This window comes from Pipra filicauda, unplaced genomic scaffold (assembly GCF_003945595.2).
Source record: "Pipra filicauda isolate LSUMZ 115617 unplaced genomic scaffold, ASM394559v2 scaffold72_size3293161_pilon, whole genome shotgun sequence".
In the NCBI taxonomy this organism is placed as follows: domain Eukaryota; kingdom Metazoa; phylum Chordata; class Aves; order Passeriformes; family Pipridae; genus Pipra; species Pipra filicauda.
Genome location: NW_024104898.1, coordinates 1,647,691 through 1,719,144, shown reverse-complemented (window position 1 = coordinate 1,719,144; position 71,454 = coordinate 1,647,691). Strand labels below are relative to the sequence as shown.

At 47.1% G+C, this 71,454-nt stretch overlaps 1 protein-coding gene and 1 long non-coding RNA gene across 7 annotated transcripts; one reads left to right on the top strand and one right to left on the bottom strand.

The window, feature by feature from the left end:
* Positions 1-28,011: 28,011 nt before the first annotated feature.
* VEGFA (vascular endothelial growth factor A) lies at positions 28,012-51,197 on the bottom strand. 5 transcript variants are annotated; one of them, XM_027735028.2, is made up of 8 exons: positions 50,132-51,197; positions 44,257-44,308; positions 38,969-39,165; positions 37,149-37,225; positions 36,702-36,734; positions 33,917-33,988; positions 32,654-32,785; positions 30,216-30,590 (listed from the first exon to the last, which is right to left on the bottom strand). In XM_027735028.2, exons 1-8 carry the CDS (start codon positions 50,195-50,197, stop codon positions 30,569-30,571), a joined length of 651 nt encoding a protein of 216 aa, XP_027590829.1. In that variant the 5' UTR covers positions 50,198-51,197; the 3' UTR covers positions 30,216-30,568. The 5 variants fall into 5 exon arrangements, with proteins under 5 accessions (XP_027590838.1, XP_027590829.1, XP_027590834.1 ...); XM_027735033.2 differs by lacking the exon at positions 32,654-32,785 and having other exon boundaries at positions 50,132-50,822; XM_027735031.2 differs by lacking the exon at positions 33,917-33,988 and having other exon boundaries at positions 50,132-50,822.
* Positions 44,069-50,278, top strand: LOC113995199. 2 transcript variants are annotated; one of them, XR_005566528.1, is made up of 4 exons: positions 44,069-45,136; positions 45,206-45,342; positions 46,767-48,516; positions 49,640-50,278. It is a non-coding gene; the product is annotated as an uncharacterized LOC113995199 (long non-coding RNA). The 2 variants fall into 2 exon arrangements; XR_003543300.2 differs by having other exon boundaries at positions 45,206-48,516.
* Positions 51,198-71,454: the final 20,257 nt, after the last annotated feature.

The following is a 71,454-nucleotide window of genomic DNA, read 5'->3' as shown; positions in this document are numbered from 1 at the left end:
ATGGAGGTGCTCGCTCTGGACAGGGATAGCTTTCACTTAGGATCAGTCCTGCAACCCCAGATGTTCAGACTCCTCAGACTCCCAAGTTGGAAAATACAGCAAAATATGTAAGTCCACCTCGAGGATGTTTATTCCTTCAGTTCCTCCAGCTACCTCCTCACCTTAGCCTCTTAGCTCTAGTCCTTCTCATTTACATCATCGTGCCTACCAAGGGGACTAGCTCTTAACCTGTACAGAAGCTTGCTTCTTTAGACTTGTTCTTGCCACCAGAGTCACTATCCCAGGCCCAAGCCACCTGCATAGTCACCCTTCCCTGACATCACTGTCAGCCTGAAGGAAGTGGTTGAAACATGACGCCCATGCCTGGTCTTGACCTCTGGTGTTGTTGCCATTTCCAGTTTTATTCAGTGTGGTTTCCTGGATAAATAGATGGATTTTCCTCTCCTAACCCTTCATAAATATTATTTCAAGAGTGCCTTTGAAATTGTACAAACAATCACCTGTTTTCCACCTTCACACAATATTTTTGCTGTCCTTCAATATGGAGATGGGTCTTCTTAGTCTCTGCCTAAGTTAGCATTCTTCTCCAGTGCCTCACACTTCTGTTTACCTCTTAAGCAAGAGGTTATTGCCTTTCAGTCGCAGCCTCGAATTTCTTGCCTCCCAAATAATTTCATTGTATTTCAGTCACAGCAATGACTGAGGGATTCTTACAGCATTGGAGGCCTGTGCCTTCCTCACAGAGGTATCAAGGATCCTGTTAAAAAGGCCCAGCCTGACAAGGTTTTCTTCTTTGAAGAACTAAAATGCTAAATTTGGATGTCTTATATTATTGTAGGATATGAGCAAGTGAGGGGGAACCTGCCCCTGCATGCCTAAAAGCTTGTCTTTTTCCTAATGGTGTGATTTGGTCCAAGCAAAAGGTATATTTTCTCCCCATGACACTTAATTTGTTTATATTATCTACCACAGATATAACACAAATATGGAAGTCTATAAATGTAAAGGACTGGGGTGAGGCAGCAGGAGCAGTCACCCTATTTGTATTTCAGAATTTAGTGCAACCATAAAAAACATTACTGATAAAATACTAGAAGGAAAATCAACGATGATTGCATCATCATCATCATCGTCATCATCATCATCATCATCATAATAAAGGCACTGAGAAGTCAGTCAAAAACAACCACAAAGGGAAGTTTTGGAGGCCTCCAAATTTTGCCAACATACTGCTACTGCTCTTTTTTTTGTACCTATTAGCTGCCACCCCATCTTGAGTAACTTCTCTGAAGCAAGCCCTAGAGAAGCGTGGCAGCCAGAGGCTGTTTTTCCTCTGTTCTCATCTTTTACTTGAAGACCTTTACTCCCTCAGCAAATCCTAACAAACTTATATGGCACTTGAATGAACAGCTTAACTGTAAACACAGAGCAGGACCAAAGGTGAGATAAACAGGAGCCCAGCAGCTCTCAATGATCCGGGAACAAGGGGCAGAGTTGACGTTCAAGAATTGGACTGAGACTGATGTTTGCTTGTCCCTGAGATCACAGGACGTTGTTTTGAGGACCCTTTCCATGGGGTTCCTATAGGAAATTCACTGCCTGTTAAAGGCAAAGTGGAAGGAAAAGCAGACCTAACTCCACAGCTCAGACCATTGATTGACCCTATGAAATGCTTGCCCAGCACCTGGTCATCCATCACACTGGCCTCATTAGCAGGAAAGGGGTCCTCCTGCAGTTTATGCTCCCTCTGCTAGTGCAGCTCCCTGGAATGGGAGTTTCCCTTCACCAGGTTTGCACAACACACAGAACCAGGGAGAATCAGTGGAAATACTTACTGATAGATAAGTATTGTTTTTCTAAGAGCAGACTTGCATTGCTTTTGGCAAAATTTGACACAGCCAGCTTCAAAACACTTGCCCTGGACCAGGAACATGAAAAAGCTCAGCAGGACTGCATCGAGAGGACGCTTCGTTCCTTGCAGAGAAGACTGGGATCAGTTGCCACTTCTTAACAGCCAGCGCTGTCCAGAAGACCTAAGCTCATCTGCCTTCCCCCCAACACCTCCATTAATGCACGTGGCTTCGTGGTGCAGTGAAGAAGGGTCTAGCTCTAAGTCCAGAAGAACTTGACCAGGTGATATGTGCTTGGAGCACTGCATCTGCATCACGCCCACTGCAGAAGTGCCAGCAGCACATCGGTGAAGCTGCTTCTGCATTATGCTATTTACCTTCACACCCCACTGAGTATGGCTACAGCTGAAACCAGTGTCTGCAGACAGAGCAGGCTGGAATGTTTTTAAGCACAGCTTTTTGTCCTAAAAGATGTTTTGATTTAATACCTTGTTTTTAATAACCAAATATGAATATCAATGGAAATTTCCCTGGCAAAATATGTCAGTATGGGCACCTTCTTTGTTCTGGGCTGAGATATACATATTCATAAATTAATAAAATTCAAAATTTTATTCCAATTTTCATTGTAATGCTTTTTAACTTAATGAGAGTGCCTCAGCGTGCACATCACCATATGAAAGACTTGAAATATTGGTGTTTTATTTCCTTTCTTAAATCATGATGGACAGCTGTTATTTAGTACTAATTGAAACACCTTATCTTTTTTCACAGATCAAAGTGTCTCCTGTTTGTTTTGTAATGAAGTAGTTTGACACTTTCTGTGTTTGACTTTTTGTCAGACTATTTCATTACAAAACAAACAAAAGTCTCTTTGATCTGTAGAGAAAGATAAGATTTTTTTAATTAGTACTATATAACAGCTGCCCTTAGTCGTGCTTAAAAATAGAAGAATGGAAGGCCTCAAATCTCTTGCTATATTATGCATGAAAACTTTATCCTAAAATAGTCAGAGATCACTGCAAAACATGAAATGGACATGAATTAGGATTTCTAACTGATGCTTTAAAATTCCAGGATGTGAACAAAATATGAAGTGTAAAACCCAAAATCCCAGCTGGAAACACAGTAAGAATCCATTTTGTAAGAAAATTCCAAAAATAATTGATCTGATTTGCAAATACCTTTCAGAATTACTCTTCTCATGGAAAAGCTGAGAGTCTTGCCCTGAAAAATCATCAAGCAAGGGCTAAGAAGAGCTTACATCATTGGAAAAACTTTTGGGCATGTTAGGACAACATGCAGCCTTGGTGTTCCCCTGGTTCCTCCTCACTTCTAGACATTGAAGTAGCCACATCTGTTAGATTCGTGTCTGCTGCTCTGTATGAACATTGCCTCAAGCAGCAGAGTCTCATTCTTGACTGGCATCTCATCATACTGCAGATGAATAGTAATAGAGCATCTTTTGGCAAGGGAGACAGCACCTCTTTCCCGTTGCATTCACATTTTGATGGAGCCTTTCCAGAGACAACTGCCCCTGAATTTATTCCTCCTAACTCCATGTTGGGCACCAACTTCAAACATCAGAACCTTTGGTTCTCTGCACTAGCTCTGTACCAAATTTTGGGCCAAAGCCAGACTTACAGCCCTTCTCTCCAGACAAATTCACAGTCTGGGTGCTAGCTGCCTAAGGGAACTGTTTCATGCTTTCTGATGGTGGCCACTCACAGTAGCAGTGATTCACCTTAAAATCTTTGTCTCAAGGGAACACCGATGTCTGCAACAGATGGGCATCTCCCTTGCAGCTGGCTTCTACCCCTATAGCTTGCCCCTGCAGGGCGCCAGATGAATGACTGCCAGCTTTCCCTGCTCCCAATGTGAGAAGCACGTCTCATTTCAGCCAGCTCACCAGAAAAACACCATGCACACCAAATAGAACCCTGGCTGCTGTGAGCACTGAGGAAGGTGGTCTGTCCCACAGATGCAGAGGTCCCCAGCACAGCTAAAGAACCTGCTCCAGAGGAAAAGGTGTGTGGAGAGGGGAGGGACGGCAAAGGCAAACAGCAGCATTCCTCTCAGCAGCACATCTCTGCCAACAGCCAGCACCACATGCTTCATGGGTGGTAGTAAAACCCTCATAGTGGACAGTTATGCAATAGGCTTCCACGTCTGGCTCACAGCAATTATTGTCATGCAAGATGAAGATTTATATCCCGTGTAGGTTTTTAGCCCAGCTGGTGTAGGGGTGGATGATATTTTTATTGCTCCTGTATGGAAAATGTGAGAGTAATGTCTTCCCAAGCTCTTGGCCCCAGTCATATTTTCAAACAGTGAATCCCACTGGTTACATACTGTATAATGCAGTATGTTCCCTTATTAGTATTTCAGGTGCAGTATTTTAAGTCATGATCTTTTTCTTTCTCATTCAAGTATTTTAATAAAGAATAAATGGCAGGATCTTCTGTGCCTTCTCCCTGCCATTGTTCTTTTCATTCCCATGTCACATCCCTCTCACTAAATTAATGGTCCTAATCTTTTCTTTGTGAAATCCTTCTAGGTCTTCTAATAATTTGTATAATCTATCTTTAGACATCTTCAATTTCTGATATGTCTTTCAGAAAAGTGACAAAATCTGAGTACATCGTTTCAAACGTAGACATAATTCCGATTCATAGGAAAGTATCATAATACAGCCTTTTCAGTGCTAGCTATTGTGATCAGTATCGCTCAAGGAGCCTGAAAAGGACCTTGATGCTTTCCTGAGTAAGAAATAAATAATTTAGGGCCTGCCGTGTTACATAAGTAGCTTAAATTGATCTTTCATGTTGCATTACCTTGTACCTCCCCATGCTAAAATTAAACTGCCAGCTGCCGGTTCTGGAGAACCTCACGCTCTTCTTTCTTTGAGTCCTCTCAGCAACATGCATTGCCCTGGGGCCCATGTTAAGTCTTGCAAAACCAATGCCCAGGGCCCAGAGAGGTGCAGCAGGTGCCGCACAGCCCTCTGGCAGTCTTGCAATGAAGAGTGGTGGGTAACATACCAGCCATCCTCCACCCACTGCTGGGAAACAGCTACTGAGTGTTGCTGCTACACCACAAGCAGGTCTGTGGGGAAGGTGATGTAAGCCCATAAAGAATGGCTGCTGTCTGAGTGGCTAAATCCTTACCTGTGCATGAACCCAGGGATCCACAGGCACTTTTAGTCCAGCTTTCTTCTAATATCTGCTCAGTACCAGCCATAACTTTTGTCCCAGTCCTCTCTTCCGCAAGCCTTGGTGACTGCTGAATAAGGTAATGCCTATCTCTTGGAAAGTCAGCCAATTCAAAGTTTAGAGTGCAAGGCTCAGTGACCCCACTCCATTGCTGTATATTTCTCCGTGGGTCAAACCAGAATTTGGCACACGAACCTAGCTCCGTACACTGTCTCTCACCTGATGCAGTCGCTTGTGGGAATGCCCATCTCTTCATGTTTTCTGTTTCTTTTTAATTATGATCAGTGACACAACACAGGCTTGAGGAGTTGCATCAGCAAAGCTGAGAGTAATGGAAAGTGAGTTGGCTGAATCTGGATCAGGAAAGCTCCATACATTCTTTACACTGACAAAAAAGAGCAGAATTTGGAAGACAATTGTCAGGGATCTATAGCTTATCAAGATTTATCTCTTTGGACTAATTCTTGCTGCCTTGAAAGCAGCTTCATTAGAGTTGTTTATGTAGAATTGTCTAAACCCTCAGTAGTTATAAATCAGCATAGCTCCAATGAATTCAATGAAACTGTCAATTGACACCAAATAAGCACATGTAGTACATTCTTGAATCCAACCAGATCACCTCCTTTTCGTAAATACCTGCCTGGCAGTTTTCCCTCCAGGATCCCTACAGACCTTTCCTTCTGGAATCCAGCAGACTCCATGTTCTTGCTGTCTCTTTGGGCACAAAGTAACATCTGAATGCTAGCTCCATTAAAAAAAAAAAGCACACATGAGTTTTTTTACAACAGAAACCTATTAGCAAGTCAAAGCAACAGCTTGGAATGGTGGAGGCACAAACGTAAGGAATCTGTGGTATTTGTAAGAAATGCAGATAGCAGACAATTGACTTATTTCCAAATACTATGGCAAATGTTCCTTTCAATGCACAGGGCTCTGCTCAGCCTATTGCATTGCCTGAAACAGCAGTGTATTTATGGATGGCTGGAGGCAAATACACAAACCTTCCTGTAAGAAGTTCCTGCCCCATATAGTAGAGGGATAATATTCCTCCAAATCACCTTTCAGCAGCAGATTTCTGGGCACTTTGCAAACAGCAAATTCAGTATCAAGGAAACCATCTGTGAGGCAATTAATTGGTGTTGCTATACTAAGAGAGTGATTCAGTACGTTGCTGTAGGACAGTGGAAAAGGCAGTTAGTGGAAAAGGCAGTTAGAGGAAAACTCCACTAACCCACTTTTCACTTTCAGGCTACAGTCAATCCCTTCTCAAGTCTGGAACTAGAAGCCAAAAGCCTGAGTCCTCTCACCAGCTGCAATCTTCTTTTTTCATTGGCAGAATAATACCTACATCTCTCACACCCATAGTCCACACTGTAAACCTTACACTCTTGGTAAAAAGTCACCCAGAAAGACTCCTCCATTTGCTTTAAAATTGTATAAACCCAAGGTTCCCCATGTTGTGTGGCAGGGTACACCTTTCTGCTCTTCGGTTTCCTTTGGAAGTCTCCAGTGGAGACTCCTGAGGAAGGGAAGAAATCCAAGCTCTCAGTGACAGACTTCTCTATTCTGTTAGGACAAAAGTTGGATAAGTTATTGCAGTTCAGTCTGAATCTCTGCAGTGTTTCTGGTGATGATGTTTCAACTCATTTCCATATTTTAAAATACTGATTCTTATTCCAGATGATCTCTCCTTTGCCTGTCTTCCTCTTTCCTATTCTCTATATCCCACAGATATTTTTGCTGTTTTTCTACTGTCCTCTGCATTCTAGCACCCAGATGTTATCCACCCTTAGCCCATCTTTTCCTGTTTTCTTTCTAATTCTTTAAGTTCAGTCTGAATTCAGTGTAAACTCTCTTGCCTGACTCCAGGGTATCTGGATTTGTCTTTCCCCCGATGCTGTTTGCTGCATCTTTCCTTTCCTCACCACTCCGGTGCAAATCTCCAGGTGACATTATATGTGTCTGTTCTCTGAGATGTAGGAGCATTTTCCACTTTACCCATCTGAGTCCATAGCCTGGCCACATTCTGATTTCCTGGTGGGACAAATCCCAGATATACTTGATTCTGAACCTCTCTCCGCTCTACCCTATGCCTTCATGTCCACAGATATAAGACTTGATATGTCCCCCTTGCCTGAGCAGGAAGACACATCTCAGCCACATCTCCGTCTGGACACTCACAGGGAACAAGACCAGAGTCTACACCATAGAGTACCTCTACCCATAGTGTAAACCAGCTTTTCCTGACTGTACTTCAACAATGCCACAAAAACTACACCTATTCAAATATCTTACCATATCTTCTTATAATAACTTCAACCAGACATTGAATGTGAGAAGTGCTTAGCATCTCTAAGTTTATGATCAAATAGTTACTGAGCCAAGCAATGAGATAAGAGATAAGAGAAGGCCTCCACAGCCAAAAATAGGTACAAAGATGGAGCCTATAATCACACAGCAAGTTGGTGTTAGGTTAGGTACTGCACTAGGTCTCCTGATTGTCACCACTGGTGCCCTCACCACAGACTATATGACATTTCTCTCTCCTCACTCCCTTCTCATCAATCCCTTCTGCATCCCTCCAAGCCACTCCTCTCCTTTTATTTTAAGAGCTGACTCTGCCATTTCCCATCTATAAGGTGACATATGAAAACTTTCTTAGAAAACAGTCATAAAAAGAAGAAGAAAATGAAAAAGAAAGACCCAATGGAGAGCAGAAAATTACAGTGTCTGAGCCGTATTTACAATAATTATAATTATTATAAAGCACAATAGGGTGTAGAAACCCATAATTCTCCTGGTGCTTTCTGATTTTTAGATCTATGTTTAGAAAGCACATGTCAGAGAAACAGTCAGAAAAGGAATGCCATGAAGTCACTTTCCTCTCTGTGTTGTAAAAGCATTGGGGGGAATATTTGTGTTTGCAGAAACACAGAGACAAGGAACTTCAGAAATTAATCCATCATTGCCTGTCCCAGGATGACGTACTACCTGCTAAAGTGAAAAATTAAGCCCTCTCCTGACATCGCTTCACAAAAAGAGGCCCTCCTTTCTCTTCCCCTTCCACTTGTCATTTTTATAGGACCAGACATTTCTCCCATTTCTGATGCTTTAATGACTCTTACCCAAATGTCAGACTCCACACCAGCAGCCATGGTCCCCAGCCCACAGTAATGGAAACTTGGAGTTGCTCCCTCTCTTACACAAACGTTTTGTGGCGGTATCTGAAAACCTCCTAGTAGCACCTGAGGCAGTCTGACTAACATATGCCCTATGGGACTCCTTTCCTCATTCCTCTCCCACATGGAGAAGCATGCAGGTAATACAAGTGTTCCATTTTGCTCACCAGGTATCATAGCCAGAGAAAGCAGCTTTGAAGTACCCTCATATGTGAGACAGAAGGTGGGAATTGTGATTGTCCTTTGCTCCTGCAGACAGTTATCTAGCCCACCAGAAAGCTCTCCTGTCAGCCCAGAGGTCTCCCCATTTGGCAGCAAATTCTGTTGCTCATTGCTGCAGCTTTGCTATTCGATCTCATGCAATCTCTTCAAGGAACGGGATGAGACCTTCAATTCCAATCAGAGGTATTTCATGAGGATAAGAGCTTATATTCCTACCTAATCGTCCACAGCTGCTCACCTTGAAGCCCAACCAGTTCATTCTGGTCTTCTCCCAGTGTGAAAGTGTGAGATTCATATCTCTTAGAAGAAAGAGAAAGGTGTCACCATGTGGTTTAATTATGTCCACAGTAGTCTGTGTTGTTGGAGGTTATGTGCTTCAGCATCCAGTGGGTTATTTTACCTCCACAGATCTCCCTGCTCTTTCCTGCCTGGGTTCAGACTCTGCCATCCATGCCCTGACTCGCAAGCTCTGCTATCCTGTTCTCCAAAGCATCATATGCTGCAGCTGCTATGATATATACCAACATCTCCTGCAGGAACATTTCACAGCCAGTAGCAAAAATGATGTTTGAAGTGCTATGGGAATGCTCACATCCGTTTCAGAGAGCGTGGGACACCTTCTTAGGCTATTTAGCTGGAAGCAACCACCAGACCATAACTCTTGTTTTGCCGAATGGACACTGAGGACTTTCTAACTAGCAAAATGGATTAGAGGCATCTTCACTTGAAAGAGATTTTTTTTCTGAAAATAGGCCATTAGTTCTCTTTATTAATACATGAATGGGTGAAAATAGCGCCCAAATGTGAAAACCCACAATGAGTTATTACTGGGAAACCTGTCTGAATAACAGGTACATGCTTACTGGGTAAATAGGAAATCAACCAGGGACCATCTGTGAAGGAAGAGATGGTTTGTGGTTTTGAACAGGAGTGAACACACCCTGCCCTCAAGCATCAGTTGTGTTTGGGTATAGGTATAGGGATTGGTTCTGTGCGTTGCATGGGTACATATGTGTGTACATACATGAATGCTTCTATGTATCTGTTTTTCTTTGAATGTTACACATGAATGTTTGTAAGCAGAAGACAATAGTCCTTGCAATATTTACACCAATCTGCAAAACCCCTCCCAACCCTGCAGTACATGTCAAGACCAGGCTCAGATAAAAAGTCACAGGATTATCCCAAAACTGGAGTGTTTTACATGCCTTCCACAGGCATCCCCTCTGCTCTGCTGCACACCTAGTGGAGACAAAGGATGAAGAAGCACAAAGAACTCAGAGGACTTCTTAACCCTTGCTGTTTCCTAAGGGGCAGGTGGAGAGTTTTGCATGTTGCCTTCAGCAGCCAAGATGAGTTCTTTCCCTGAGAGGTAGGAAGGTTGCCAAACGAAGAGGTTTTCCACAAGGAGGGCTGAGAGTCGCACCTCGCCAGGTGTGTTCTTGCTCTCTCATGAGACCAACTCCAACCCCACCTCAAATGAGACAGCCTGAAGTGGGAAGAAAAGATGATCAGATAGATGCACATAGAGGTATCTCAGATATGCACCTGCCACTCAGCCAGCGCCAGGGAGACGCCAGGGAGAGAAGGAAAATTTTTTTTTCTCTGACATTTTTAACATGGATAACAGAGTTCAAGCAGAGCAGAGGAGCCCAGCGATAATGGCTTCTGTTGCCTTGAGCTAAGCTGCTTAATTGCATTGAACTGGTTCATCTAATCAGGGAGAAAGGTGAAATCCCTTGTTTCTTGCCCCAGCTGACTTACCTCAATGAACAAAGCCCGTAAGCCAAATGCCAGGTGATCCCACACATCAGAAATAGCTGAACACGGCAAAAGGAGTCACACTAATGTAAAATCCTGTGGGCACTAACATGTGAGCGCGTATGTGCTAAAATGGCTTGCAGATCAGGCTGAATCCAAAGCCCAGTAGCCATGGTCCTCCCAGCTCACTGGAAACACATCATTCCTAAGTTACCTACTGTCCCATTCATGCTTCAGGGATCTGAGGAGCAGCAAGCAACTCCCGAGTGGTTGCTGGTATCTAGAATAAATTCTGCTAAAACAGTTGAAATAAGGATCTTTCTTCCACTCAGTGTCTCACAGTTCAGGGTAATTTTCTTTCACCCCTGCCCTTCCCCTTCTTTGCAAGACCTTGGCTTGCTGTTTAAAGAACTTGCAATCACCACAAGATATAACATGTTCTTCTAGGATGTAAAACTAAAGATCTTGATGCACCCCGAATAATCATGGGTAGAAGAATAAAATAGCTCAGCAAGAAGGGGAAAGAGACCTGGACTGGTCTCTTTCTGTGTCCCATCACTCGAACCCCTCAACTCTTCAGCAAAACTGGATGATATGGGATAGAGTCTTTGCCAATGTGGGATCAGGGCAGGGCTGAGGGGTCTCACTGACCTATGAAATGTGTTCCACGGCATACAGAGAAGCATAGGTGGTAGTCTGTTTATTTTAACTTAGGAGCCATTCAAGGCAAGACAGGTAGTTTTGGTACCATTCCTCGGCCTCTTTGGCCCATGACAAATTCCACATTAGTCAGGAACAGAGCACAGTGGGACCAGTGCCCTGAATGGAGCTTGGCCCTGGTCTCTCTCTGGTGACTGATGCAGCATCAGACACCACAGCCTCAGAGAGGTGACCTCAGGCTTAGTGATCAATATTGCAATCTCTCTGGACAAGGGGACCCGCCACCAGTACATGGGAATGGCTCACCACACCACTCCTGGGCCTGTGAGTTTATCACCAGCATCAGCCATGCCACCTTCTAGCCCTGGACCACATACCCCTCATTTTCCCAGATGTCACCACCCACTGCAAACAGTGCCCCAGTCCTCCATCTGCTCTCGGGGGCTGCTGTCTGGCCAGAACTCACCTCCTTGTCTTCCCATGCACACCCATAGCCAGGCCTGGCTTTCTCTGCCAAGCTGGGGTTTGTGCCAAGATAGGAAGGTACCCTCATGCAGCCTGTGAGTTCAGGGGAAGGCCGTACTCTAATCCACTAGAAGGTGGACTCTGGGGTGGCTCTGGTATCATGCTGTGCTGGAGCCCTGTTGCAGAGGTAATGTGTACCCATAGTGCAAGCAATCACGAGACCTGGCTTCATGTCCTACGACTCACCCAACACGTGGCCCTGGGCAAGGCTTTTGTCACTTCCTTCTTTCTGTTTTCCTCCCTATCTGTCTTGTTTTATTAGGTAAAAGCTTTCCAGGGTAGAGATCGTCTCTCCCTGAGCAGTAACACAGAGCAGCTGGGAGCACTCCAAGACACAATTAACACCCGAGCAGAGCAGACTCTCTGAATAGGACAGTATCAGCAGGAGCAGGCATCCCTGACACAAACTTTTATCTTCTCTCAATTAGCGGGCAGGAAAATCTCAGACCTTCTGTAGTTTGGTTGGAAAGCTAAGGGTCTCCCCAACAGAACCAGCCGGAGTCTCAGCATGCCAGGGAAAGCGTGGCTTTTGCAGGAAGTGCGAGAGGCCTCTCCTATCCAAAAAGCCTTGAAGGCTTGACTCAAGCACAGAGCAGAAAGGCTTTCTCAAGCTTCAGTGCTGCTAAAGGAAAGGATTTGCCCGCTAGCTGAAGATAGCTGGAAGAGTTCTGGAGCTCAGCCTATCTCACAGGTAGAGGCACACAGGCAGCAGGGAGACAGTGACCCTGGCATAGTTATTGCAAGGGCTTAGGGCTGCTTGCCTGCAGTCATGGTGGAGATAACATCAGCCTACTGAAGACGGTCTTGGAGCAGCCTAATTGCTCCTCCAGAAGGAAAACGTGGGCCACAGGAGCCGCTTTGGCTCTCAGCTGATTGTCAGGCAGTCATGCTGCAGGGATCATGTATCCCAGAGGAAAGGCTGCTGAAGATGAGTGATGTGGCAGCTAGCATGGAGATGAGCGCTGTTTAAACACCACGAAAGATGGGGGAGAGAGGAGTACTCAGAGGAGCAGGTTCAGTTCTCTGTCTCTTGGTCCTCCCTGGGGACCTGGTTCCAGGTTGGGTGCTATGCTAAGGACAGTGGTTACCATCTCAGAAAAAAAAGGTGAGGGCTCTGTTAAGGGCCAAAGGAGAGTAGAGAGGAGGGGTGTGATGGCTGCCGGGAACTTAAACGGGGGCACTGCAAGGGATACAAAAGCATACAAGGTCTCACTTGATTCTTTGCTACCCGCCTTATTATTTCATTGCTGTTTGCCAGTAGATTGAACACAATAAGAAGAGAATGTCATGAGACTAGCGCCACTACAGACATTGCTAACCTCAAATGCAATCATCAGAGACAGCACTGCAGAATGGCAAACCTGAGGTGTGCTGGCATACCAAACCCAGACTCTCCTCACTAAAAATCCACATGCTCAGGATGTTTCTGACATGGCTTATAAATAACGCATTGGCCTTAAATATTCGGAAACCCACAGTTATGTCCTCTAGGATTGAGGCCAAACAAAATAAGCAAACATTTTGAGACGATATAGGCCTATGCGTTTGAGAGCTTCATACTAAAAGTGGTAGTGCCAATAAATGCAGTGTTCTTTGTTTGCCTGGTGAACATTGGAGGAGTAAAGCGTGTGTCAGGTAGCGTTCCAGCTAGGATGGAAACTGGAGCTGGCCTTAAGCATGTGGTTCTGGGCATCTTCCTCTCCTCTTACCTTCTAATCCCTGTTCTGAACAGCAGTTCTGGCAATTTGGCTCATCACTCTGGCTAGAAGCACAACAGAACCCAGCTACACTGATGAGGATCCATTTACACTGACCAGGCCAAATGCAGGACAGGGAGCTGAGCTTTGTGGAGCTTGCAAAGTAGCAAGACCTCAAGCAGTCTTCCCAGCAAACTCTTGAGCTCATTCACAAAATGGGAACTCGGAGCACCGTGATACCACACGCTCACCAAAAGGAGCCTGGAAGTCATCTGAGGGAGAGCACAGATGGAAATCATTGTCATCAGGGAGGCCAAGATCTTTGCAGGAAGCACAAAAGTATTAGATGTTTCAATGCATAAAAAAGAACATCCAGAGCTACACGAGATAGAATAAAAACGTAAGAGATCTAAGCCCTCTTTCTACAGAATACAAGCCAGCCCTGACTGACAGATTAAGGCAAAAAGCCTAATCTGAGTAAGTTGCTTTGTAATTGCCTGCAGCCATATTTCCTGCCCCTTTTCCCTGCAGTGTCTAGTACTGGCCCCATCCCACACGCAGCTCTGAATTAAACAACTGGGAAACTGGCAGGAGTGGAAGGAGACTCTGTGGAGGGGAGACAAGGAGACAAACTGAGAAACCTCAACTGTGGTAGAGTGCACTTATCCCCCTCTTGCTCTTCCCCTTCTCCCCCACCACTTCTGCCAAGGAAAGATCTTGCCTAAGCAAAGCTCTGATGACAGAACAGCCCGCCTTGAATATTTAGTTAGGCAAGGGAAAAAATTAATTTTCAGACCATCTGTCCTGTCTGAAGAAGGGCAGTCTTTCCCAAACTGAGCTAACTCCATGCAATGGCAGGAGTAAGCAATGTGATATTAAACAATAATAAATCAAAACTGACATCATTTGGAGCACATCCCTGTGGGGGTATCACTCTTCTGTGTGTCAACAGCGAGAAGAGAAAAGCAGAAAGAAACTTAATCTGAATCAGATAAAAGACAGTGGGCCTAGGATGGTGCTTCTGAGAGAGAAGACCCCTCCAAAAGACTTGCTGTGGGCACTGCGAGGGTGGGAAAGGGGCACAGGGGAGGAAGGATGGGGCAAGGTCACCTGTCCCCTTTGAAGCAGATAACCATCTAGAACAGCAAAGCCACATTTGGCACAGAGGGCTGAGACCATCTTTTCCCCCTGCAGCAGACAGCACACCTTCTGGAGCCCCTGCTTTTGCAGTGCGGTCTCTTTTACCAAATTGTAAGAGAGCTGCCTGCATTAGTCCAAACCAACAAGCTCAAAAGCTCAGACGCTTATTAGGAGCAGCAGGGCAGGAGGGAAGCTCTCGTGGTGGTTCTGGACTGGAGGATGTGGTGGGAGTTTGACAGTGTTGTAAAGTGCCAAAAGAGCAGCCCAAAATCATGAGGATGGTTTGGGAAGACATCCCTGACCAGTTTTAAACTAGATGGGGACTCATCAGAGAGTATGGGCAGCAGACAACCAAGCTTGGCCTAAGCTGCAATCCAGATACCTCAGTGTGTAAAACCACTATATGGTGTAAACCCATGCTGAGAGACAGAAAACAAGGTTAAAACTCAGATTAAAACCCAAGCTCATCAGGATCTGTTTACCAAGCTGCAATCCCACCTCTGAAATGCAATGCAGACATACCCAACGGATGACTGGATTTAGCTATCTCCCTATAAAATACTAATGGAGAAGTGACTTAAGGGAGTTTTATTCCACGGCCAGTACTAAAGCTGTACACTAAGCACTTCAGGGTAAACCTACGTTTTGGTGTCTTCAATGGTAGCAGAAAAAAAGGAGCCATTTTCCCAGTGATGTACCAGCAAGGGACAGCAGTGTCAGTGAAACATACTGCAGACATGCTTTCTGCTTGTGTCTCCCCTCTGCACACATCTCCAGGTCAGGGTATTTGTATCTACACATACAGAAGTCACCTCCCTCTCTAGTTTGATACTTTCTTCAGGGGCACATCCAAGAAACTTGCCAGCAGGCAAGGGCAAGTTGGCATGTGGATGGTGTTCAGAGAGCACAGCTTGAACCTAAAAGCTGAGGGCATCTCCCAGGCGCAGACCTACAACTGTGCTATGGACACTGTCAACCCAATGCAGGGCTGTACAGAGAGCAAGGGCAGTGCTGTCCTTCGGCTACTTCAGCCTTTATAAGAGGTTGCAGACATCAGGGTGGATGGCTCCGAAGAAATAGGAGTCCAAGGCAGCGGTTGAGAAATGTGTTTTGGATCGCACCACTGACAAGCGCATCAGGCTGGGGGGAATTGGGCTGACAAGGGCCATGAGGCAGGAGAGAGGGGCACAGAAAGAGCAGGGGCAAGGGGGTGAGGAGGGGGCTGGAGACAGGCTTGGGGAGAATTTAAAGGGTCTTTAAGTGACTGGGTAAAGAATTATCTTTGTTACTCCCATCTCCCTCTCCCCTGGCCATGTATGCTCCATTATAATAACTTGCTTCCAGTGATGCTGAAAGCTCTTCCGGCCAAGGACTAATTCTCCAGAAATGCTGTGCAGCTCCAAGAACCAGGGATTACAATACCCAGCGCTTCTGTCTCTGCTGCCCTCTCTGCAGACACTGAGATGTGCACGTGATAAAAGAGATGATTTACAACAAAAAGAAGAAATAAGGTACTTGAGCTTCTTCCTTTGAGTTAATGAGCTTCTCGTAGGTGTGCCACTGCTAATGAGTGTTGAGTCACACTGGCCAGAGCTTTCTCTTGCACAACTTCTCTCTGCCTCCCCAGATTGTTCTGTATCTGCCCTCTGAGAGTGCTACACCTGATGACTAGGGCAAGCACCACTGCCAGCAGCAGGTTTTACGCAGTATTTGCTGAGCTTTACCAGAACGGGACCCGATTGTTTCACTTTGGCAGCTGTTTGCTCGGCCAGCTCACTGTTTGCTTGGCCGTTTCTCCCCTACGACCTCTCCAAAATCCTCGGCAGCTGCCCTTGCCGTGGTGAAGGGTGAAGCACCCCTGAGGTGCAGCCCCAGCCTGACAGCCCGCCGTGCCCCCAGCAGCAGCCAGCGTCGGGGCCGCGCTGCTCCCCTCTGACATCACTCGCACCCCACCCTGGCTCGCCAGCGCCCACAACCCCGCTCCCTGCCCCTGAGCACAGGAGGAGCCACCCACCCGCCACCCCAGCTGCGCTTCCAGGGCCAAACACTGAGGCGGAAGGTAAAACCAGCTCTTTCCTGCGGCAGCAGACCTTCTCATATGCAGACCTCCTCGCACCTTCATACCAATCCCCTTCAACCCCCCCGGGCATAGACTAATCCCAGCAGAGAACACACCAGCTCGATGCAGGGATGGCTCACACTGCAGCCAGCTGGAAGTAGCCAGGAGCTACAGTACATGATCAGCCCCCATAGATGTTTCATTTTCCTTTTCCTTCCTATTTTTCTTCCAGGCTGCCAGAGAAGTCTTATGGTAAGCAGTATCCATGTGCATCATTCAGAGGCATCAATACCATCAGGACTTTCTTGACAACCTCTGTGCACAGGGAGCACTTCTAAAGCTGGTGCGTGAAACCTCCTATAGCAGGACTGTGAGTCCAAAGACACAGTGTGAGTAGGCAGCATTCCCTTGCTGATTCAGCTGAATGTACTGGCGCATCACGGGGAAAAAGCTGAAGTTTTTCACTGACTCACATGGGTCCAAAGATCCTGTTAGATCTATCCCAGTCTATAAGAGTGGGTAGAGCCTGTCTGTAAGTGTCAGTGCTCTGAGACTGCAAAGGGCGGGAGAGGAAATCCCTTGAGGGGAGGAACTTGGATCCTGTTTAACACACCAAGGAGAAGAGAGACCTTCCACCTTGCAACAGGCACACGCCACAGGGCTACACAATGCAGCACCTTACAGCAGTTTAGACTTCTCTCCGAATCCAGCCTTCAGTCTCTGAGTGACTCCGCAGGCCAGGGCACAGTGTCCTGGCATTAAAAATACCAAGGCTGACAGATAGTGTTTATTAATAGCACGAGTGGTGTTTATTGCTGAGCAACAGTCAGCAGCTCGGAGGTTACTGCTGTTACAAGCCAAGGTCTGAGAGCATTGCCACATTGCTTCATTCTCAGGGGAGAGAGGCCCCATCTTTGGCAGAAGCCATGGGCATACGGGATGCTCAGCTGCCTCAAGGACCTGCTGTGTGAAGAGGAGCAGATTACAAGTGTAGCATCCTGACCTGAGGCACAGGACAGCCCCCATGGACAGCAGTACCCCAGCTCCCTGAGGTGACCAGCATAACACACAGTGCAGCCTGTGCAAATGGGTGCAGAGCAGACATGCCAGTGCTGAGCACTCGTTTTCTCCTCAGTGCCTTCATTCAGCTGTGCTGGAGGCTCAGGTACACTGTCTATGAAGAGTCCTGGTCTTCTGGGACCTCAGACCTACATGTGGGCCCCCAGCTCTGTCCCTGACCATTGCTCCTGCCCCATGGTCCCTGCCAGGCTCCAGGCACCAAGCTGCTGTTCAGGATGATGTTGGTTTTAACATCCCTATTTCACAGGGAAGGAAGTTGAGGCGTAGAGAGGTGAAATGATCCATGAAGGGTGATCTTTTGCCTGTGTTCCAGAGATCTCCACAGATCTAGTGACTACATCTTAGTGAACCAGAAGAAGTAATGAAGTAGGACACTTTGCTGGGTGTTCCGCAGAGATCTACACACCCAGTTTCTCTGAAGAGCTCTGAAACACCCCTGAAGGACAGACAGGGGCTCAGAGACTGAAAAAACTTGAAACAGAATAAGCAGTTGTCATTCTCTAGGCTCACAGTTCATACTATGGAGTTGGAGGCCATATCCACCTTTCAGCAGACATTTCTTTCCAGTCCTTGATCTTACCCTCCCAGCAGATTTTATGTGATGGTTCACACTCTCTGTGTGTCTCTCCTGAGAGCTGTGTTCCCTAGTTTTTATCTAGTTTATGGTTAGAATACTACAGAACACTACAACACTAGTGTGCTACAAGCAACATCCCACTTTGCCCTGTTTCTCCTATTTTTTTCCCTCCTCTTTGTCATCACATGCAACACACAAGGGTCTCCTAGAGAATGTTATCCTGGATAATCTATTTATATATTGCTTCAGTGGAAGATAGTTGCAGCTGGAAGGCTGCTCCATCCTGCCCACACGGACTGCTGCACACCTCAAAATAATATTACGTGAGCGATGAGCACTTGTCCTAATCAAAGTGTGACTTTCCTTTGGAGTCACAGAGAGAGGAGTAAAGATGCAGGGACAGACTGCTATGTAAGCAAAAGCCATGCATTGCACAGCACGCACAACTTCGGCTCGCCACTCGCTGCCCACTATCATGGAATCTCTGAGCACTCAACAGAGGTTACCAATTAATTCTTCTTTAACTCCTCACCATTAATTCACTTACAGATCATGCCCCAGGGCAACTCAGTACTGTTATCATCACTGTACTGTTATCACCACTAACAGATGTGGAAACTGAGGCACAGGCCAGAGTAGTGATTGACACCGCTCTAATTAGCAAGCAAGGGACAGAGTTGGGAAGAGAACCCAGGACTCCCAGCCCTGGCACAGTATCAAGGTACAGAATCACCTGTACTGCACAACACTGTAAATTTTACTGAGTTTCTTTTACATCAAGACAAAACAGAGGATTTGGTAAAATAATCTTCCATAGAGGCTGCAGCTTTGGTTTGTCTTGGCTAAAAGATCCTATCCAAAACTCCCTTTGTTCTTGGTAGTAGCCCCCAGGCAGGTTTCCCATCATGACTCTGCCTTCCATCTTTACCCACACTCCCTCACCCTCAATGAGGTAGAGACCAGTCACCCAGTGTTAGCCAGCATCCTGGACTCAAAGGTTCCACTGTTTTCGTGTACAGGGCTCACTCTACCTGGCCACCTGGGCTGGGAGAGCCAAGGACCTAGTTCAGAGGTACCCATAGACATGATTCTTGTCACTAGCATGTTTTACACATTTATTATCTGAACAAGAAAATGAGGAGTCTCTGGATGCATCAGAGTCTGTGCACACAGGCAGGTCTGCAAAGAGATGCTGACTGAGTGCACGGACTTCTTGTGTTCTCAGCACAGTGAAAGTGAGGTGCCTCCTCTACTCTCTCAAGGACCCCAATCCAGGTCAGGGATTCAGGCCGTGGATGTTTAGTCTGGAACAGTCTGCGGGACATGATTTGGTGGTGTTCCCGTGATATTTCTCACAATAAGCTTACAGAGGACAATGCAGTTGCTTTGTGAGACATGGTGATGCTGTGTCTTGTGACACAGCCTATTAGCAGATTGGCTAATGCTGGGTGTGCAGCTGCTTTCTGTCACGGGAAAGGCTGAAAGCAGCCAGAATATACCTGTGAGTCCTGTCTCTAATTACTTAGAGCAAAACACACTGTGCTCCCAGTTTTGTCACATCCAAGTACCTTACACACACATGAAAAATAACAGCCAATAACCAGCACAGAAATCCCCTTTTATGCCTTACTAAAACCCTGCTCAGTAGACAGGACTATACTTGAAATAGGCTGTGGTAGAGATACGAGGAAAGACACACAGATGCCCACATTTCTTTTCATGAAGAAACTTTCTAAACAGCTAAATGGATTTTGCAAATTCTGCTTAACCTCAGCTACCTCTATGGCCCCTATTTAAAACATTTTGCTTCTTTATAGGATCTGTCTGGCAGCCCTCCATCACTGCCTAATTGTGCTGGGGTGGGATGCGAAACAGCCTGATGAGGGAACATAACATTTTTCCCTTAATTTCACCAAAGCCAAGATTTCCCCTTCTTGCTGAGGGTGGCTTGATGGTAACAAGGATCCCAGCAGTGAACTTCCTGTGAACTGATGGGAATGGCCCTTCTCCTGGAGTGAGGAGACAATATCTGAGGGCTGTGGACAGAAAAACGAGGTAGTCAGCTAATAAAGAAAATTAACCCGGTGGACATGATTTGCCCACATTCTCCAAAGCTGGAGTTCTTTTATAAGGCTTGGCGCAGAAAGCTCTTAAGGATAACAACTAATCCCTGGATAAGGGTCAAAGTTCTTGCTGGGCATTAAAACTTGGTGATGTGATTAAAGAAAAAGTGAAAATTCACTGCTCAGAGCAGAGCCTCCAATGAGGAAGCCGCAGGGTGCCAGTGCTCTGGTCACCTTTGAGTGATTCAAGGACACCAGAGATGAGGAGCTAATGGGTTTGGCTCATGGTGCTGGGATGTCTAAGGTGCTTAAAGGAAATATGAAGATACTTTGATGTGAAGCTGTGCAACAACCCTCTGAAATGGCTCTGAGATACACACAAGTTGATGTATCCTGGCACAGAACAGCCAAAACTTCACCTTTTCACCAATAGTTGTGGAAGGTCCCCTCTGGAAAAAATATTCAGCAGTTGCTGTGGATACCCCTGATGGGATGCCTGAGTTTTGTGTGTATCTACTACCGAAGAGGTAAACAGGACTCAAGTGACATAAAACTGGGTGAGAAACTCTAAAATATCCAAAGCAAGAGAAGGATGTATATACAACCCTCTTCCAGGCTTAGGAAAGATCTGAGATTGACAACACCAGAAGATGGGGAGTGGATTAAAAATAGAGTGGAACCAGGATGTAAAGCGATATGGCGAGAACCTGATGAGCAGAGTCTGAAGCATGCCCAAGGAGAATCACTGGCAGGATTTAAGGCTAGGAAGGAAAGTCTTTGCTGGCAAATCACCTGCCCAGCTGAACCTTGCAGTGGTTTGAAAACTAACGCAATCTGGGCACACTTGCCTTCCGAGCTTTTGTAGTATATTTTGGTCTTGTTGAATTTTATTTTTTCAGGAGCATGAAGGGCCAAAATCTTTTTGGTTTGACTAAAAGCAGGTAGTTTTGAACACCACATGGCTCTTGTGCTGGTGTAATTAGCACAAGATTCTCAATGTTTGCTATGATGAGCTCTAGCAGCTGCCTCTTCACCTCTATAGCCATGGAGGAAGCCATGCAGCATCTCACAACTGCCCTTTCTGGAGCAGGGCTCTCTGTGGCATGGTGAGGCCAAGGGGCTGCCCAGGGAAGGTTCCCCAGGTGCTGGAGAGGCACTGGCAGCTCAGGCACTCCCGCAAACCCTAACCATTAGTTTTCGAGCACTCAAAGCAACTCACACCAGTGAGAAATGTGTCCATGGGAGTGCAGGAGGTTTCATAACTGGGAGGGTTCACTGTGCCTGGGGCTGCCAGATAATCTCAGATCTGCCACACCTCACTCCTGAGACACAGCCAGCCTATTCCTCCTCATCCTTGCACCTCACAGGGCATCCCTTACCTTCCATCCTCCTCATCCTTGCACTGTGCCCTACCTCTTCCAGATAGCAAAGCCCCTCCTGAGCTGTGTCTTGCTGTTTCCCCTTCCTTCCACCCCCCTACCCTATTTGCTCCTATCCCCTTCCTATAAATCCACTGCGCAGGCTCGAAGGGTAATGACCTTTCCCAAATCTTCGTTTGCGAAGACTGGCCATACATACATACAGACCACATGGAATGAGGTGCTATCGGTACCAAAATACCTGTTGAGGTCCTCTCTCAAATGATGGAGAGGAGCAGGGAGATATGACTGCAGCTGGGACTGGGTGGTGAGGGGATGGTGACTTAGCTGCTTTTGGGGAAGGTATACAGAGAACCCTAACAATTTCAGCAAGATGGGAAGCCTTCTACCAATAGGCAATAAAATAAGAAGCAGTAAGTGGCACTTGACATCTGTCAAAGGTCCCAAAAAGGAAGGTGGAATTTGTCTTATGCATGGAAAAATCAAGGCAAGGGAGGGAAAGCAAAGCCTCAGCGACCCAGCTGGGAACTGAACCCAGCTTCCTCTCCTCCCTCTTCCTCTGCTTGGCTCTACAGACCAGGACCAACTGACTCCCACTGTTCCTTCAGCTGTGCTAGGCAATTCCTATCTGATGGTGAGGGAAAAATACAACTCACCAGGTGATTGAACACAGCTATGTGAAGGACTGCACATGTGCCCACACCGTGGACATCACCACCACTACCCCAGCGCTGGGAGCCACAGCACACTCCTGACTCAGCAGCACCAAGGAGAAGGTTCTCCCATGAACTCCCCAAGCTGGCACCTCCAGCAGAAGTGATTGCAAATTCCAGTGCAAACTGAGAAATCCTCCAAAAGGATTTAGAGAGATTAGAAATGAGCAGGAAACAAAATGAGATTTAACTTGGGAAAAGATAAGCTAATGTTGCTGGGGCAAAGCAGCTTTGTGGGGGGAGGGGACACCTTGGAAAGCAGAACTGCCAGAAGAGGTTGGCAAAGAGCAACCATGGAGAAATGCATCCAGAGAGAGACACAAGGGGATATGTTTAGAGCCAGTAGCCTGTTTGCTTTTCTATAGTTCTGGAGTGATCCAACTTTGAGAGTGTTCAGTAGTAGACAACTTTTGAGGCAAAAGTAATATTATTGTTATATATGAAAGATGTCGGGATATAAAACACAAGAATGATTGAGGGCAGAGCTCAATGAGCTGATGCCATGGGCTTTGAAGAACCATCTTATGTCACTGGGCAAGAAATGTCTGCAGAGGAGATGTAATGAGATTCCACAAGCATCTGAGGGGTCTATATCAGAGAGGAAGGGAACACACCTATTGATACATTTGCAAACCTAACTTAAGGGTGAAATTAAATCAGAGAAAACAGAGGGTAAAGACAAGGACAGAGTCCAGACAGTGCAACACGTTAGGCTGTGGGGTACCACCCGCACAAAGACAAACATATTCAGAACAGTAGCACATTTGCAGCTGGTTGACAAGACAACCTAACTGCAAAAAATTGTTCCTTTTGGGATGTCTCTGACTCTGTGACTCGTCCCAGCAATTCTGCAGGGGTGTGGATCACACTCAGTCCCACAAAGTGACTCATAAAAGTCACAGCCTCTTGCACTGTACATCCAGCCACCAGTGGGGTACTGGTGCAGAGGGCAGTGCCACTCCCTGACTCATCAGCACCTCCTCTGGCAGCTCAGCCAGTTCTCCTAGCTGCTGTGTATTGACTAGGTCTACGCTGCACGTCCACAACAGAGAGCTCTGGGAAGCCAATACTGCAACAAGAAATTGGCCCTCAGCCTCAAGACCAGCCTCATATTAGTCACCAAATAACTCAGGATGATCCTATGACTCATAATTTATTATGCCTGTGAAGACTGTAAACAATCAGATTCAGTGCTGTTGACCCCCGTTTGCCACACTTCCAGTAGTGACATGAATCAAAGTAAGTAGGAGTTGGCTCCTTATCTCCGGGAGCAATAACACCTTAGAAGAAACTCAGAAGATCTGCTCAGGAGTGTCCAGCTTCTCCCAGATGTGAGGTCCTTGCAGTGCAAAAAAAGAAGGCTTGAACCTTCTAGCAAGCTGCCCAACATAAGGAAGGGGACTTGGAGGAGAAATGAGTCAATTCAAGCTGTAAAGACAAAAAGTGGAGGTGACTGACAGGAAGTTGAATTTCCAGAAGTTAGTTCCTGCACAGTTTTCTCAGTAGTCAGATGAGGTGTTTCTTTGAAAGGATTGAGTCCAACATAAAGCTCTATGGGGGCTTTCGCTTCTGCATTCATGGTGTCAGAGCTGAGGACAGGCAGGAGGGGCAGGGAGGGGTGCTGGTGGGAGCCACGCTTCTGGAGAAGAGGCCAATGACACAAACATATACTCCCTGGGTATCCATATGTTCATGGCACAGGCTGCCTCCAGTGCCAGCAGGTTCTCTGTTATGTGAGGACAGGACGACCAGGAAATGAGACAGCAGCTTGGACGTCTTTCCAAAGTGTACACCACAGCTCAAGTACGAGTTATCGGCAAATGAAGGCAAAGGTCTCAGACAGGTCATGTTTCTGGCCTTAAAATCTCTGAAGAGGCGATGAAACTGAATTATTTGCTTAAGTTGATCCTTTTGCTCATCTTGTGCTGCCTCTCCCAAACTGTGCATAGGGTTTGCAGCTAAGGGGTTAGGTCTCTCTCCTTTTTGATTAGATAATGCTCCCAATGAACGGGGTTGTATGCCATGCTCTTCCACAGTTGTACATGAAAGGCCCAAGGGCTTGCGTGAATCACACCCTTCCTGCACACTTCAGACCCATTTGACCAAGATTCAGAGGTAATGGCATCCAGTGCCAAAGCTTCTCACCTCCAAGTTACCACACAGCCTGGGAGCAAGACATCCTGACCAGCATCCCAGATTGTTATGGCATTACACGAGTCTCCCTGGGGAATGTTCAGCAGGAATTGCCACTCATCAGCAGTCCTGGCAGGGGGCTGAGCAGAACCAGATGCCTTTCCCAGCCCGGGTCCCACCACGCAACACACTACAAGCATGGAGTGCACCAACAGCTCTCAGAATAGCTGGCAAAGGAGGTGTCAAAGTAACCCCCGAAGTAAACCCCTGCCGTGCTGGCATCAGGCTTGTAGCATGCCTTCCCCCTGCTGCATGCACCAGGCTTGGCCAGGAGACAGGCAGCACCGTGGGGGTGGGCAGCAGAGCTACCTGGTACTAAACACATAGAAAAGCCTATGGCAGCAGGTTGCAGTGGGCAGCCCTGATGCCTAAAGAGATGATTGGGCACTCTCAGGCTAGTGAGGAATTGTGCTTTTTTTTTCATCCCCAAACAAGTGTCTGGGGCATCTGAAATGGCAAAGTAAAAATAAAGAGCATGAACCAGCAAGATTAGCCCTGTATCACAATGTACTATAGCCCAGAACTGCAGATGTTTCCTAAGAGTTGTCACTGTGCAGCATTGCCTGCCTGAAGGTATGGAGGTGGCTCAGGCAGGAAGTTTAAAGAAATCCTTATGGAAAGGCTTTTTTGGCCTTGGGAGGCCAGCCTTGGGCAGGTAAATAGGTGGCACTTGCCCAACAAGCCCATTTCCCTGAATAAGTCTGTAATCACCTCACACGCACAGCGAGCTGCACCTCTGGGAGATACTACCCTGGTGTAGGCAGCCAGCAAACCACTGACGTTTGAAGGAGAACCTGAACTTTGTCCCCTCCTAAATGCAAAACCCCCAAGGCCCTCCCAGCTCCCCACACCAAAGGGCAAGCCTCCCCCAAAGCTGCAGTCAGGCGCTCTTTGCATTCCTTTCACACCCTCCTTCACTGGTGGTGCAGGGTATTTCACCTCCCTGCTCTTATCCACAACTCGCCACCTCTTATGAGATATGGAGTACTTGGCTGGAGGTCCAGGCATGAGCGCCTGGTTCCTCTGGGATGGCCAGCAGCTCAGCCACCCATCATGCACGGCATCGGGTGCTGTGGGGCACAGCGGGGGGGTCAGCAGCTGCCTGTGGGGTGGCACAGTGCCACTGAGGCCACATTGCCCTGGCCCCGAATGGGGACCTGGGAGCAAGCATGGTGTTTGCACAGACTGGGACTGCAGACCTTGTGCTGGATGATTGGGATTAGCCTTGAATTTCAGGCATCCCAAGCACAGAGACTGCCTGTACACTCACCACATGGTCTACGATAAAAATACCCATCTCTCACTACCAAAGCTCCCACGGGCAGACAGTGGAGGACACGGCCTGTGGAATGAATTTCCTTTGGGTTTCCAAAGTCCTTTGAGGGACCACGCTGAAGGACAGGAGCTTTATAGGCATTTCTAACATAGACACTGCAGCTGGTGGTGGAGCCCAAGCAAAGCCTGGCTAACTTACAAACCCAGAGCAGAGGACATCAGCAACAAGGGGTTAAACCAGCTAGCAGGTGCCAAGAGTGAGAGAAGGACCAGGTTTCCAACCCATTATTCCATTGCCAGTGGGGTTTTCTGTTGTGTCTGTCTGTCCAGGACACCCTTTTCTGCCTTTCATGGTGCCTCCGCTTTTTGAATCCCACAGAATAAATGTGGGAGGCACGAGGAAAGCACCAGCCAGCTGCCTGAAGACAGCATTTTAATTAGCCAGCAACCAAAACATGGACGTGACCAGAAGCCTTTCTCGCGCGCAGGGTGAAAGGCTGTATGCCGAGATCAGTGTGCCAGCCTGAAAACCTGGCCTCCCTCCCTGTGTCCTCACCTCACCTCGGGATAGGGCACAGGCAAGCCAGGTGAGAACTCTGGGCAGGGTGAGGGGCAATGCACTCCTGCATCCCAGCTCTTCCAGAAGCAGGGGCCTCAATCGCATACAGCCTCTCCAGCCAGCCTGAGCTCACTTCCAACACCAAGCTATAATTACTCTCCTTATGAGAGGTGACATCCCAGTTATATCAACCCTGAAGGATAAAGGAGAAGAGCTGGACTGCTTCTAGGGCCCCAGGTCCCTCATTAAGAGCTGGCTCGGGCAGGTTCTTGCTTCAGTTGTTAGAGGCAGCTACCTTGGTTCTGCTGCAGCCACACAAACAAATTCTTTAAGTTGTCCCAGATGAAACGTGCCATCCAGCCAGGCATAGCCTGTCTCATGGAGGAGGTGGCTACCAGGTCACCTGGCTCTGCAGATATGCTATTTCTCCTGAGTCCTTAGAGGAAGAAAAAGAGCTCCTGTCCTCCAGGCACCAGGAGCAGCCAGCCCAGCTTGTCATTGGTGGGCAGGGTTTCATGTGTTGTGACTGACAGTAGGAACCCACTGACTCATCCATCTGGGAGACCTGGGTCACATTTCGCTGAGATTTCACATCCAGCTCAGCCCAGGGGAGCAACACTGACCTGCCAGTTTCAATCTTTCCAATTTGATGACTTGTAAACATTTCCCAGGTCATATAGAGACAGTGCAGGTCTCCTGAGGATAGGCACACTGTCTTCACCATCTTGCACAGCCATCTGCAAAACAGTCCATAGATCCACACAAACCAAAATCCACAGTGGTGAATACGCAAAGGAAGCAACTCCTTGGGTTCCTCACGCAGCAACATCCAGGTGGCCCTTGCTCACCTTCTCACCTCACTGCTGTACTCCACAAGATGTTACTGAACAGAGTGAACCAGAGCATCCTCAAGTATTCATCCTCTTCTCTCCGCTCTGCTCTCTGCAGAGGAAGTGACTGCAGATCCACCTGTTGAGCTACCTGAGTTCATCCAAAATAAAAGCCAGATCCTTTACCTTTGCAAGAGCAGGACAATGCAGCCATGAACTCGGTGGTCTGTATTAACCTGAGTGAGTCACCTCCCAGACATCCAGAAACATCCTGCGTGCTCCTTTCCAGCGTGGCCAGATGACTGACACATGACACACTCATCTCCATGGCTGACGAGGAAATGACACTGCTGTCGAAGAGTTTTTCCTCCAAAGACCCCAAAGCACATCATAAAAGATGCAACAGTATCAAAATCCCTCATGAAGCGATGAGCATGGTCAGAGCTGGTTTTTGTTCAGTGCTGTCCAGGATGAGGAGGTCATGCCAAACCATTACTGACAGCAGGTTACATACACACTACTCCAACTGCAAACACCAAGTCCATTACCAGGAAGAGCAGGCTCAGAGCCTTGCTTTCATCTTGGATTGTAAGCTCCACCGGGATCGCCTGTATAGTGCCCAGCTCACAGGGCTTGGTTCCTGGACAAGACAGAGGCAGGGTTGGGACCATCACCACACTCCTTGGCATCAGGTTGGGAAGGAACCCAGGAGTTCTGCCCCCTCGGTCCTGCCCATCAGACCACCCTCTTCTCACCAAGCAGGGAACTCGGGCTGAGCTCCACACAGGGATTCTGGTGCCTACCTCCCAGTCATCTCTACGGGCTTTGGTACCTAGATGCTTTTGGAGGCTCTGTGCCCGAATCCAAGAGTCCAACTAGCAGGTTGCTGATGCCCTGTAGCCTCCAGAGGCAATACTGGAGGAACTGTTACACAATGGAAGAAAACCAGGATGCAAGGTAGAAGGAGAAGGCAAAGGAAATCAAGGTCAGAATTAAATTCTTTAATACAAAAAAAAGTTTGTTTGTCGTCGTCGTCGTCGTTTTTTAAGATATATCTGTAATTTTTTTGTTTAAAAATAAATATGTACTAAGGAATATCTTGAAAAAATTCACTAGACACAATATGTAGTGTTAATATCTTTTTTCCCCGCAATTATTACAGATAAACAGTAGCACCAATAAATAAAATGATAACAAATATTAAAATTAAAAAGGAGAGAGATTCAAGATGTAGAATTTTCTATTTTTCCTGCTTCTTCTTTTTACATATATAAAAAAATCGTAGCGTCTATTTAATCCGAATCACACATATACATAAACATATATATATATACAAACACATAGCCAAATATATATATAGTATGTAGATGTATATCTAACCCTTGTCTCAATAGGAATGTGTAGGGGTAGGTGTTAGAGAAATTAATTAAATAACTGCCCATAACATGCTACTGACTCTGCCAACAATTGGGGAGATAAGGGATGGGACAACAGGAAGGTTAAATTTATACACAACAAGTACAAATAAAAAAAAAAAAGGTACGGCTTATAAATAGTTGAAATTAAATATTAACAAAGAATACTGAAAAATCCCTACTCTTTAATTAAATTATCTGTTTAATTTCTAATTTAAAAAGGGATATTAAATAAGTATATAAAACACTTTCTCTTCCCTCCCCCCGATCGGAAGCCTCTGTCTTGCGCACGATGCAGCATGAGTATTATACATTGCAGATGCAAGCACCCACCCATGTGTTTTCTCTCCTTCTGAAAGCCATCGGTTGGATGGGGAGATCCTAGTGGTTAGTAGTCGCTTGTTGTGAGTCTGTTTTTAGACTGTCTTGTCTTTTTGGAAGCTTTCCGTGTTGTACATTATCAGGCGTTGAAAATACAATTGCAGATGATGTTTGGCAGCATTCTGACACAGACCGAGTACCTTTTTGATTATTATTATTAATAATAATAATTTTAATCACAGAACTAGATTATATATATCCACATAGATGTACAAACACACTTTCAGGGGGGTGTGTGTGTGTGCGCGCATGTGTAAGGTGGGTTTCACATACACCACAGTGTATATTGCCGATACACACATAGCCAAGATTCTCATGACATGGCTAAGGGACTCTGCCTGCCTTCACATTTGATTCCCCAGCTCAAGATGTGGAAAAGGGGCCTGATATTTACAGTATGTCATAAAAAAAAGTCTTGACGTTCTGAAGGGTCATTCACACTGGGCACGCAAACTGAAGGCAGCAAAAGTTCCTTTCTTTTTTCCCCCTTCAATCTTGGCATACAAATATATTATTTTTTTATATATATATATGTATAAAAATAAATATATATATATAAAAAAGAGAGAAAAACACATACATACATACACACATACATACACACAGACACAAATGCGTACTTTCACATACATACGCACACACACCCCCTACTGTGTATATACTTTTGATTAATATCCCTTTCCAGAAATGTTCCGTAAGCATCTTGGATGCTCTTGAGTGGCAGCTCTGTGCATGAAGAAAGCAGACAGTGCTGAACAACTGTGTGGCTATGCACCGGTCCCCATTCTTGCTTCAGCACACTGTAGACCTTGTGTCCTTCTGCAGCCACCAAGGGCGGGAAATCTAGACTCCTGTGATACTTCCGTGAATGGAAAGTTAGTGCGCATCAGCTGCCCACCATCCTTAAGAGAAGCCAGCATGTCTCTCTGGCAAAGTTTCTATAGCAAATAAAGTCAACGCAAAATGTACACTGACATCCCATGTCCCATCAAGGCAGGCAGATTATGAGACGAGTAAGGGCGAAGGTTGGGGGAAGAGAGGGGAGGAGGAATCCTTGATCACGGAGACGGCCATTTCCTTGGCCTTTGACCCATCGCACCACCCTAGGATGCCGCTCTTTGGAACTCCCTGCCCATCCTCTCCATCACCTCTCCTCCCTGTCCTAGGCAAGGAGAAGGTGGTTTGTGGTACAGCACACTCTACAGAGAAACAGCGGAGGCCGCACAAGTCAGTTAGAGTTAAGAAGTTTACACCCAGCGCTTCTACTCAGTCCAGTCTTAGCTTGTTTCTTATGCCCCAAGTAGCCCGCTTGTGTCCACAGCAGTCGAGTATTATCCAGTGAAGACACCAATAACATTAGCAATGTTAAAAAAAATAATCAGTATATATATATATATTATATATATATGTGTGTGTGTGTGGTTAAGATATACATATATGTATATATAGATGTGGTTAAAATATATATACATATATATATATGTATATGCATGTATACACACATATATATGTATGCATGGGAAAACCCATCAAATACACCCCTATAAGTCTTCCTGGCTCTGTTATTTAGCAGCATGAAAAGAAAAATAAAATAAAACAGTTCAAAACCCAAAGGTGAATTCTGTGCGGCGGGTGCCTTGGGGAATGTTCCTTCCGGAGTCCATCGTCCGTACTGAAAGTGCTGTGCTCTACCGATCCTTCATTTTTAGGGTTCATTTGGATTAGTGTTTTGTTTTTTTCTGTCCAGGCGAGAAATCAGGCTCCAGAAACAGGGCTGTTCCCCCTTCTTTTCCGCTGCTCACCGTCTCGGTTTTTCACATCTGTCAAAGAGGAGAGGGAAGGAAAAAAAGAGAATGGGGTTAATTTTTGTGATGAGGGTGCAAGTAGGACAGAGAAGGGGTGGCTACTGTGTTTAAGAGCACATGGTGTTAAGACATGGCATGATGTCACTGGTGGGGTGAAATACTGTGCAGATGGGGCAAATCAGCTGAGAATCTCAGTCCCACGAATCAGTCGATGAATTCTACTCTCCCAGGCTCACCTATACGGAGTGGGGGGAGATACTCGTACAGGGGTAAATTTAGGAGCAGAATCAGTGGCTTCCTCACAGATGAGCTGAGTGTTTTGTTTGCACCCTTTCACACCATGCGCACACAAATACACACAAACACACAGAAAAACAAGGCTAAGCAATGCATGCAGAAGGACACAACCCCTCAGCTCTCCGCCTAGCCTCTTGTTTGGGTCGGAAGCAATGCAGCCAACAAGGCCTCATGCAGGCAAGAAGGTGAAAAGTAAGTGTCTTTCATTCCACTAGCTGCCATGAGCAGGGGTTAGCACCAGAGAACAGCAGCAGCCTGAAGAAGCAGCAGGAGAAATGAGAATTTGTCCTCCCCCATTGGGCCCAATTCTAAATCTAAGAAAGAGCATGAGGAACTTCAGCTTAATCAGCTTTTTATCCGGAAACTGAAAATCTAACCACTCCTATGACTCCTTCCTATTTTTCTGGCCAACACACCAACCTCCCTTAGTGCCAATTATCCCATCACAGTGAAATTAGTAAACCCCTTCTGTCACCATGACTTCTTGGGCTATTGTTTGGCTTTTCTTTGTATTTGTTACTATTTCTCACCCTTCAAACTTTGTGGGGTAATTTTCAGCTATTCTGGGCTTTGGGACAGCAGCAGGGGGAAAAAGGCCAAAGGTTTCAGGCTTCAGGGGTTTTGCTCACTAGGAGAAGTTTAACTCCAGAAGTTGCTCTATTCTGGCCCCTCCATCAATTACTCTCCCACTGAAATTAAAGCATCTCAGAAAAATTCTCTGTATACAGAGCAGTTTCTACCACCCTGGCAGTGCCAAGGCCTCTCTGGTTTGGGCACAAAGCATTTTCATCTCCTAGATCTCTGTGGAAAGGATCTGAGTTCAGAGTCAGAGCCAAGGGCTCATTAGCAACCCCATTTCTATGTCTCTCTCTAGACAGGTTGGATGATCCTACACCAGAGATGCACACATACCTTGTGCGAGTCAAGATACCCCACTGAGTTCACCAAAGTGCTCAGACGGGAAACAAGAATCAGTTTCTGCACGTGTCTATGCCACAGATGGTGTGTGACAGTCCTCAGATGACACATGCACAGCATGGGTCTTTAAAAAAACACCAACCCCACAGTGCTTTTGCATCTCCCACCTCACACCTGAATACGCATCTCTGCCTTCACCCAGAGACAGACTTAATCCTGCTGTATCCCATGTCACAGACCTGAATGCTGCCCCTCAAACCACAGCTCTGGACAGGACATGGACAGGGAACTGTGAGCACAGTGCAAGAGGACAGGATGGTCTCCCTGGATTTTAGAAGAACAAAGAGGCAAAGGAAAATGTAGGCACGGCCTTGAGGAGGCTCCTGTTGACTTTCCTCATTCTGCACACAGCAGAGCATCTCATCTACAAGCCGCAGAAAAAGGGCTTGGAAGACAGGGGTGATTAAATCCTAGTCAGTCAAGGATTTGTCTTTGTCCAACAGTATACTCAGAGTCGCGTACAGATAATGTACAGAGGGCTACAGATCCTCCCCTGGCTACCTCAGCAACATGAACTCCATTATCTTGTTCTACGATACAGGATACCTGAGAAAGAAATGCCTTGTCTCAGGGAGCCATCCCCGTCCAAGTCCTGACAGCATATCTGAAACGCACAGCTGCCCTCTGAACCAGGGAAAATCTGTCCTCATCCCAGTTAGCCCCTCTGCCCTCTGGCCCATGTAGGACAGAGAAAAGAAGTAACCATATAGCACTGGTGCCAGAAGTCAGCAGGAAGCAAGCTCCCCCCCTCTTTCTCTTTCTCTCTCTTTCTCTTTGTGTGTTTCATCCTTCAGGACACAAACCTGCAAGTGCGCTCGTTTAACTCAAGCTGCCTCGACTTGCAACGTGAGTCTGTGAATTTGCAGGAACATTTACAGGTCTGGGGATCTTGTACAAACAAGTGCTTTCTCCTCTCTGAGCAAGGCTCACAGTGACTGCAAAAAGGCAAAAGGAAAGATGTCTAAGCTACAGCGCTTCAGCAGAAAGAAAATACACATGCAACACCCTAAACATCAAAGCAATCCCCTTGCCCCCTCCCGCAGCCCCCATGCTGCCCACTGGAGTGTCGCAGGCTGGTGGATTTTCCAGCAGCACTCTGACAGCCCCAGGACAGCACCCCCTTGCATTAGCGTAAAGAGAAAGAAAACAGGCCTTCTGCACAGTATTCACAAATGCTGCATTGGATCCATCGGCTCAGGCCAGAGGGAGGAAGAAGGGGAAAGCAAGGATGGGAAGGTGAGAGGTCCCAGCCAGCTACTGACATATCAATGAAAGAAGTTCTCTGAAGTGGGCTATTTGAGTAGAAAGAGGCCAGTGACTAAATGAATTTTAGATACACAGGGTCTCTGCTCCCCTGGAAAGTAGTTTACCCCTGCAGTTGGCACTGCCCTCCTTTTTGTAAGCCCCATCTCAACCCTGCCACCTAGGAGTCTCCTACAGAGGAGCCGTGAATTAACAATGCAGAATTTTGTGAATCACCATAAGAGAGGCAGAACAAAAGAGACAGTGAAAGAGACAGTGAGAGAGAAGCCACCAAATCCAGCAGAGAGAAACAAAAAAAAAACAACAGAGAGCGCGCCCGCCCCAGTTCCCCAGCACCCCCTCTCCAGCTTCCCGCTGTCCCACCTCTCCTCTCCACCTGTGACTCCACCAGACACACACTCACACGTGTGCACACACGTACACACACACATGCATGGCAGATGCCAGCCTGTCTGTCACCAGTCGCCATAGCAGTGAGGGCACAAGACGAGTGGGGGAAAGCAGGTGAGTTGGAAGGTATGAAGAGGTGCAAGGCACTCGCCCATCTACCCGCACTCTTGTGCCTTGGGAAAATAGTCGCCACTGATGATTAGAGAGCCAAGCAAGCTAGAGCCGCCTTCCCTGAGACAGCCTTAGTGCCAGAGCGGTGCCGCGAGCGGTGCCGCCACCAGTGCCGCCCCTGCAGGATCCGTGGCCCACCAGTGACTGGGAGGGGAGGGTGAGATTTGAGTGAGCAGCAAGCAGGCAGATTGGTTTGGGGAGAGGGAGGGAAGAGACTCTACAAGCAGAGGACACAAACGTACAAGCTGAGTGGTTTGTACCGGCCTTTCTTGCGCTTTCTCTTTTGACCCTTCCCCTTTCCTCGCTTTGATTTTCTGGAAGAAAAACAAAAAAAAAAAAAAAGAGAAAGAGAGAGAGGGGGGGAAAGAAAGGGAGAGAGAGAGAAAATGGAAGAAAACGCAAGGAAGAAGAGAAAAAAAATACAGCCATGTGCCTTGCTGGGAGGGGAGCAGCACATGAGGCAGGACTGGAGGGTAAATCCCAGGGCCGAAGCACAGATCTCCACCTTGCACACACATTCACTGGCCCTCCGGCGCTCCGGTCAGCACCACAGCCAAGTCAAAACCAGGGTACTCAGCAGAGACCACCTCCAGCAGAGCTGCTGCGAGCAGAGGTGGATCTGCTGAAGACTCAGATGGGCACCTGCCCCCTCTGAGAAGGGCAGTGGGAAAGGGACAGGGGGTGAGGGAGAAGGAACAGAAAGCTTGGTGAAAGCATCACGCAACTGCAGTGAGCGCAGACAACCATTCCAGGCAACAAGCACGGGCGCACACCAATCGGCAAGAGGCAACCTGAGTGAAAGGGTTCTCTCCAGGGAAAAGGAAACCACTCTGACCTGATGCACTGCCTGACACTGGGTCTAGGCAGCAGCTGAGCTCCAACAGCTCTGCTGCAGGGCTGGTGGCAATGTTGCCTTGGGATGGGAGCCTGGCCTCAGCAACCCACAGACAAGGGGAGAGATCTGGTCTTCACAGCACTGCTGTGTGGGAGAGGGCTATCTAACCTGAAGGCTTTGCTCATCCACCCCACTTCCTGCCTGTGGTTCAGAGGACTCCAGGACACCCTACTTGAATGTCTGAAATCCCCTCTGGCAGTCTCCATCCTGAGTACTGAAGGGGAAAGAGGGATAAAACTGACTTAGTTATTCTACTCAGGAGATAACCAGCAAGCAGCTTTCAGTTCTTCCCTCCTTTCCTTCCTGTCACCTTCCACAAGGATCTGCCAGACAGACAAGCAGATGGAGCCAAGGTATTGACTCCATTCTGAGAAATTCACCAGTTGCCTCTGACTCTTGGGCAGGAGCTGGGACAGGCAAGGGCTAGGACATGCAGTCCTGGACACTAACCATGGATCCCTATAGGCCATTGAGAGCACAGGGAGCAAGGGAGGCTGGAGCCTGTGCTGCTCCTTGAGCCACACTAGCACAGGACCAAGGGAGAGACATCCAAGGAGAATGCCCTAGGCAAAGCACTAGGGCTTCTCAGGCAAACGAGTCCCAGTTCTGAGGCACTTCTGCAAAGGCTCCCTCGTTCCCTGTTGCAGCCTACCTTGGGAGAGAGCTGTCAAAGGGAATTGAGAGGCAGAAGAGAAAGCACCATAGGTGTTTCCTAGGCCCTGTTCAAGTCATCTCACTGGAACAAGTGTCAGAGCATCAGCTCAATCCTGGTTCTGCCCGACATGTCAGGCAGGAGTCACAGGGAGATGGCGAGGGGAGGAAAATCAACCTGAAGGGAGGAGAGGGGTACCAATACAACGACTTTCAATCCAGCACAAATCAAAGTACACCAGCCTCTCCCATCCCTTCCCTTCCTTCCCTGGGGAGTGCAGAACCAGCAAAGAGCAGGCAAGGTGCTGTTAGAAGAGGAAAGTGAATGCAACACAATTGGAGCTGGCTGCTACACCCACACCCCATCCAAACCAGAGTTCACACAGACCAAACTCTTGCACACCTTCAAACCACAGTGCCACACAGACCAACCGTCCCCAACACGGCCCTGCGCACAGAGGAGTGTTGGCTGCACACAGCCCGATGCAGCCAGGAGCAGATTTCCAGGGGGAGGAGGAGAGGCTGGAAGGCAGCTAGAAATATACAACCACCAGGAGAGGGGTGAAAGAAGTTCTCTCACTCTCCTGTTTGCTCCCTCTGTCTCTGTTTCAGCCTCATCTCCAAATATTCACCCCTTTCTTTCCAACTCCGCACCTCTAAATGGTAGAGTTGCTTTCCCAGTCATGCGCAGTCCAGCTGACCCTCTCACCCAGAGAGGTCATTCCTTCTTTTCGACAGTGTTTCACATTTTGTGCTCATTCCTCAGACTACTGCAGGATGAGAGCTTATATTTCTACTTCCACAACCTCTTTACTTTGGGGAAGAAGTAAAGGGAAGGTTGTGCCTTAGCCTCTTTCACATCACCAGAGCAAATCCATCAGATTGCAAAAAACCCTTATGAAAGCCTCCGCCAAGACCCAGCAAGGACGTCCACCTCCCTTCATATCCTCCCAGGTCCCCACCCAACCAAAACCAGTGTCACATCCTGCATGGCATCAGTCCTGCCTCACCAGGCCTTTATTGCCACCTCTCCCTGTAGCCAGCAAAGTTCCTACCCAAGCTGCTGTGAAAGAAGCCAGCAAGTACTCACTCAAGCAGCAAGAAAAAAATTAATAATAAAGAAAGGCAGCGATTTGCAGTAACCAGAAACACCCCAGAAAGAGGGAAGGGAGAATGGGGGCTGCACCTTGAATCCATACTGGTAGGACAGACACGACGACATTTCCCTGACTTGGGATAATGCATTAGGAATGACTGCCATGGCCATGGGTCATGGGGTATGAAGGAAGGACCATCAGATCTGGGTTTCTGTGCCCACCTGGAATGGATTCAGAGTGTTGCTCCATGCACTACCATACGCCATTTCCAAAAACACCTTCTCAAAGTGAGTATCTCCAACCAAAGAAAAGGGCAAGGGGCAGTGGGGCAAGGAAACACCAACCAACCACCAAAAGAGGAAGGAGGAAAGGCTTGTCACTTACTTTTCTTGTTTGTTTTTGACATCTTTCTTTGGTCTGTGGGGGAAGAGAGAACAAAGGTCTCATTAGAAAAGAGCTTACCACGTATACTTCCAGTATTATCCCCAGTTCCCACCAAGTCCAGGGAAAAACATGTTCAGTCAGCATTGTAGGATGCCCATGGCACAGGTTAAGTCATCCGTCTCAAAGTGTTTGCTCTCCTGTTGCACCTCACTGGCAACCAGTGCCAAAAGACCCCAGGTTGCAGACTAGCACTGTCCACCTGTGATAGCTAGAGATGGAGGAGCCCTGCCAGCAAAGGATTTCTTTTCCCAGGCTTGGCCATCCCACTGCAAACCAAGTGAGGAGACTGCAGAAGCCTCTGAACAACAGTCCCAACCCAAAGGCAGAAAAAAGCAAAGGCTCAGAATAAGTTTATTGCAAGAGGAACCAGTGCTGCTCCATTCTCACCTGCAGTCACATTTACTGTGCTGTAAGAAGCTCATGTGTGATATGTGCTGACTCTGATGGGGTTTAATTCTCATGATCTGGAATGAAAGAAACAGAGAGGGTCACTGCCCATTCAGTCTTCATATTCACAACTCCAAAGCAGCCTGCTGCACAGCAAAGCATTTGCACCCCAGGTGCTCATGGGAAAAGCATGGCAGAGTTTGAGCTAGCTTTGAGGCCCTGTTCTCCCAGTCAGGGAAGGCCTTTGATCACAAGCAAGCAGCAGCAACACCAGACTTGTGCCAAAGCTCTGTTTGCTCATGCTTGCCAGGTGCCAGCACTAGTGGACTGCCTTGGAGACAGGCACGGGAGAGGGCATAACACCATAGCAAGGTTCTCACTGAGCCATCCCTGGCTGATGCTAGAGCAGCAGTAAGAGAACATCCAGCCTGCTCCCACAGAAGCAGTACTTCAGGCTAACACACAGGCCCAAAGCATATCTGACTCCTTTTCCCTAGGCCATACCTTCCCAGCTGACATCTCACTTTCTCAGTGACTCAACACACAAAATAAATCTGAAGATCTGTGCTTAGAAGAGCCCTGCAGAGCCAGACATTACCCAGCTCCCAATCTCAGGTGCCTCCAGGGAAGTTATATTAGAAGATATGTAGTGTTGTCACAGTCTCTCAACCCAGAACATGTCCGGACCACTCTAGCATTTTCACCAGAGAACTGCTTAAGAGCCTCTGACCCTTTACAGGCATGCAGGCATACCAGCCAAGAACTGCAGTTCAGCAAGGAATGGTAGGAAGAAAACCATCCCTAGCTACATCATGCTAGTATGCTCTGGTCCAGGCTGGAGCCCGCAAGGGGAAAAGCAGTATGGGGAACCATGGAAAGGGACAGACTGGTTCTCCAACAGAGTTTAAATACAGCTCAAATAACAAGTAAAAAGAGCCTGCTGGGTAATCACTCAGCACTGCAAATCTCTCATCGATATCAAAAAGTGATGGTAATATTTACCGTGGCTGTTCAAGAGCCTGAGGGACAAAAGTAGATGAGGGAGCTGTGGGTTATGGATAATGGGCACCAGCACCATTTTGGACACAAGCTGGGATCCAGGCTGACAGAAAAGGGCAGTAATAAAGCTCTCTAAAGCAGTTTGCATCTTCCCCACTTGCCCAGCCTTTGCAATCATGGCCATCTCTGTCTCTTCCAAGGAATGAATTCAACAGCCTCCAAACAAAGGAGGAAGATGCCCAGAGGCAGAAAGGCTTTTACACTTGACACTGAAGCAGTGTGTTTCTTAGAGCCCCTTTCATCCCTGCTGTGCCAGCATAGCTAATGACACAAATCCCCTGCACCCCTGGTACAGGCTGACCTCAAATGCCCTGCAGGAGAGAGTACTGACAGGTTCTCCCCTTTTGCACTACTCAGCTGCCTTCAGAACAACAGCTGTATGTACCAAATGCAGAGTTAAAGTGGAGCAAAGGCCCAAGGAGTATCTTCTTTGGGAACTCAGAGGTAATACCACTGGAAATGTTCCTTTGCATTCTCTAAGCACAAAGTGCTCCTTTGCAGAAATGCTGCTTTGCATCCTCCTAGCTACTGTATTTGGACAAGAGCCAAAACCAGATTCTCCTCTTAGCCTTAGACAGACACAGGCAACTCATCTTTTAGCCCTGCATGGTGTAACACTGGGCACCAGGGTCAGGAGAGGGTTTCCCTGGGGTAGGCTGCCCTTCCTCTGAATTAGCTGGGAGGTGGGACTTAAGAGTGGTTGTGATGGTTGACTTGCTTCCTTCCAATCAAGCATGGCAGATTGCAAGTTGGGCCCTCACCTCCATCGTGACGTTGTACACATCCACAGGGACACATTCTAGGCCCTCATCGCCGCAGCAACCCGCACATCTCATCAGAGGCACACAGGATGGCTTGAATATGTACTCCACCTCATCAGGGTACTCCTGGAAAATGTCCACCAGGGTCTCAATTGTCCTGCAGAAGCTGCGCTCGTAGACTTCCAGGAATTTGATAACTAAAAGGAGGAATGCAGGGAATAAGTTAATGAAAACTTAGCTCAAGAATGTCTAGTGCTTTGCCCCTTAAAATGAGCCAGACAGTTGCAACACAACTACCCTGTGCTTTTCACTAACAGTCTTGCAGGCCTAAGTCCTTTGTCTGTGTCCTACATACACACACACATAGGTGGGGAAGAGAAACAGACAATCTCTTCCTAAAGCTGCTTCGGGCAGCGGCGAGATAGACAAGAGACCCTCAATATTTGTCTCCCTGATGCGTGCCACAGGTGACTCTTCCCAAACCCCTTCTGTGCTATTCCCCATACTCCTGGGATGCTGCCACTAAGCATATCAGCCAAAAAGCACCTGAAGCTGCAGCAGATGATCTGCACTCTGGATTAAGGCCCTTCACCCCTTTGCCCTTTACCCCCTTTCAAAACAGCCAGTGGATGCCTCAGTGGGTTTTAGAAGGCAAGGGAATAAGCCAGAAGGATCCCTCGTACAGACCTTGGCACAGAGACGCTTTCAAGAACAAACAGAGGTTCTGAACCATGCAGCTATGTATTTTCACTCTTGCTGTCAGCTACCTCTTTTGCCCACGCAGGACATGCACCTCAGCAGGCCACCTCTGAGCCACAACAGCACCCTACAAGTCACAGCCTCCGTGTCTCCACGCTGACCACTTTCCCAGACCGAGGAATCAAGTCACTCACTGAAAGATTCAAAGCAAGCCCACAGGACCCCCAGGATTAACTAGACTATATATTTGGCTACTGAACCACAATGAGACAGTGTGGGAGAGGGAACAGGGTGGATCTGCCATTATCCTGTCCCTTCCCTACGAATGGAGCAAACATTAACTGCTTGCGATCTGCACTGATTTCACAAGCATTTCTCAATGTTTCCCAGTCTCTTGCCAAAGCTTCATTTTGCTGCTTGGTCAAGGGTTGGAGAGACTTAAAGAGATGAGAGATAGGATAGATAAGTACACACGCACAAAACCCAGGTGCTAGCACACTACTGCAAACAGCGAGTACCTGGAGCCCTCCAGACCTCCTAGCTCTACCAGCATGCTGGCAACAGAGGATGTCTCAAATGGAGCACAGGATAAGAGTACACACAAAGAGATAGTACCTGCCCCATGCTGTTATGCACTATAATGATCCACCCGTACAGTATGCAGAGTCCTACAGCACCAAGGTTGATAACTCAGAGTGATAAGAGCAAACTGCTTGCATCATGGAAAATAATGGTCTCCAGTAAGCGTTTCTAAAGTGCCCTGAACTTGTGACAAACTGGCATAAAGGTTACTTTGCCACAAAAATGCAAAAGCTTCAGGGCTTGGAGCTCACAGCCCGCAGTTAATTGTTGAAAGTTAATTCTAGGTCATGCAGGGTTGACAGTGCCCCAGTGCTGAAGTGATGAGAGCAGGTACAAGAGGGGAGGAGCTTCCATCCAAGGAGTTTGAAGTGTCAGAGAGCGTGAGCGGCTATTAAAAGAGAAAGTGGTCTGTGAAAGGGAAATGTAGCCTGGCAGGCATGGACTGCTTGTTGGTATTCCTTGTCTAGAAGACAGCATGTTTCTGTTCCCCGTTCCTTCCCTTCCTCTTCCCTCCTCCCCTAAGTGCAGTATATCTCCTATCTATTCTCCTATCTTGTCTGTGGCTACCTCATTCTTCCTGTTCCCCTTCAGAGTGACTTTAGTTACTGCCTATGTTCCAACAAGTTGAACAATTTAATATGTGGGAAATTCTGCAAGCACAATGACAGTTGCTGAATTGCACTGTTGATTATTCACATTGTGCCAGCAGAAAGGATCTGGGAACTCTGGCAGAAAAGGCACAGTTCTGGATAAAAATGCTTACAGATCTACATCAAGGGGAGGGATGGAAGGTAAGAGAGAGGGAAAGCATCAGTTACCTGTACAGATCAAATGCTCCCCACCACACCAGTCTGGGGCATAAAGAAGGCAGAAACCAAAACAGAGTAGAAAGCTGAAGTGAAACTGATCAATGCCTTACACACTTTTTTAAATGTTTGCACTACCCAAGCAGCTGGATTACACCAGAGAATCCAGACTACAGATTGGCCACAGAACAGCACATTCAACTTCTTTTGCAGAGCCTTTACTTTCACCGCTGCACCCCAACAACTATACTTGAGATCTGGAAGATATGACAAGACCAAATCTTTCCCATAAAGAATCCAGGAGTTTTCACCTTTACTTTAACACATGATGATTTTACAAAGTCTGAATCAGCCTCTGAAAAGGAAACAGGGAATCTTTCCCTAGCTGTCAGTCAGAAAATCCTACCAAGAAAGGTATGTTGCCTTGATTTAGCCGGACACAGAGCAAGACATTGCACATGGAGACTGTGCAACACTCCATAGTTCATTTGCACAGTTAGCACCCAAACCAAACTGGAGCACATGACTGAGGTACAGCCATCCCCACAGCAAAGCCCTGCCCCTGCTACCATACCTACACTTCTACCCCTATGTACTGGGAGTCATATTCCACACTTTGCCAGGCTGATTCAGTCTGTGCTTCCTTTCCATTAGCCGTGTCAGGGACGGAAGAAGGTCTGTCTTTCATGGGGAAGCACAGGAAGGTCACCAAAGGACTAACACCACTTGGCCTGCTCCCTTCCTGCAATTTGGGCTTCAGCCCACGTTAGAAGTTAATCCTGCAATTAACCCACACCCCTACCCTGCAAAACACCTCCAGATTTGAGTCAGAGGTTCTTCATTGTGAATGGAGAGGGAAGCAAGGTTAAAACTCAGTCAGAGCCCACATTAACTCTTCGAGGTAGACATAGACACAGCAGGCAGGATTCAGTCCAAATTTGGAGCAGTCAAGTGGGAACATGCTGGACTAGAAAAGGAGAAAGTCTATGATCATTCTGCCTCCCTCCCCATCAATGGCTTAGGAGCAACACAGACACGCTGTTCTTTTAAAAATAAAAGTGCAGCCACAAGTGCTGGTGGTTTCCTTTATTTATACCAGAAAATCTTTTCTCATGGAACAAAGAGTGTTTGTCTGACTCCTCTACAACTTCCCGTGCCACAAAACATGTGGAAGGCTCTCTTGAGCACAAAAGGGTAGGGGCTGAAGTTAAAGTTACAGTCTCCAACCAGAGTAAGTTCATCCCAAATAAAGACCTGTCGCCACTTGAAATCTCAGAGCAAGCACAAAATGGCCAAAGACACAAAACCACCTTTCGCACCAAACCCAAAGCCCCCAAGAACTTCAGCAGAAGGAACTACACGACTGTCCTTGTGTAACAGAGGCTCATCACTGTCTCCTCTTCACAAAGGAGAAACTGAGGTATAGAGACAGGACCTCTAAGGTCAAACAGCAGGACAGAAGGTAATGCCAGGAGTCCTGACTTCTAGCTCACCGATCCATTGCAGAACCAGAAATAGCACCAAGACAATACACCTAAGTCTCACCACTTATACTGCCAGACCAACTTCTCCTGCAATTCCATCAGCCTTCTTGTGACAGAAGTTAATTCTGTTTGATTCTTCCCCTCTCCAGGAGGGATTTGTTGGACACAACGAATGGCAGAGATGAGGACACTAGCTCTTTTCTATCAACAGCAGAGGACTGGTTACCAAAATAAGCCTCACAGCAGGCTCCATCTTGATCCCTCTGGAGGCACTGAACCTTCTTCTGTTGACTTCAGCAGGAGCAAGGGTCAAGCGCAACAGGCAGCAGCCTGCCAGCAAATCAGAAACTTCACCCATGCAAAATGGACACCTATCGCAAACACAGCCTGCCACAAACCTCTGGCAACACACATGCAGTCTGTCACACCAATAAAGCTACAGAAATTGAAACTGACTGCTACCTAAGGGAAAAAACAAGGAAAAAAAAAAGCCAATCTGAAGCCACACTGCTGGAGCCCTCTGCTGACCTCTGGCTGGAATAACGCTGAAGGTCACAGCCTGTGGGGACCCTGCAAGACACTAGCCAGACCCTGCCATGCAACGAGTGACCTGCTCTGCTACGAAAGTAAGGGGAAAACACAGTCAGGATGGTCCTAAAGCACCTGATGATCACCTCAGCCTGAAGGCTCCAAAGTCCACAGCCCTTTTACCCCACTGCTGAACTGAGGACTGTGGACAGAAAGCCAACCTCCTGACACACGCAGGGCTCCACTAGACAAGTTGTTTGCAGGAGGCATCTCTGACCAACCCCAGAGGGCTGACTACCCTTCTGATCTACATTTACTTTCACAAACCAACAAGGCAGAGAACACTTCCACAGCCTGGCCTTTGGGCAGCTGGAGAAACACAAAATCACAATGGCTGCAGAGGCACCACCTCATTTCCTATCAGGCAGTGGTCCCATCTGTACTGGACCACCAGGAATGAATTAAATAGAACCCACCAGATCACACTGCTGTCCCCTGCACCCACAAAGCCTGTTAGCTCCAATCGGAGTAAAAAGGTGTATTTTTCGAGCCTGGCTTTGTACAGCACCCAGCAATATCCTGACTGGGGTGTACCTGGGACTGTCGGGAAGCACGAGACCAAAAAATCATCCTGGACGGCCCTTTTCTCCTTCTCTCCCCCCGGGGACCTGCTGCCTGGGGGCCGTTTGGCTTCTGCTCTGGCCTTTGTTTGGGGATCAGCCCTGGCCACCCAGACGGGCATTGCCAGCGCCCCCGGGAAAGAGGCGGGCAGCGCAAGATGACAAATCCCTTCCTACAGCACTGTGGCGAATCCCCAGCAAACTGCTCGCTGCTACCCAGCTCTTTGTGTGCGCCCGTGTGTGTGTGTATATATATATATAAATGAGCGTGCGTATGTGCACCAGCGCACGCACGCACGCAGTTTCCCTCTGAGTTGTGGTAAGCCAGCAGCGGGCTGGGCCAGCCCTGCTACCCGCCCAGGCTCCGCGGCCGCCCCGGCGGCCTCGATCCGGCCCGGGCCCGCGGCGTGGGGCGGTGCAGCCGCCACGAAGGGGCCGATGGCGGCGGCGCCTCCCGCCGTCTGCCCCCTGCGCCCGCTCCCCGTGAGGTGCCGGTGGTGGCCGCCAGCGGCTCTGGGGGCTCCTGCCCCCGCCCGCCCCCGCCCGCCGGGAAGCCGCCCAGCGCTTACCTTCATTGGGTTTCCGCTCCCCGTCCCCCAGGGCAGGCGCAGCTTTCGACAACTGCAAAGACAACACAGAATCAGTCACAACACGGAACCATGACGCGGTCCCGGGGCGCTGGGGGATCCCGGGGAGGGGCCGAGGGCCCCGGTCCCGCCGCCGGCGGAGGGAGCCCCGGCGCTAGAGTGCGCCCCCGAGGCGGAGCCGCTCCCCGCTGGCCGCCCAGGCGGGCACAGAGGGACCTTTTGTTCCCCCCGTCCCCCGGGGAGCCGAGAGGGGCACGGGCGGCAGGGCCGCGGGCTGGGGACGGGGCTGGCAGGGCGGTGCGGCGGGCCCGAGAGAGGCCCCCAAACGGAGACACGCGTCCCCGGGGAGCCGCTGTCAGTAACTGCGGGCAAACACCGGGAGCAAATCTGAGCCCGGAGGAGAAAAGTAACAGGGGTGACCTGCTGCCGCCGACACGACTGGTGGGCCTGGGCACCGCTTCGTCCCGTAAAGATGAACCCAGCAGAGGGGGGGAGAAGGGCGGCCAGGCGTGAAAGGGCATCTCTCCCCTCTCAATGTCACACATGTCTATCGCCCAGCAGTGGTGGCCACCGAGGTGTCGGCATCTGGCCGGGTGTCAGGGCGATTAACTGTGACAGCACCACTTTGCCGACAGACGCAGCCAAACCGCCCAGGTTTCCTTCCTCTCTGCTGGAAGGGAGGGTGAGGCGCGCTCTCGCCTAACGGTCCCGGTCTCCAGCCCCCGCGTCGATCTCATTCCTGCGCTCCCCGCGGCTTCCCCTGGACGGGAATCAGAAAGGCCGCAAGCTCCGCATTCACTCCTGCTGCCTCTTGGGACAAGGGGCATTTCCAAACCACTGACGCAGGCAGCTGTGGTGACAGGTAACCCACCCCCAGATCTGTATGGAAAAGCATTACACCACTTTACTAAGGAAGTCTTTTTAATTCCAGGTGAAACAAGAACTCCACTCCTCCTGCTATTCGTGAGGGCTTTACCTCTGACGTAACTTTCCAGCCATCAGGTTTCCCCCTGCTGTTCTGTTCTGAACCAAAACGAAAAATGCCCAGCATTCTTCACTTCTCCCGAGGTACGCTGCCACCTGTGTGATGCCATCCACCCCAGAACTTGCTGCCTTTCACCAGAGGCCCAAAAGGAGCGTGGTGATACACACAAAGCTTTTAGGCTTAGAAAAATGCCCTCTGATCTCACAGCCAAAGACAGAGCTGAATTAAGAAAGCCAAGTCCACCCCAAGCTCATAACGTGAATCAGCCACCTATGGTCTTCTAGGCAGCTCCATGCACAGGGCGGCACCAGCATCCGAGCTGCCCAAAGTGTCAGTTTTTAAAAGAAGGGGGCAAGAGAGCAAGCTAGAAGCCCCTCTCCCAGACATTCCTTTGTGTCTGTGCACGGTTCCCGTTACCTAAGGTTCCCCTGACCAAACTTGCTTCTCATTTCAACCAAAGTCTTTCTGTACATGGGCATAACTCACCAGCCCAGACCTGAACCTCCCCATGCATGGATCTGTTTCTTCTCTGGGGAGGAGGGGGCTGTGTGCCGAACCTCAGTGCTGTGACAAAACTTTAAAAAGCAGGTTCCTAGAAACAGTTTCATTCCTGAAGTGTAAAGGTCACTGCAACAGCACAAACAAAATGGAGGCAGCGGAGGTTGCAGCAGCCTTCCAAAGCCACTCAGCGCCTGACAATCTATGGGTAAAAGGAAAACCGCATCAAGGGCAGAAAAGCCTCAATCTGCTACGGCACAGGAAGAGGATCACGAGCCAAGTCAGTTTATCCAAGTCACAATGCCCCCGAGACTTTTCGCAGAGGGATTTTTGGTTCACACACAAAATGACCATGACAGACTGAGCAAAATGAGCTCAGAGTCACCTTGAGGGACATTTTCACCCATTCTCTATGCAAGGCTGCCCAGCGGGCTGCCAAGCCCACCACCTCCTCAGATGCAAACACACATGGTGTACAAGTAATGAGAAGCAGAAGCAAGCCACACGCTTTTACTGCTCACCTGTGCCTAGCCAGCACCTTGCCCTGCCGCAATGTAGTGGAGCAAGAGCCAGAACAGTCTTCCAGTGCTCACCTAGACCTGGGATGTGATCCCACATCAAGGATGGGCAATGAGATCGGTGCAAAGTGTGCAGAGAGCTTCTGAGCATTCCCAGCAGCACTCTCAGCAGAAACTAGAAAGGTTTCCCAGAACTATCAGTAACACACTCTCTGCTCGCTATTCCAAGAAACTTTTCTGCCCTTTCAGCAGTGCCTTTCACCTGTGGCTAGTGCCCTCAAAGCACGTCCACTAGAACAGCAGGTGAAGGGAGTTTTGTGCCTCACTTTAAACCAGTCTGCTACATATCAGACAGGGCAATGGGGAACCAAAAACATTCCATGGGACAAGCAGGCCCAATGTGCCCTTCGGTGGTAGCCTGAAGGTCACATTCTCCTCTGCTGGCTTTTAGCATTACCCAACAGTTCTGTAACTCAATTTTTTTCCAACAGATTTTCAACATTTCACAGAAGTGTGGAAGTAACCCCTGGCCTGGCCTTGAGAGTGGGATAAATGACCCCAGGAACGAGGCTGACAAAGAGGAAGCTTCTTTCTGTGCCCTTTGCAGGTCGCAGCTAATGTACATTCCTGCTGTGGAGTAAAACCCTCCCTAAGAAATAAACCCACTTCACACCATCCGTGCGTCTGTACCTTCCCTGTCTTCCTTCTCCCCTAAGGGAGCAAGCTTTTCTCTGAAGGGAGAGAAAAGGTTAATCAAGTCATTCCTCTCTAACCATCCCCTCACCACCACCACCAGCACTCTTTCTCTCCCTTCCCCTCCCCCTAATCTGTGCAGCCTCATTAAAAGAGCTTTGTAACTGTTTAGGACTGGAACAAACAATCCATCCACTTTGAGAGGGACTCTGGGACAGGAGTTAAGGCACTTTTCGTCTTAGGCACTAGAAATTCTCAGAGGTTTCTACTTAGAGGAGGGGGGGACGGGACTCACTACGCTCCTTCTCCATTGTACATGCAGACAGAGGTCAGTAATCCCAGAAACTGCCAGCACAGCTGAGGCACCTCTGACAGAACAGAACAGATAGGAAAATGGGTTTGAGGTTGCTCAGGAATCAGTGAACCCCTCACACGGCAGCACGGGCTTCCCTCTCCCCTGCTCCCACAGGAGCACTCCTGTTCCCAGCCTGTCCTCAGACCATGGGCCTGGAACGGCTCTGGGGAAGGTGACCCGCTGCGTCCCAGCTGCCTACAGGCTGGGGAAGCAGGTTCTGGTGGCTCCCCATTGTGGCCTGGTGCAGAGGCACACCAAAGGCAGGGAGCCTGGTGGGTGTGCGATCATTAGCAGTCTAGTCACAGGCTTGCTCTCCCTCCCTCAGTGTCTAATCGCTGCCTGTTGCCTGTGGCAATACACTTGGTATATCCAGGTCTCTCCACTGTTCACTGCAGGAGAGTAAGACTCCCAGACCCTCGTCAGGGGTTACTTGTCACCAGGCTGCCAGCAAAACCCACAGAGAAAGGAAGATGGGGAATGACCAACTGTCCCCCATTCTTTAGGAAATGGGTGACTGGAAGGAGACAACAATGTAACCTCTCTGATCCCATGGGGCATGAGGACTGTTCAGTACAGCTCAGCAGAGTCAATCAGCTGGGAGGGCAGCACTGCAAAAGCACCTTTCCCTCCCTCTCCTGCACAGAAAGGCTATCACCACCAGTGGAGGCAGACACTTGTGGCATCAGCACTACCCAGACCCAACTATGAAATAATTTCCCACCATCCCAGTCTTGCTGCAGGAGTGACCGTAACAACTCCCTCAGTAAGGAGTCACCCCCCTGCCACCTTCACCAGAGGAACACCTTGATTCCAGCATCCCTCTTCCTTCACTTCCAGGAAAGCTGCCCAGCACATGCTGGACCCTGCTTTCCCAACTCAGACTCTGCCAGAGCTTTTATTTAACGCTCTCTAACGCGCCTGGCTAGCTAGATAGGTTTTATTCAGTATGACAGCCAGATTAACAGTACAGATAAATATTATCATCAAAGCACAAAACCCTAGTCCCGGCGTGAAGAGTCATGCCTTCTGCCATGCCCAGAGTCATCGTCAAGCTGCCTACGTGAGATCTGCTGGTATTTCTAACGTTCCCATCACCGTGGTGCCCAGACGATCAACGGACAAATAAGGACAGAACCGAAGGGCAGACCTCACCGTCAATCTGCCTGAGCACTTACATGGCCCACATCACCCAGGTACCCGAACCTCTACCAATCTCTCATGCATGTGTTCCTGCAACATTTACCCCCAAACCCCTGTAATTTTTCCCTACCTTTTTTTCCCACCATTATACTCCCTATTTTCTCATCTGCACTGTCCTCTAGCCTGGGAGAAAAGGCAGCATGAGGCTTTTATGCAGCTCCTGAGGACAGATAGATCTAGACTCTACCTGATCCGCCGTTTCCTCTTCTGGGGAAGAGGAAGGGGAGGGGAGAAGGAACAAGGGGAGGGTTAAAGGGTATTATCACTAGACACTGATACAGTTGTCTAACCTATAGCTAGGGAACAGATGCTACTGTACAAGTTTGCTGAGGAGCTGGGAGGCAAAAAAAACCCTGTCCTGGGTGACTGTGGAAAAACTCTTGGAGAACGGAAAAAATTGTCCCACAAGCCAAATCTGGCAGGCAGGCAGCACGGAGCTGCTCTGTGCCACGCTCAAGTGAGAGCTGCGCCTCAGTTCCCATCCAGCACAGCCTAATGTGCGGCTGTCAGTGGATAAAGTAGAGATATAACAGGCTAGAAACAAAGCGTGCAGTGCTTGCATGACTTCAGTTACAGCTGAAATGGCTCCTAATTGGGGAGTTGCCTTCCAGCATCGGTGCTGAACAAACAATGTGAATAACTGATTAGTTTGCAAGCGACGTTTATTTTCATGATTATGGGAGATGATCTGGCCCACGCTCTCTCCAAGTGCCGAGGAGAAATGGCAGGAGAGAACTAACCTGTTATAACCTTTAAAACGTAATCCATGCCTGCCTCACGAACAGCCACTTTCACGTGGGCACTCTGTCTAAACCCCTTAATATCTCTTGGCAACACAGCCCTCTTGACTCTTTAGAAAACAGATTTATAGGACAGGTTTGCACAGGAAGCTGCCTTTCTTTTTTCTTTAAAAAGAGAAAGAAAAGGAGAAAGAGTTGGTTTCTAATCCGTCAGGAATGACAATGAGGTAAAAGTGACTGAAGAGGAAGAGAAAAATCCATGGTTTTGTAATCCCGGTGCAGGAGATATGTATTTTGATTAATTTTTTTTTCCCAATCTGGAAGAAAATCAGGATCCATTTTGTCCTCTTTGATCTCTATTTGTTTTTCCGTCTAGGCATTTTGAACTCCACTCGGCGGTACGAACCCGAGCTGGGACCCAAGGCAAATACCGCCGAAACACCCTTTTGCAATGTCAGGAGACCCGAGGACGGGAGGCGAGGCTGATGCAAGAAGCCAGCGCGCTGCCTCCGTGCCCCGCCAGCCGCAGCGCCCCGGCCCCGGCGGGACCCCCCGGCCGCGCCGCCCCGGGAGCCCCGCGCCGCGCACATGTGCGCGGACACTCCGTATGGCGCTGCCGGCTGCCCCGGAGGCCCGCGGAGATCCGGGCAGCGCTGTCCCCCCAGCTGCAGCACCGCACGCACACGTGCCTGCGCTGCGGGCACCCACCCGCACCCGGCGCCGACAGGGTGGCGGCACCGCACCGAGCAGGTGGGAGGCAGGGGGGGGGCAAGAAAACAAAAAGAGGGGGTAAAAAAGTATTTTCGGCCGTCTGCCCTCCCACCCCCTCCGGTACGCGTGGCACAAAAGCCCCCGTCCCGCCGCTTACCTCCGCGCTCTGGAGATAGAGCAGCGCCGCCAGCCCCCAGTGGATCCAAGTGAGCAGAAAGTTCATGGTTGCCGGCGCACGCCGCGGAGCGGGGCCTGCCGCGCTCCGCCTCGCCGCCGCCCCGCCGCCGCCGCCGCCCCGCCGCGCTCTCGCCCGCGCCTCCTCCGTGCCCGCCGCCGCCGCCTCCTGGGGTGCCGCCGGCCGGGCGCTGCGAAAGGTTCCGGGGGAAGGGGGGTTCCTCTTCGGGGTCTCCGGTTTCACCCCTCCATAAGCCCGGCTCTCCGCCGGCCCCCGCTGCTGCTTTCCCTGGGCGCTCCGCCGGGCCGAGCGCAGGCTCCGCAGCCGCCCCGCCGACGCCCGGCCCCCGCCGCCGGGCAGTCCGAGCTCCACAGCGGCGCCCGTCCGCGGCCGCTCTCCCCGCGTCGGGGCAGGCAGGCACCCGCGCCGCGCTCGCTCGGTTTCGCGCACTGACGCCAAAGTTTGCGCGGAAACTTTCAATGCATCTCTTTTCCTGAGCCCCCTCTTCGCGGCGGGTATCTCCGGCGGCTCCCCGAGCCGGGGTCGCCTCCCCAGGGGAAAGGGGCTGATCCCACAGCCGCTCGGCCCGACCCCTCTCCACAAGTCGGGGTGGCGGTGGCGGAGGGGACGAACAGAGCGTTTTCCTCCTGTCCTCTCTGTTTCTGTCTCTCTCTCCCTCACTTTTTCCACCGCTTAAAAAAAAAAAAAAATCAGAATAGTAATATATGGGGGGGGGGGAAAAAGGAAGAAAAAAATCCAAACTGGCTAGAGAGGGAGGGAACTGGGGCGTGAGGAGGCTCTGTAGGAAAGGGAGGAAAAAAAATCCCAGCGGATCAAAGTATAAGTGGGGGAAAATAAATTAAACGAGAGGGTAAAGCAAGGCGGCAAGCCAACAGCAGGTCCCGGTGCCCGGGGAGGGCTGCTCCCGCGGCGCGCTGTCCCTCGCCGGCGCGCGGTGCACTCCTCGCCCCCGGCGCGGCGGCAGCCCCGCTCCGCGCACTCCAGCGGCGGCTCCGCGCAGCGCCCTGCCCACCGCCCGGTCGCCGGCGCTCTGCAACTGCTCGGCGCTGCCGCGGGGAGAGACGCTCCGGCGAAGTCCCACCCCTCCCTGCCTATTCCCCTCCCTCTCCCCTCCCATCTCTGAGCTGGGAGAAAAGGCCACGGAGGTAGAGGGGTGCGTTGCCCCCCTCCGCCGCCCTCCGCCGTCGCTCCACGGGGGACCGCAGCCGCCCTGCCCTGCCTTCCCACGGCGGCTGCCCCGCGGGCCCTGCTTCCTCCACCCTTTCTGCCCTGCCGATGGATGCATGTTCGGGTCAAAATTCACCTTGCCCGTGGGAATTACTCCAAAGTCCAGCACAGCCATTTGGGGAGAGGGAGCAGCGGGGGACAAATTGTAGTCACAACCAATCATCTACACCCCACCCCCCAGGGCTTGGCTTTTCGGATACCGTGATGTCCTAGCACCTATGTGTTAAAGGGCTGAAGGGGGGATTATTCTCCTTTGGGTTTTATTTCTCTTAACCCAGTGCCATCTCCCCTTATCTCAGAGGGCTGCCTGTGCTGGCTGTGGGTGCCCTGGTGTACAGAAGGGTGTCGTACTGAAAGGGGTGAAGGTTTTGCCACACAAACACCACTCTGCTTTCTGGGAAGGTATTTAGAGGGCAAAGAGGCAGCTTTGCTCGCTGGGTTTAGCGCAGGTATTCCCCAACCAAGCTCCTTTGCTCCTGTCAGTCACAAAATTTCCTCATACGGCATACATAGTAACAATATGTGTGTGTCAACATATATAAATCTTTCTCCTGCTATCGTCCTCCAAGGACTTTAGGTGGCAGATAGAGTGGAAGTCCAGACTGGCAGATCCTGGGGCTTACTATGGACTGGGGGAAGGGGAAGGAGAAAAAGACACCGAAGAAAGAAAAGGCTGTATTATCATTCGAAAGCAGGTATTCCAGTGCTGTGCCACAGGCTCCTACTGATACAGGCAAAGCATTGGCTCTATAGAGGCACCTGCTGGCTGAGAGAAATACATGAAACAAAACCCCCCAAAATAAAAATCTTTGCTTTCAGTAGATCTTAGACCTGTTCTTCCCTTTGTTTAATTTTTAAAGATTTTTTCTCGCCCCTTGGCGCAGTATGCGAGGATATCACCCTAGTCACACTAATCCCGAGGAAGGCTGGGAGATGAGTGACAGGTCTGCCTGAGCAAGGAGCGGCTCCTATCCAGCCCCTCTGCTGCCCCAGATATAGAGTCACACCCCACACCCCTTGTGCCCACAGCCTTCCATCTGGGCAAGGGGAGAAATCCAGCCCAGTCAAAAGCCTGGAGGAGGATATAATCCCTTTCCACTCAGGGATTACATTTCTACAGAGGAGTGGTGGGTGTTGTTCAAATATTGCAAAATAATCCCTTCTCCTTTACTTTCTCTATAGTTTTTTAACAAATTGTTGCAGAGGGTTTCTGAGGAAATAATTACCCATCCAAAATAATTGGAGTTTCCCATGTTCAGAATGCAATTGCCAAAAATGTCTTCCAAGAAACAGGGAGACTTCAACCTCCCCAGGAAAAAGAGGGGCTATTTCATTAACTGAAGGTAAAGCTAAATTAAAGTTCCTGGAGGCAGAAGCCGCTTCCGACTCTGTCCCAGTTCACTGTGAACAACTCCCTCTTTATGCCAGGCCTCTGCACTTCAGACCAGCAGCAAGCAGATAACTCACTCAGTACTTTTTATTTGGTGGAAGGTCCTAGGTGCCTTTTTCTCTCCTGCTAGGTGAGTGTTTTATGAGTGACGGTAGCTCTACCATGAATAACTTGTAACTCTAACACTCCTCTAGATGCACAAAATCCCTCCAATTGCTGCACTGTTTTAAGTCCCCCACAGAAACCTCACAGAAAAGATTTAATCCACGAGTGGCAAGGGGCAGCCTTATAATCTTAAAGCCACAATGTACTGTAAATAATGTACAGAACCCAGCTTCTAAAATTACCACTACAGGATTGCTCATCTCGTTTTATGTTTCATTGGGATCCTGTGATCTTTCCACCTGCCAACATCTTGTTACCAGGAGAGCAATATAGTTAAGTCTGTGCAAATGATCATGCACTTGCTGGATTCTGGCACCAGCAAGGACGTTCATGTGCCTTCCATGTTACCGTTACACCATAATAAATACTGACATTGCTATAGAATGAATCTTCAGTGTTCATGCTAAGCACTGCTCACCAAAAAAGCAAATCAATCTCTGTCCTGGCCACACTTCTTTATTAGCCTTGTCTTTCCCATGTCCATGGCCCCTGAGACAGAAAGAAAGACAGCATCAACAGGCAGGATTTTAAATATGGAATATCTAAAAGCGTAAGCTCCGTGTTTAGGCACTTAAGGGAAGACGCGTGATTTGCAAAGAGGCTGGGTGATGACTTTTTGGAGCTGTGGGATGCTGAGAACTTTTAAGAACCTGACCATAATTTAGAACTTCATCTTGTAGATTGAATTCAGTGGAAGCTTTAGCATTGACTTCAAAGGGCATAAGATCAAGCCCTTATTGAGGGGTTCAAAATACAAAATTAGAAGTCTAAATTTAGGCATCCATTTTTTAATACCTTGTCCCATGTTAGTAATACCCTTTGTCTAATCCCTCTCTTTAACCTGAAAAGAGACACATGTCAGTAACTTTTTACCGACTCGTCCAGGAGAACCTGTGGCAAGAAACGCATTACCTGCACTTTGCTTATTTTTTATCCCCTCTCTCAGATCCCCAGAATAACAGCCGGAGTGATGTTGGTAGAGGAGTTCAGACCCAGTTTGAAATTGGAACAGGAAATGTGAGAAATATGGACGTCAAAAAACAACCAAAACAAAACAATATTTCCTTAGTATTCTATCTTGTGGGCAAGTCTGGGGGGAATCTAGATTTGGATAATCCAAATTAGGAGAGAAGTCAGAGAAACAAAGAGTAATTTTAAACATTTTAGTGCCAGAGCTATTTCTTAACACACAGCTCACTCACTGATTTCAAATACAGTTCCTCAGTGCTGAGCATGGAGGACAGCACAAGAAAAATCAACATCTCGATACGGCCTTCTAGCAGACATGGAAGAAAGGCCAGAGTGGAGTGAGCTGTTGAGAGAAGCAGCCAGGTGAACAAAACTTAAACGTCCTGAGATATTTCAGGTGGTTCTTTCGTTATAAGAAATCACAGGAACACAAGATGCAGTAACCAAGCTATGGCCGAATTGGCTGCAGTGATGACAAGATGATGAATCAATTAACTGCATGATCCTTATTATTGTGATTATTTTTGTATCAGTTGCACTAACAGGGAAGGGAGCAGCTGTGGGTATAACAAAAGGTTGCTCCTCTAAGATACTTTGCCAACGCTCCCTCTACTGTGGCATAAATAGAATACATGTGACGGGCAAGGGCAGTGCTCAGCTCGATTTGCAAGCATTAGAGATGCCCATGCACCACCCACTGGCAGTTTCACTCACCTCTGTCACTCAGGAGTTTCCCAAAGATATTCAGCTTCTGGAAAGGGAGAAAAATGTTCACAAATACACAGTACCATTACTTATTCTGTCCTTCTGGGCTGATTTTGTACCCTGGGTGCTTCTCCCATAGTCAATAATCACAGCAGGTCATGAGTTGCTTCCCTTCCCGTATTCTCTATCTTCCTGTCTGTGACTGAATCTCTGTATCATCCTTTTGCAGCAAGCAGCAGAGGCAGTGACAGGTAACAGGACAGGTCCTCAACCACCAGCAGGATTGTGTTAACATCTACAGAGTGATCAAGGTACTCAAAACAGCTCTTCCTGCCAAACTGTATGTAATGTCAGCCTAAGGGTACAGTCATCTTGACCCCAACTTACATTTCCCCAGCTAATAGAGCTGGTAGGAATATGCACACACACTTATTGTGATAGTACTTCACTTACACTTACATCACATTCCCCGGAGAAGCATCTGATGGGGCAGCCTTACTTAGTAAATCATTTCCTGGAGGAGAGAATACATTTGGACTCATTTATTATCATTTGTCCTGGAGCTCATATTTTAAATTCTGAGTGGAGGGAATGGGTGTTTTCATGGCTATGGGTGTAAGAACCAAAGGCTAATTTCAGGAAAACTGTTCTGTTGTTTGAGGTTGATCATCTGAAGTTTGTCCCAGGTGCTGGACATATGTTGCTTGTTTAAGGAGGTATGGCTTGATCTCAGATTTCAACATTTTGGTAAAAAAATAAAACTAAACTCAAGTATGCCTATCTCTCCCCTGAAAATCAAGTGGTGTTTAGCAATATTGACTTGAACAATAAATAAATTTATGCAACAATCAAATCAGAATCACATCAACGAAACACCGAAGGAGTTACCACAGTAACAGAGGGACTCAGAAGTGGGACAGTCAGCATGTACAGTTGCCTGCAAAGACAAGCAAATGGGACTTCAGTCCAGAGGAACCTGCAAAACATCTATTCTGTGTGCCATGGGCCACGAAGTCCCTCCCAGCCCTCTCACCGCACTTCAGAACTGTAGCAAAGACCAAATATCACAAACATGATGCACCACAAAAAGAGAAGAGGGCAAGGCTCTCTCCAAAATCCCAGCAGTGGCAGGCTGTGGTTTGCACCAGTGCCTCACACAACTATCAGAAGTTGTCAGCTCCAAAGAGAAAGGTAGCAAATGCCAACAGGTAGTGTCTACCTGATCAAGAAAAAACTCCCTCCTGCCCACAGACTTGACAGTCAGCTTAAATGCTGGGGACACAGAAACAGGATCATGGATATACTTTGTCACAAATCATCTTTTCTCTGACCTCTGACTCATCAGTGCTCCCCTAGAAGGAAGAAGCTGCAGCAGAAACCCAGAAGTCTCCTTCTCCTTCAAAGGCAGGAGAAACCCCTCCTGCCTCCCTTCAGGAAATGTGGAATTACTGCTGGCCACACAGGCATGGTGCCAACAAGTGCTGGCCCAACCTCCTCTCAGATCTGCTTGGTGAGACTCAGAAACCCCTCTACAATGAAAGGGGCAGATTTGGGAGTTATAACTTCCCTAGAGTGAAAAGCCAGGGAGCAGCTACTGGCCACTCATTTGTGGTTTCCCATCCCAGGGTACCAAAGGGACATGAAATGTATATGCACCAAAGCAATACCTACCCCTCTTCCCCAGTAATTAGAGTCTGAGGTAGGGAACCTCCCAGTCCCCAAACACCACTTTCCCACAGGTGACTCAAGACCTCCTTGCACCATTTCCTCCTCCCACTGGCTTTCCCACAAGTAATGTGATCATCCCATTCTCACCTCCACGAATGACCTGGGACCTGATCTCTTCAGGAGATCCTACCCACTCAATTGTGCAGGCTATAAAGCCCAACCAAAGGATGCTCCAGTCAAATCTGCAACTGGATGCCAGTTAAGTATTTTCATACTTATACTACATTATTCTCTGATGTATAAACCACAAACCATAAATACAGTTGTAAGGCTTCCATCTCAGAGACATATTAATGTCTGGCTCTACACTGCAAAAACATACAATTTTTTTAAATAACAGACTCTACAAATTGTTTTGGATAAATGGAAATTTTATAACTCTTTTCAATCACAGTTTACACAAGATTGTATTTCAGTTTCGCCAGGACCTTAAGAAGACCGTATTGAATACAGTTCAGTGAGCAATTTCATGAGAGCACATTTGGTTTCTCGAAGCAGGGGAGTTTTCTTAAATTCCTTCTGTCTTTGGACTCTACAGATGACCACACACCTTGGTAGCTCTCTACCCAGAGCCACGCCTTCACACTCTAAAAGAGGCTGGGCAGTACTCCAACTAATTAAAGATCAAAGTAAGGGCAAATAGGCTGTTAGAGGGTTCCTAAATTCTCCAGCTCTCAGGCTCCTAGGGGAGCACTTCTCAGCTCTGGAACTGAAATGCAGCCTGTCTAGCACTTCTCGAGAACAGAATTTGAAAGAGTCTTCCTCATCCTTGGCCAAGCTCATCAGCCTCCTCCTTGCTAATTATAATTTTCCAAATTCCTTTTTCCTCTTAGCATTTCAAAACCAAGTTCTGAGGCCAAATCTCGGAAGAAGGAACTTTGTCCAAAACAGCTTCAACTTGAGACAACACTTCACTAGTGTCAGTTCTGGGAAAACTTTACTTACACCAGTAGGACAAAATGTAGCAAAGCTTAAAATGCCTGAGATGTCAGAAAGGCTCCCTTTCTCACTAATATGATATTCATAAATAAAGCTACTTTTGAAGAAGATTGGCAAAATCTGAATTGGGTAATAGGTTTTCTGATGTCACCAATTCACAGAAAGGTCAATATTAAAAGCCCAGATGATTTAAAACAAAAAACATAGGGGCAGCTACTTGTACAAATGCCATCCATCAACAAAATTAAAGTTCAAACATATAATGTTTCATCATTTCCAGCTTATTTTCTGCTCATCTGAAAAGAAATGGTTCTTCTGGAACTAAACTATAGGTCAAAGAGCTTGGCTTCTGACATCTATAGTTTGATAGAGAAGTTGCTTTTCAATATTATCTGTATTCCCAAATATACTATCTGTATTTCCAAATATTCAATATTAACTCTTTCAAAGGCAGACGGACAGAGGAAGGGATGTGAGTTTGTAAACAGTCAGTGAAACTAACATATTGTTTCTGTTCTGGTAGCAAAAAAACACAGTGCAGGTTTACCCCGTCCCCTTCTTGGACGTTTCACAAAAGTTACATTGTGAGTGGACTAGTATCCATCCGTACTATGTTGCAGGGCAGCACAGGACCATCAGGGCAGCACTCCAAACCTGGACATGGTAGTGCTGTCTTGTCATTACAATGTGAGGTAGCAGCATTCAGAATAAGATCAAGCCACTTTCCTAGCAAAGGAAAATACATAGCCCTTGCTCCAAAAAACACTTGCTATGAAGCACCTAACAGTTTGTCTTCCCTGAAAGTAACTCACAAAACAATTCTTACAGAAATGCGGATATGTGGTAGCCCGTGTCCAGACTCAACAAAATTACAAATACAAGAGCAGCAGGCCAGTTGCAATAAAGCTTCCCTTACCCTTTAGAAGCAACAGCATGCCATTTCTTTCCATCTTCCTTTCTCATGTACACCCTCAAAAGATTCAGAAGCCCCCAAACACCCTCTCTACCCTGAACTAAAGAAATACGTAAGTCATTTTGCCTTTTAGGGCTCATGACCCGGACACTTGGATGGCAAACCCAAGCCTCTCTTGCCTATTCAAAACATCTTTATGCCACAGCTGGAGTTGCGTGCCATTACTTTTGGAGAGGTTGGTTTTTATGTCTCACAGCTGCCATGCACAGTGCTGTGCTGTTCTGGGCCCCAGGACACACTTGACATCGGGACAAGACAACTGCTTTCTGAGGCAACATACCAAGTACATGTCACTGGCTGGGGACCAGGGCTGTCAGCAAAACAACTTTTGCTTCATTCGACATCAGCCCAGTTAGGTGAAATAACACTTGCTGAATTACATTTTCAAAGAAAATGGTTGCACAACCCAGTGCTATCTGTGAACACAAACAATTAAGCAAATGAAGCCAGCCAGCAAACTCAATGCAAAAGTAAGAGTGTTTCATGAAGTGCCATGCCTGGCTAGCTATCCCTGCTCTGGAGACCAGCAGTCCCACCTCCAACACATCGGCTCGCTCTCCTCTTTGCACACTGACACATTTCACTGCATTTCACCTGGGGAGTTTGCTTTGATCCTTTACAGTACTCAGCAGAAGGACACTGCAGTGGTGAAGGGCTCCAGATGCAAAGCTCTGCTGAAGCACCATTTGTGCCTGTGATTTAGCTGACCTTTTCTGTTTGAAAGAAAGGTGGCTATACAGTCTTTGAAGGGAAAAGGTGACCTTGAGAACAGAAAACTTTTTCTGCACTTTAATTCTTTCACTGTTGAACACATCTGCTGTGCATGTACCCTTGTTCCTGCCCTTTCCAGAACTGAGGAGAGGTGTGAGCACACAAGACTGGGCTGGGCAGAGAGTGCATGATGAAGAGACGATGCAGAGCTTGCCTAGAGGAGGTGCTGGTGGAAGGTCTGTAGCTCTTCACTCAAGGTATTGTGCCTGGAGGAGTCCATGGGAAGAGGACAACCTGTCAGTTTTCAATGTAACAGCACCTTCAACTCACTAAGAGACATTATGAAGCCCAAGGGCTACCATTTTGAAGAATGAAGTGGTTGCCAAGGGAGTTGTCTTCTTTAGTAACATGCAGTCTTGACCCAGGTGCAGACCATGTGCAGACTGGCCTCGCTGCTGGACGGCATCCTATGGGGCAGAGGGCTGAGGCTAGGGGCTGAGGGCTCATGCCAGGTTTTGGTCAAAAGCACTTGCCTTTCATTTTGCTCTGGACTGAGCCGTGGAAACAAAGGAACTGCATCAGCCAGCACCAATTTAAACTGCTCAAAGGTTTGGTGTTCTGAGTCAAGATTCATTAAGCAGCTGCTGAGGTTGCCTGAGCTGGCTGCATTTTTCTCCAACAACGTGCATGTGTGCTTCAGAGAGCAGTTATTGGTCAGCAACCGGTTGTCCCAGGTCTGGGGCTCATCCTGTCAAGGGGATGACTGAGAGGGTCATGTTGGCACTTCTCTCCTGGCATCCCACCTGTATGTATCCAGACACATGAGAGAACAAAGGTCTCTGATGGGATCATCACTAAGGCAGACCCCCAGCGCAGGAGCAATCTCCTCACCAGAAGTGGCCAGGTAGCAGAAACCAGATAAAAATCAGGATGTGGGCCACGTGGATGTCTCTGCACACTGATGGACAACAGGGAGCTGGAGGCCCCCAAGCACACAGCTGGAGCCAGCCAGCACAGCGTCTCTGTGCCTTCTTTCAGAGGATGGACTGTGCTCTGTCATTGCAGACACTTTGGGGACAGTCACCTTCTGGTAAACAGGAAAAAACTGTCTAGGGTGGTTTATTGCTGGCTGCTCCTGTACTGAAGGCACCAAAGCATGTCCAACTCCAAAGCACTGCAGGATTAAGACCAAAACAGTCAGTTGCATCCCAGAAGACTTGTAACTAGTGCATATTTACTCTGACCAGCACTAGTCACATGTCTAGGCTGACATGGAAAGTGATCCCACAAGAGCTAGTACACACATTTGCAGGCAGAACTAAATCAGAGTGGGGTAGAAGGAGGCAGAGTGGACCTTTCAAAACACTTTCATTTGGTGAAAACTCATTTATATTGGTATTCTGTGCTAGAGCAAGACTACTAGCTACAGAACTAAAAATGAATTATTGATCAGTTGAGTCAAATGAGCATGACTCAATGTGATTTGTTATGGGCAAACAGAATAAAGTCCAAACTGCTAATGTACAAACCTGGAGCGTTAAAAAGGCTGGTTTCCAAAGCAGAAAACAGTTCAGCTTTGAGCTAAATGAGATGGGAGAGAAACACAAACAGAAAAAATTGAATAGTTAGGAAACAATATTTTTATTGGTGCTGAAAGATCACAGTTGAGAAAGAAGGCTGGTTTGGAGGGGAACTAAAGCAATAATTGAATATATAGATGTCGATCTCTGTATGGATTTGTGTGTATGTAGATATGGGGGGAAAGAGAGAAACTATTACCAATAATTAATATGATTTCATTGTTTGCAACTGTATAAAGTTGATAGGGGGAGCAAAAGCACAGTAGGATATTTGTGGACAGGATATTTTAGTGCAGTAAGATAGCTTTTTTGAGCAGAGTAAAACGAAAGGATATCATAAAACAATTCTAGACAATTACTTTGTGGAAATACTGGTGAAATAATTATCCAATAATGATACAGAGAACAGCGGTAGCCAACAAATATGACTGTTGTAGACTTTGGACAGTGACGACACATATTTTCTTCTCAATAGGGACTATGGGGTTTTTTACAAATGTAACAGAAGTGTGAGACACCTGAAGGCAATGATTTAGATTGAACACACATCAAAAAAGAAAAAATCCTGAAAAACTCTAAAAAGACCTGGCAGAAAAAGACTCTGAGGGGCTTCAATAAGTTTGGGAAAACAAGTTTCATGTGCCTAAAAACAAGGTGGCATTGTACCATTATTACAGTAAGTAAGGAATGTTGTGTAGCACTGCAGCAAGATACCCAGAGACCTGGTGAAGTCTCCATTCCTGTGCTTTTCAATCAGAAAGAATGAATTAAAGGGGATAGCATAATTCGTATCAATAAGTCTAGATGGACAGAAAATGGATCAAATTAGAATAATGACAGCTTTTATCAGTGAGATTATGAGTTTGCCTGACAGAGGTAAAAGGGTTAATGTAATTTATTTGATTTCTTCAGGCCTTTCTAGTTCATGCCATATGACGATAGAAAATATATATGGATCTTATTAAAAGGATTAAAAACTGGATAACTAGTAGGTCTTAGGAAGTGATATTGTAAGTGAAGAGTCACTGTTTGGCAGGTGGTGCTTTTGGCCCAGCTCATTCAAATTCTAACTCAGAAAGGTGTACAAAATGATTCCTACTGAAGTCTAAAGATGATGTAAAGATGGAACTATTAAGTAATGAAGAGGATGTCTTTGCTGCAGAACAATACTGATTGCCTGGGTTTATGCAAACACAGTGCATTTTAGTGTATAAATGTATGTCTCACAGCTGTATCAGAAAGCAGGAGACCTCCTACCAGAAAGGGATTTCTACCCAAGTAAGCCAAAAATCTGGAGACGACTTGGAGGTCATGGAAGTATCTGACAGGGTGAAATACAGTGTCAAGGGCAACAAGATCCTGGGCTGCAAAACAGGAAATATTAAACAGGAAAAGGGAGGTTGCATTATCCCAGCCTTTAGAACCAAGAATACTGCTACTGGCATCACTGCATGGGCAGGGAGGAGTAAGAAGGGTGTTGAGAAAAGCCAGAGGATGACTGCAGCACTGGAAAAGATGCCATGGAGTAACTTGCCAGGATGCAGCTTATTCATTGGATGAAAGAGAAGGTCATGGGTGATTTAGTAATGGCGTATAAGAGTCCTTATACTCCAGCAATGCAATAACAAGGTTCTCTTTGGTCTAGCAGTTACAAATTTTAAAAGATCCAATGAGGGAAAATGATGCAAGGCGATCTTGGAGATTAGAAATGAGGCAATAATACAACTGAGGAAAATTACAAGAAGCTCTGGTGGATTTTTCGAAAACTGGAAATCTTTCTGCCATTTATGTTCTAGAAAAGAGCTTTAATGTTTCTCCTTAATTGAAACAGGGACAAATTCAGGATGATTCTTTGGCAGGTGTTATATATATATGGTATATACATATATATGATATTATCACTGCAGTCCTTTCTGACCTATGTTTCTAAATCTGTTATAAAAGTCAGATTCTGTGGGTATATTTGTTGCTTGCTCTGATTGCAATAGGGATTCATGCCTTCCTGCTGGTCAGTCAGCGCTGTTTCTCCACATCCAGTAGTGAGTCCCTTCCTGACAGCCTCTTTTCCTTCTTCATTGCTGTAGCCAGAAGCAACAGTCTGCTTCATTGCCTCCCCTCTTGCTTTCCACAAGGTTCAAAATCTCACAGGCCACTCCTGGCTCCCCACAGCTCCATTCCTGTCCTGTTGTGCCCAGGTCTCCACATTCCTCCCTACTCTACTCCTACTGTTCAATCCCAAGGGATGTCTCTGGAGAAAGACCTTACAGGCACCTGGAAAGGCGCCGATGTCTCTCTCTTCAGCTACCGACAGCAGCAATGCAACTGCCTGAGACTTGAGTCACGGGCAATTTTGGGGCAGCTAAAGGCAATTTTTGAGCAGGTAAGGCAACTCTCATGATGATCAACTTGCCCGTGTCATACTCCAGGTTTATGGCAGAGCAGAGAAGGGACCCAGCACGGATACCCGCCTCCTGCACCGGCATTCAAACCCTTCTACCATTTTTAGTGGGTTGGTCTTTTTTCCCCCGAAGGGGGAAGCGACTGGATTTTCGTGCTGCCCACACTCCCCCCTGCTGGTCACAGCGCGCTGGGCCGCTGCAGCCTGCCCCTTTTCTGACTCCATTAGCTTTCTGGTTACTTCAGATGCTGGAGGTGAAATACCAAAAAACATCACAATGGCACCTGATCCGGTGCCTGGAGGTACGTGGGATTAAATATCCTTCATCCATGTGTTTCGACAGGGCATGAGTTTCAGGCTGGATGAGGGGAGCAATGAGGAATGCCTCTTTTTGGCTGATGCTAGCGAGAAAATGAAGCCTGTGTAAACAGAGTCACCCGAGCCAGGGAAGCCTCTCTCTGCAAATGCCACTGTAGCAAAGACTCAACAGCATCGAAGGAGGGCCATTGGGCAGGTGTGTGAACAGGAATGTCATTAACACCTTCCGTGAGTCATAGCTGGAAGCGGAAGTGCAATCTCATTACCTGCACCCTCTCACGGTACAGTAATAACACCAGCAGAAAGAGATCGCTAAAAATTAACGTATTGGTATTGCTGTTGTTGTTGTTGTTATTACAGAGAAGCCAGATAGAGGAGTGCTAACTCAAAGGAATGGCCTGTCTCCTCCTGACAGACACTCTTTGAAGACTTTTCTGCTGAAGATAGGGATTAAGGAGAAAAACGAGCAAAGTCTTCCATTCTGACATAGCTGGTAATAATTAACATGCAGCTAATGGAGGCGCATGTTGGTTGGGCTTTCCGGGAAATGTATTCTAGCTGCGAGAAGATGGAAAAATTCCAGAGTGAAGTGCAACTGGCCTTGCACCTCATATTTCTTGTGCTCCCCAGATCCCATCAGGCCATTAGAAGGCCAGACCCTGAGCACACTGAAGCTACTCTGAGCATTTTCTTCGAATGTGGAGGACTTTGGGCCAAGGCTGCTGAACTCCAAAGAAGAAAAGCAGGATTATACTCCTGTTAGAGAGAGCTGAGGCTTGAGAAACCCATGGGATACCTCTATCTCTCTGCCAATATCTTTCTGCTAAAATGAGACTGCAACTCTTGCTGAAGCTTCCCCTCTACCCCAAACTAATCTCTCTTTCAGAACTTGGTTCATCAGGACTCTGATATGCCTACCAATACAGCAGACCAGTGTGTGATCTAGTCTGTGGGCTGTACATCACCACAAACCACCCTAAATAAAGCAGTAAGGGACGACAGGCCTTGCTGTAACAGGGACAGGACAGCCCCACACACATGATGAGTTAAACTTTTAGTATATCTCTGGCCTATCTGGTAAGGAATCCAGCACTGCTTTCCTCTGTGGTAGGACACTTCTCACACTGTTAGCCCATACAACACTACCAGTTTTTAAAAAGGGAAGAGCAACTTCTTCCAACGACTGGGATTAGACACATTTATATACAAAAAGTAGAAACCACCATCAGTTTGTGTTATCATTCACTATTGCATATGCAGCAGGAATAGCTCAAGATAGTGTAAGAAAAAGTCATACAAACATACAGATTCTGGGATATTTATGGGACAAGATAATGCAGTGAGGAAGGACAGATAAGGTGGTATAGGAAGAAAAGGAGAAATATTGCCATAGGCAGTTGAGAGATTGAAGAAGACATGAATTTGAATGAGAAAGTTTTGAACATCAGATGATCTCCAAAGAACATTTGTGTTTTTCCTCTCCTTCATAAACATAGAACACGGGGAGGGGAAAAGCACGCCGAAATCTTAAATCACATTAACAGCATATAAAAAAAGTCTCACTCCATGCAATTTCTTGCAGCTCTGTACAGGCAAAGACTCACATGGGAAAGGGGACTGAAGGACTGTGAGTAATCACAAAACCCAATCTCCTGTAATTACCATCCAACCTTAAAATAAAAAGTTTTTACAATTTGCCAACCATAACTGTAATTCTATTGTCTTTGCTCCTGGGTCCCTCGGCTCACAGTTACAAGACCACTCATGCAGAACGCCAGGTTATAATTCTGATAGGTGGTGGAAAGAAAGAGAAAGTCCACCAGGGAAAGATAAATATTGTTCTATAAAGATCACCAACCAAATCTACTCAGATTCCAGAAGATAAGAATCGTTAATAATTTCCTGCTCAAAGTGGCCAGCCCTGGCCTCTCCTGCAACCTCTTGTTCCCATGAAGCTAACATTTTTGAATAATAGTTTTTTTTAAAAATTACCCAAAACTAAAGCAGTTTTCCCCTGAGTAAAACTTCTGTCCCTAATTTAGCCAATGTTGGCTTTAGGCCATCACACTTCTTTCTTCTCTAGTGGGTCATACAGTGCATTTGGAGAAATACAGCTATATCTGAAATGCTCACACACTTTATTTTAAGCAAAACACAGTTTCCATCCACCTCCAAAAGACATAAGCATTCCAGTAAGTAAAAGCTACCCATTTGTCTTACCAGATTAAAAACTTTTTCAGCTGTCCCAAAAGAACAAAATAACGATAAGTAAATTTTGAAGTAAATTCTGTCTTTTAAGGGCTGATGAAACATTTTGACTGTAACATTTGACTGTGATTCCAAAGAATCACTCTCTGGAAATGTTATCTACCAGTAGACTCCAGCACGTTCAGACTCTCTCTCATACTCAAATAGCTGGAACTTTATAACTCTGGTGTTATTTTCAAGACCCTTTTGGTTTGGTGATACATTCTCTTCAGTTAGAGAAAACATTTTGCAATAGCTGCTTTCTGGCTCTTCTGGCTCAGCAAAGCAGCTGCAGAAGTGATTTGCCTGCCTCCTAAGAACAACTGAAAACTGTCTGCATCCCAGGGCAGGGAAAACAGGCCTAATCGTTACTAGAACAGCGTCATATCATGGTCTGCAAAATGTCTGTAGCCGTGACCATTCCTTATGTCAGAGCTGAGCTCCCTGTGCCTGCCTTGTGCTTCTTACTCTTGAAACTCCCACCCACTGTATTTCCCTCTGTGCTATCCCCACAGGAGCCATCCAGCTATGAGAGAGAAAACTGATTCTGCTCACCAAAAATGTGGCATTTTGCTTATTGCCATGCACCAGGGAGAATATCTTTGGGAGCCAGATCCAAGGACGGGCTTGTGTGGTGGGCATTGGAGGTCAGTAAGTTATCGCTTTATTTGTAAACATGAGAAAACTTCATCTGGAGTCAATAAAAACACAGAGTCCCGTGGGGCCATTTTCCTGGGTCAAAAGCAATAAATTCAAAGAGCTCATCCTTACAGAGAAGGGAAATTGGCAAAAACCAGCAGCATAATAATATGTTACATTGTATATCTACAGGCCCTTTGATCCCTGGATATTTAAAAATATTAATGAGTCATGCTTCTCAAGCACCTTTTTGGAAGGTATCATTAGACTGTTTTCCAGATGGGGAAACCCATGAAAGAGAGAAGTGATCCTTCCAGAGCCGCACAGAGCGTCTGTGACACAGTCAAAAGAAGAAACCAGATATTCTTGCTTCCAGTCCTTTGTTTTTAATTACAGCAACATTCTTCCTCTCGTATTTTATGTTGTATTTTATAACAAGTCATATATGAATACACCTATGTAGGACATTTGTTGCTGGTTCACTTTCCACCAGCTACACTGATATTCTAGTCCTTGCACTAAATGAATTTTAACTGACTCTATTACAGTAAACTCAGTAATAAATATATACTACAGTCACACAGAGGGTGTTCCTCACACAAAATAGTAATTGTCTTTGCAAGCAGCAACAGGACACTGAAAATTTAAGAACAGATGCAGCTTTAATGTTTGAGAGGGAAATTTTAAAAGAAGAACAAGAAAAATATGTATGAGTGAACAGTGTGTTATGCTGTCTTGGTCACGTTCAGTAACTCTAAAGCTCCAGTATCTTAAGGGACCAAATTTAAAGAGACAGAATTCAGTGTCTGTTGGTTTGACGAGTAGAGGTAGAAAAGAAAGAAATTTAAAAATCGTCAAGTATTCTCAAGTATGTGAGAAAACAGCTATCTACAGGTTCCTTTGTTCTGAGGGATCTGATAAAAGAAGCGGTTTTCTTTGGTGACACACCATCTAGCACTGCTTTTTTGCTCTGGTTGTGGATAAGGAGGACAGTTGTCACTGGATGACCTAACCCATAGCGGCTCTGTGTTCCTCTAGAACACCAAAGCTTTTTTTTATTTTTTTTTTCCTTTGTACTATTTTTCTCTTTTCTCTCTTTGTTTTTTTTTTCCCCACACTGTTCAGATCCTTTGCATATAACAGCTCATGTTTTAAAGCCAGAAGACTATCATAGAGTTTAGGCTAATGGGATAACTTCATTTACATACAGGGTCAATACTTACTAACTTATTTCCACAAATCCTATCAAAACATTCAGATCCTCTGCTCTCCTCCCTCTGAAATCTAAAAATTCTTCCCAACAAACCCATAGATAAGGGGGTGAGTCAGGCCTCTGCACCGATTCTGATCCTTACTGGCCTTGAATTGGTGTGGGAATTTGATCACTTTATCATTTTCTCCCCGGATTTCTCCTCAGCCTCACTCTTCTCTGTACTGGATTTTACCAGGGGACAAACCTGGTGGGATAAACTTGTCCAGATGTTGGCATTTACATCAGAGCTAGACGTCTAGACTTACTTTAACAGTCAGCAGAGAGAAACAGGCATTCTGGGGCATGGGTAATCTCATTTTAAGGTAGATGTTGAAAAGCGCTCAGATGAACCAAGTCCTGGAAGTGCCTATCTCTTTCCATTGGCTATAAAGTTTGCCTAGAGCAAAAGTTCAAACATAAACATCAAAAGTTAAGGGAGATGAAAGTGTATGATCCTCAAAGTGCCTAATAGAAAGGCACTTCAATAGTCACTGGGATTTGGATCTTTGTAGTGCATGAAGTAATATCTATGTGTTTTCCATGATGTGATCAAATAGTAGTAGAAAAAAAGAAAGGGTATTTTCTATGAAGGAATTACAACCCTTTAGTCCTTCTTTGAGGTATCTACTCACTCACCTGAGGACAGCTAGGCTTAAGCCTCAGCCTTAAACCCAACAACTTCAGTTCAAGTATTTCTGCTGCCATCAGTGGAATCAGATTGCCCTGTCTCAGCAAGAGGAAGAATGACTTCACGGCAAACTTCATTCAAGGGAAGAGATGCTTGTCTGGTGTCACTAAGCAGATGCCAATAAGAGGCAGTCTTCCATAATGCCAGCTCATACTTCCCCAAAGTAATGTGAGGTAAAATACTTCATCATCTCTAAATTTATATCAAAAAGGTGTATCAACTCAATTGCCTTCATTACTCATTACACTCAGATCCTCTCCAAATCAAGTGAAAAGTAGACATTGCAACTACTACCCCTGCTGATCATGCAGCTAGAGACAGAACAGAAACCTTGGATAGCAGGCTTTCAATCAAGCTTGTAATCACAAAATACTCTCATATTTAGACACTACAGTAATTGCAATGCCAGTATTATGACAGGTGGTAGAATGAAACTCAAAAGCCTTTCCACCCTCCTCCCCAAATCAACCATTTCTTCATGTTCTTCACACTAGAAGACAACAGACAAGCATTGGTGCATATTCCTGGTTTATCCTTTCTTTATTAGCAGGGCTGACTGTCACTTTGTCCATAATCCTTTCCAAATTTAATTACATTTACACAATGTCAGCATCTCAAAGAGGTTATTAAAGACACCAATACCACTCCAAAACTGCAAAGCCTGGTTTGTTGTGGGGAGTCTTGTTCCCTAAAAGCAAATGTTCCAAAGATGCCTGAGCAAAGAGGGAGGTTTTTTGTGAGTTTCGTGCTCCAAACAACCTTACAAATAATGTGGAAGTGTCTGGGAGATTTTGCACCCTGAATGATCGTCTACTCTCTGCTCTTCAAGTATTCAACACTACTTTAATTTAGTTTGAGTTAAAGGCCTAGAGGAGTCCAAAAAGCCATTCACAGTACTAGTTCTTCTTCCTTTCAGACAGTCTACTGGTAAGGAGTAATTTCCTTAATAATGCACTCTCTCTTTACATTATGAACTAGGATTGCTTTTCTCAGTTTTGTTTTTCTTGTTCTCTAGGAACACTTATTGGCAGAAGTGTCTTTGTTTCTTAGAAGTTCATCAGCTCTTGCCATCTGTTTCTCCCATGATGTCACTGCTCTCACTTTTGCCTCATCGCTATTTCCACGGCAATCAATCAGAATTGGATGCCTCAAATGTCTGACCTCCATAAGGAATTAAAAACTAGAACAGAAAGGATATGAAGGGGAAAAAAAGGATAAAGGGGATCACAACCAGGGAAAAACAAGTGCTCAAAGCCTCTGGTTGCCTCTAAATGTGATTCTTCTTCTAAATTTCTGAATTACAGCATCAACTTTTAAGAATGTTTTAAACTTAACCTCCAAAGAAAACCTGTTTGAATTTATAGACTTTAAGAGGTAGATGTTTAATAATGCTTTAATAGAATTTTAAAAGGAGTGATTTCTTTTCTTTTTTGTACTTAGACTCCTTTAAGCTGAAAATCAAGAGATGGTGTGAGAACTACTGTCAGTTCTTACATCATAAGAAAAAGAGAATAGCATGTAGGGATTTAAATGAAAGGATTAATTTCTTTTTCTTAATATTGGCATCTAATAAACACAGGGAAAGGACGGTATCTTTGTTAACAATAACTCTGTAAATTTAGACATGGGACATCTGTTGGTTCTGAAACATACATCAAAATCAAGGAAAACACCAAGGCAACAACTTTGTTGTCTCTATCTTAGAAACATGCAAACCATTCCCTCTTCCCATTTTTCTTTCTTGTCCTGATCACACAATGTCAACAAACAAACAAGGCCATAAACCCAGTTGTATTTTGACTTGGCAAGGCACCTGTAGCGTTTGCTTGCTCTTACATAAAACAGAGCTTTTTAGCCAGTTTTATTGCTCTCTCCAGTATCAAGATGCCCACGACATTCCAGCCAGGATCTCTCTGCTGCTTCTGGGGTTGTAACCATGCCAGAAATACCACTGCAGGAAGGAAGGCTCCCTTTCCATACACCAGAAATAATATTTTCCACAGATCCCCAGCTTGCACAGGCTAGTGTGATCACAGGCTTATTCCTCAGCCCCCTGTAGTGTCTATCATGATGAAAGCTTTTGAAAACGCTTTGTACACTAAACTTCCTGGAACCAACGGGAGGGCTCAGTATGGCGTTTTGCAATCTGAGCATCCATCTAAGAGGCTGTGTTCCTCACAAAGTCCCAGTGCTGCGTATGCTGCATATCTGCGCTAGCAATTACTGCAAAGGGGTGCAGCTGAGCCTGATCTCAACACAGCTGAAGCTCAAGCACTGCCAAGAACAGAGTGTGTTTGGTGTTAAGTATGGTTTGTCTTCGTATGCAGGAGCTCTCCTTGTTCTCATTACCTCTCTTGAGTACCAGAGTCCTTGAAATAAGCAAGAGTGTGTTCTCCTTCCTTGCTTAGAGAGAAAACTACTCACCTCAGTTTGGAACCTCATTTAGCTAGAAATTACCCCCCTCTAGATATTTGTCTGCAGGATGTACCAGAAGGATCTGGTACATCCCAAAGAAGATATGTGTCCATCTGATGATCTCCAGGAGGAATGTTTCCCCCGTGCTTGTGGAGACATCTCTCACTGTATCCCCAGTCTCATCTTCAGATTGTTTCATTGGTCTTTGATTTTATCCTTTCACCTCCCCAGAAGGAGATTCCTCTTCTCTGCATCCCATACTTGGGGATGGAGATGAATGAGTGCAGAGCTTTTTAATGGATTATATATCTGTCTCCTTAGTGGTATACTTATCTTGGTGCATCAGAATGAAGAGGCTGTTCTGAACAGATGATTTCTTTTTTTTTAGTGGGGGAAGGAGAGGCTGTGGTGGAACAATTTTTGTGCTTGATGTTTGGCTAGTGTAAGCCAAGCAGAGGAAAAGGAGGACTTATGGTCACTGCAGTCACCATAACCCCTCCAGGTGGCCATTCCCAGGAGTCCAGTGTTACCCTTGTACAGTTTCAAGAAAGACACCCATCAGTGCTGCCTTCTTCTTCAAATATTGCATGAGCATAACTGATCATGTTCAGTAGTTATGGATGAACACACCACTTCTAAAGGCAGAATCCAAGAGGGCCTCAGTAATCTCTTCCATGTATTCATACTCAGACTTTCCTCCTCCATTTCCCTCTGTCCCTCGTCCTTGGTTTTAGCTGCCCTTTCCCTCATCAGTTACCCTCCATATCTCTCTCAATTTACCCACCCGACACCATTCACACTTACATTCCCCAGCCCTACCAGACTTAAAAGTTTAGGGTGCAGATTTCTCCTCATGCATGTGAACAGCAGTGGGTGGAGTGGCTGCTGAAATCTTACTGGATCTGTGATATGGGCAGTGGGGTCTGTATGCACTTAGAAA

Excerpts from the sequence above, each read along its gene's own strand:
- VEGFA (XM_039389474.1), bottom strand. The coding sequence starts at position 50,197 with ATGAACTTTCTGCTCACTTGGATCCACTGGGGGCTGGCGGCGCTGCTC. Across the intron at positions 37,226-38,968 it reads TGTACAACGTCACGATGGAG|ATCATGAGAATTAAACCCCA; the intron begins GTGAGGGCCCAA and ends CTTTCATTCCAG. Across the intron at positions 36,735-37,148 it reads CACAGTAAATGTGACTGCAG|ACCAAAGAAAGATGTCAAAA; the intron begins GTGAGAATGGAG and ends CTTCCCCCACAG.